We start from the raw sequence: 68,665 nt of genomic DNA on the forward strand, positions 1-68,665 counted from the left end.
CCATTCAACTTGATAGGCAAGTCCTCAATATTCAATCTGAATTGTTGCAATATTTTATTAATAAATCAATGGCCTAAGTTAAATGGTCCAAGTTGGACTCAAAGTTTAAGTGGTGCAAATTAAAAGGACCCTTTCTACTCTATTTGAAAGTCAGCAAATTGAATTTATTTTATTCAGAACTCTAATCAAATGTAAGCAAAAGCTAGCAAATATTTCATGGAAATGAAATAACCTCTCTAATGCCAACATTGCATGCATCTTCTCTTTAACATATTTTGCCTAATTATATTTATATCGTGTATATTGAATATAACTCGTCTTATATATTCTCAGTCTGTCCTTATTTATGTGAAATATAAAGTTTTTCTTAATACATCCATATCATCAATGGTGAACACATAGAAACATAGAGAGGAGAAGAACACCTTTTAGCTCAGGGTTTCAATAGAATGAGAAATTTTTTTTGTCTCTTTTTATAAGACCCCTTTGATATTTTCAATTATATTAATTATTTCTTTACCAACATACCCTTATTTATTTTACATCTTTTTCTTCAATCAACAATACATACTATGTTGAAAACATAAATTTACTCTATCTTAAGGATAAAATTGTAAAAACAATAGTACTAATATACAAATTTAATACTGTTGAGGCAAAATCCCTAATTAATTTTAAAGATAATAAACCAATATGATTAAAGAATTAATGGACTTTGATTATTTCCTTGGTATTTAACTTGTGCTCTTGAGTGTTTTACTAAGACAGGAACAAGGCTTAAATCATACCAAGAATCAAGTAATCAAAGGACATTTGATTTCAAGATCTAACACTGAGATCAGAAAGTTAGATCAGAATGTTGCTCAGAGATCAGAATGTTCGCACAAGAGATCAGAAGGTTGCTTCTATACAAGCCCAAAATCTCAAGAACATAGATCAAGGTCATGCAAGGCACATGTGACATAAATAAATGTCAAGAGAAGTACTTCTGCATGGATCAAGCAATAAAGGCATCTATGATGATTAAAAGATTAATGGACTTTGATAGTTCTTGGTATTTGTGCATTCTTGAGTGATTAACCAAGACACAAACAAAGTTTAAATCATACCAAGATACAAGAAATCAAAGTACATTTGAATTCATGAACTAACTCTGAAGTTCAGAAAGTTAGTTCAGAATGTTGATCAGAAAGTTGATCAGAACGTTCTGATGATAGTCCAGAAGGTTGTTCATAAGCAAACCCAGATTCATCAAGAACGTGAAGAACATGCAAGCACACTTGACATGAATTAGAGGTCCAGAAAGGTACATCTGCATGGATATATCAACAATAAAGGCATGAACAAAGAGTTATGTCAAAAGGATCTTTAATGTTCATCCAAGACTATGAACATTAAAGTACTAGGATTATTCCAATGAGAATATCATCCTAGATGTTGTATTCACTGCACTTCAGTCGTGTCTCTACTATTAGGATTGATTACATCAAAAGTAGTCTTACAAATCATCCTAAAGTAAGCACAAATGAAACATTCTGATGATCAGAATGTTCACTTCTGCACATGCTTCCAGCCATGAACAGTGTAGTTGGTAAAAAGAAGAAAAAGGTAACAAAAGGAGATCTTGCATCAGAGATAACTTGTACTCTGAACAAAATCAAGCAAATCTCCTAGAAGCATGGGCCTGAAGCTGCAGACCACTATCCTCTCTTTCCTGCACAAAGTCCAAGACAGATTTGGTTCACTTTATCCTACTTTTCCAGCAACTTTTGAAGCATATGGAGAAGCTACTTTTTGGAGGATAAAACTCAAACAAATCTCACATCACGTGCTGGGCAAGCCCAGAAATTCATCCAACATTCATCCATGATGAACCCAGATGAAGAACATCATGAATTTCCAACATTCTGATGCAGAACACAGCAACATTCTGATGTTCATCCTGGGAACTCAACAACATTCTGATGGTCAGAATGTTCACCCAGATTTTCAAGTAAAAGCTTGTGGGGCCCATGACACGTGGCATAACACCATTGGACACCCTACAACGGCTATTTGAGCCCAAAGACTCTATAAATACAGATCAAAGGCTCAGCAAAACTTGCACCTTGCCAAAGCATTCAAATAAACAACTTGAAGATTGTTTAAAAGCTCTTGCAACAGAAATTGATCAATGGCTAAGGCTTTCATTTACTTAGTGCACATCAATACTCTTTGTTATCTCTTGCAAAGATAACTTCTCTTCCCCTCCTCTGTTTGATTCTCAAACATTCAAACTCCACACAAATTGCAAAGCATACAAGAAAACAACTTGATTTTGTTTGAAGCTTTTGCAAACTGAAATTGATCAATGACTAAGGCTTTCATTACTTAGTGCAAATCAATACTCTCTGTTATCTCCAAGATAACTTCTTCTTCTTTCTTCTTCTGTTTGTTTCTCAAACATTCAAACTCCAAACATCTTGTAAAGTCTCATCTAGCTTTAGGGGTACTAAAGTGTTAGTTTGAGCTGAAGGTGCAAAGTCTAAGTGGGTAACTTAGCAAGAAGAAAAGAAAGTCTCATCTAGCTTTAGAGGTGCTAAAGTGTTAGTTTGAGCTGAAGGTGCAAAGTCTAAGTGGGTAACTTAGCAAGAAGAAAAGAAAGTCTCATCTAGCTTTAGAGGTGCTAAAGTGTTAGTTTGAGCTGAAGGTGCAAAGTCTAAGTGGGTAACTTAGCAAGAAGAAAAGAAAGTCTCATCTAGCTTTAGAGGTGCTAAAGTGTTAGTTTGAGCAGAAGGTGTAAAAGTCTAAGTGGGTAACTTAGCAACAAGATGCAAGCCTGCTGAGGCTTAGAGAATACAGGATTGTAAGTGTTCAGGTGAACACAGATTGTAAGGTGCAGGATTTGAGAGGTTATCTCAAGCATCATAGTGGAAACTCTCACAAGATTGTGAGGAGTGGACTAACCCACATTGGGTGAACCACTATAAACTTCTGTGTGTTGATTCTCTCTTCCCTATACTCTTTACTTACTGCAAACACAAACACACACAAACACATTTACTTTGTTAAACTGTCTTTGCACTCAGACACCAGAACATTCTGAAGTCTGCTTTAAACTTTTTTTGCACTCAGACATCAGAACGTTCTGAAGTCTGCTATTAACTTAACTATTCCAAGTTTCCACTTGAGAATCATTTTTAAAGTTGCAGGATAATTTTTAAAGGGTCACAATTCAAACCCCCCCTTTCTTGTGACTATTTTATCCACTTCAAATACTACTACCAACTTTCTTAATTCTCGTAATTTTGTCAAAAGAGTCCTATATTAAGGGAAGGGGGTAGTAGATAGTAAGGTCACAATAGAGTATACTCTGTTTGTCCCTAACTATAAGACCAATTATAAGAAAATGGTTATCCCTAAATCTAAAACTCATTACAAATTACCAGATGCATTTATTATTCTTTTTTCCAAAAATAACCCTTAGTAATACTATTAATTTATCTTGAATAATGAAAAGTAACATTAAATATATTTATACACAAATGATAATTTAGTAACAGTCACATGCATTTCAGATATATTTATTACTCCAACAATTTTTCTTAACATCCATGTTATTTTGTAAAGCATTCTTATAAAAAGGGACATAGGGAGTATATACTAAATAGGGTTAATATATGTTTACTCCCCTGTAATATTAGTGAATTTCGGTTTACCCCTGTAAAAAAAATTTAGATTCCAACTCTGTAATTTGAATATTTTTGGTTTTGGACCTTCATGAATTTTGACTGTACAAAATCAATGATATCGCAGGGGGTAACCTAAAATATTGATGATATGGTAGGGGGTAAACCGAAATTCTCTCAAATTACAGGGCGCGAAAGTACTTGAAATCTTGTAATTTGATGCCATGAAGGTCCAAAATCAAAAAATCTTCAAATTACAGGGTTGAAATCTAAACAATTTTTTTTACAAGGGGTAAACCAGAAATCGCTAATATTACAGGGGGGTAAACATATATTAACCCTACTAAATATTGGAAAAGACCAAATTACCATTATTAAGATACAATAAAACTATATAATAACATTATATAACATTTCCCCTCAAACTCACGATGCATTAATAGAGAGCATCAACAATTTTTTCAATCAAGAAACGAAAACAAAATGTGTCTTGGTGAATTCATGAAAGGAGGAAACAAAAAACAGAGAACGTCGAGAGTTTATCAATTAATAACCAAAAACATAATGCATCTTTTTGAACAAATTAACAATCTGCAAGGAGGAGGAAACAAATGGTAGAGTAGTTGTTTCATGTTGAAGATGATGATGAATGAAGTGACAATCAATCTCAACGTGCTTGGTGCATTCATGAAAGAATAAGTTATGGGAAATTTGAATGACACTCTTGTAACCGTAATACATGGGAGTTGATTCAAAAAGAGGGGCCTCCATGTAAGAAAGTAACCAACGCAACCAAACTATTTTAAAAGTGGTGGGTGTCATAACATGATACTCAACTTTTATAGAGGATCGGGCGACAATATCTTGTTTCTTACATTTCAAGAAGTGAGAGAGTCCGCAAGAAATATACAAAATCATATAGTAGACGATTAGTGAGATCACCAACCCAATAAACATCATAATAAGCACCCAATTCCATTGAGGACGATCAGGGAAGTGGATTACTCTGAAATCGGGATCCGCAAAGATAACATAGGATGCAAAGATGAACCATTTAATGTACTATAGTGGGAGAGATAACAAAATGACTAACAACATGAACAACATAAGCAATATTAGGTCTAATGATCTTAAGAAACACGAGGATACCAACCAAAGCAGGATACATAGTGGGATCTTATATAGGAATACCATCAGAAGGGGCATATTTCACATTCAACTCAAGAGGACTATTTGTTACTCTAGTATCAGAAAGGCGAGGTTGTTTAAGAATGTTGGCATTGTACTTAAATTGAAAGAGAAGGTAGTTTCTAGGAGATTAGACAACTTTAATCCCCAAAAAGTAGCAAAGAGTACCTGAGTCATTCATTTCAAATAGTTAGGATAATTATAATTTCAAATCATCAATCACATCCACATCATCACTTATATAATCATCTCAACAAAGCAGAATCATCATCACAAGAGAAGAAACCAAAAGATGCCATCATAGTAGTAAACATGTCAAATCAATCTTGTTGATCTTATTTCACACCAGATATAGTCTTCTTTAACTTACATGTTTCCCTTTAATTATTAGAAACACCTAGTAAAGGTACCATTAAAACTGCCTCTTGAAGATTACCATTTAGAAAATAATTTTTATCATCAATTTGAGAAATATGACATTGACAAACAAATGCAACAACAATAAGAGTATGAATAATATTAATCTTGGTCACTTGAGCATACATTTCTTCATAATACATATTATATTGATGATGGAATTCCTTAGAAACCAGATGTGCTTTGTAGCGCTCAACTGATCCAACAAGCTTAGTTTTGATATTGTATACTAAATGTGACCCAATAACATGTTTTTCAGGAGGAAGAGGTAGTAATTCTCACGTATATATCTTGTCCAAAGAAGAAAGTTCTTCAACCATAGTCTTCTACCAAAAAGGGTTGAGTATAACCTCTTTATAGAAAGAAGGTTCAGAAAAACTATGAATACAAGTTAGAAAATAGGCGAAAGAAAAAGAGTAAGTGGAATAGAAAAAAAAATCAGGTAATTGAGTGGACTTACGGTCACGTGTGGGATAACGATGAGGTGAATGAGGAGTAAGAGCTGAATGGTCAACAATTGTAGAAGGTTGTTGGGTAGTCATGGGGACAAGATGGATGCTAGTACATATATAGGAGTAATAGTATCAGTCCTTCAATTCTTGAAATTATATTCACTAGAGAAAGATTCATTAAGACTAAAAGGATCGATATGGCGAGTTCCAAACTACTAGTAATATGAGAATCAGAGAAAGGAGAGTGAAAAGAAATGTGTTCATGAAAAACAATATGACTAGAAACATAAAGTTTTCTTACATGAGGATCATAACAACGATAACCTTTTTAACCATCTTCATAACCATCAAAAACACATATGGCAGAATGAAAAGAGAAATTACTACATTCTACTTGTGGACAAAGAACATATCAAGTAGAACTACGAATTTTCAAAGAAGGGTAATCAGAGACATAAACTTATAATATTTCAAAGGGACCCATGCTCAATGTTATGCCACTAATGAATTTGAGGGAGTTTGGTAAAAACATGGAAGACTTAATCCAAAATAACAAGAATATGACAAGTTACATAGGAGAATGTGTGCCTTAATTTTTTTTTCACTTTTTGCTCTCATAGCCAAATTTTTTATTAGACCAAAGGAAGTAAGGTCTTCTTTCTTTCTAATAGAGGGAAATCCTTTTTACTTTACCATCTTAGGCAGATATTGGATTCATACAAGAGAATGTGTGCCTTAAAAAATTCACCAAAGATTCATGTTTTGGGTATATGATAAAGTGGAAACCGTGGTGGTTGATAAAATCCATTATCGGCAGAGGTCATCATGTTTGAAGCTTTATTTTACTTTCCTCACTTAAGTCATAGAATATTTCCCAAGGACCATGAAGAAGGTCAGTTAGAAGCTTTCAATCTTACTAATGAAGGCCTTAACTTGAAAACCTAGACCGAACTATTTTCTTTTGATGAGTTTCTCAATGAATAGTCAACCTTCAGAGTTAAGGAAACTACTAGATCATCTAGAGACGTTGGGATATGAAGCTATAATATTTTATGCTATGTTTTCTGGAGAAAGAAAGTGAAGATGAACTGGAAGATCAAGAATTTCAAAATGGTTCTCCCAAAGATCTTAGAAATCAAACAGTGAAATCACCTATTAAAAGGAAAATGCCACATCGACAACCCAAGATCCATCGGTGGAGGTCAATCTAATAGTTAACCTTCATAATTAAGAAAACTACTATATCATCTAGAGATGCTGGGATCTGAAGCTATAATATTTTACGCTATGTTTTCTGGAGAAAAAAAAAAGTGAAGATGAACTAGAAGATCAAGAATCTCAATATGGTTCTCCCAAAGATCTTAGAAATCAAGCAGTGAAATCACTTATTCAAAGGAAATTGACAACCTCGACAGCAAAAGATCCATCGATGGAGGTCAATCTAACCCTTAAGAACTTAGGGTCACTAAGGTTAGTGGGTTACTGATGATGGAATATATGATGTTTATAGCTATGTTTTTAGTTTTTTTTTGTTTGCATTTGAAGACAAATTAGAAGTCAATTAGAGGAGTTGTCAATGGTTTGATGAACTTTTTGTATTGTTTTCATTTGAGTCATTGTTATTCACTTTTATCCCAAATCATGCAACTCGGTATTTTGAGTCTTTTTAATGAGAAATCATGTAAATCGAAAAAACAAGACATCACATGAAGGATCGAGAATATGAAGATTGAAGTTCAATGGTTCTTAGGTATTTGAAGACAATACAAAGTGAAGAAAATTCATTTGAAGTTCCAAGGCATCACAAGAAGGAAGAACGCTTGAAAAAAGGTCGAAAACTGTAGAATTCACACAAGAGGGGCTACCTCATACGCTCTGCGCATGGACACGGGCATGGAGTGTTGTTTGCTTGTTTTCCAAGCCATTTTTTGTGGAAAAGTCCTATTTTCACTCTGTTGTTCACTAAGTAATCATGCACTATAAATATAGACCCTTGCACACTCTTTTATTCATTCAGAAAGTATTTTTTTTCAAGCCAGATAATCTTCATCCTCCTCTTGGACTATCTAGTGTATTTTTTCCTATTGTCTTGCGCAGGTTATGCCAAATCACGGTGTTCGTTTATGCATCTGATTTGGTTTGCTACTGTCTGGGTGCTTTAGAAGGAAAGAAATGATAGGTTATTTCGTGGTATACAGAAATCTCCTATTTAGCTTCTGGAAAATGTTAATCTTCTTTCCTTTTGGTGGGTTAAAGCTAAGAATGTAGCATTTCATTATAGCACCCTTTCTTATGTACGGATATTGGCTAATTTGTGCTTCTTTATGTTGAACAACTGATGTAATTTTTGGCTTTCTTTTTGGTACACCTTGTGCTGGAAAGATGGTCAACTTTTAATAATATATCTCATTTTGATTTCTTTAAATTTTTTTTAAGAATTATATAAAAGTGTCACTTTTTTTTGTCAAGTGGTCTAATGGGTTTTTTTTTTTGTGGTGTATTGGGTTCGAACCCAGACCTTTGCATATATTATGCATTGTTCTTACCAATTGAGCTAAACTCAAGGGGACAATAACAAAAAAATTTAAAATTTGATCAAATGGTCTAATGAGTACAAAATTTAAAATAAGTGGAGAATTTAGTGTTTGAATACCGGTCAAATATGTATAAAATTTGGTCAAATGATCTAATGGCTAAATTTTTTAAAATAAGTTGAGAATTTAGTGTTTAAATATCGGTTGATATATTTAAAATTTGGTCAAATGACCTAATGACTAAATTTTTTAAAATAAGTAAAGAATTTAGTGTTTGAGTATGGGTCAATATGTTGATTGGATCGTTTCCTTCAAAAAAAATGTTGATTGGATCGTTATGTGAACATATTTATATTTAATCTCAATATAAATATATTATTTTGTACGGACTTGGCGATTTAAATGGCAGAGGTACCTAATAGTGCGGTAACGTATGATAATTGATACTAAGAGCTATACTCGTTAATGCCAACAAATCCACAAATATCAATTTAGATTTTAGATTACTTTATTTTATTTTCATTTTAAAATAAATAAAAATAAAATCAATTTAAATGCCAAAAAATTAAAGTTGTTACAATTTCCGTAAAAAAAAAAAAACTGTTATATAATATTATCTATTTATCCGATGGAGTCTCTTTTTGCGGGGACAAATGTAACTAAAATATCAAGCACACATAAAATAAAATAAAATAAAATATATAAAAAAATAGAAAATATTATTCATGTATTTGTGTGCACTCTATAAATCTCCTTTAATATAAGAAAAGAACATGTTGTGGAAAATCTAATTATGCCCTTATCCCTTTTTAATGCAAAGGTGTCAAATTTTGGGGTAAATCTGGTATTTTTTCTTACATATGTGGAAAACTTATTAATGCCCTTGTCCCTTTTTAATGCAAACATCTCAAATTTGGGGGTAAATCTGGTCTTTTTCCTTAAATTTCTAATATGATGACATCACTTAACTAAAACATCAATTAAAAATATCATTATTTTCACTGTTTTCAACATGTTTTCTGGTTTACTTTATTTGCACATGTTTCCAACGATAGACATCACTAAACTAAACTTATTTTTGTACTCTTTTCTACTTTATTCAATATATGTCCATTCAAAAATATCACACTTCTCAACCAGTAAAACCTTTTCAATTTCAATCCTTCTACAAAATTTTGGCTCTCAAATTTGAAATTCAAATTTCTTTTGCTCATACAAAAGTTTCCCACAAATTTCATTCTTTCTTCACACTATTTATCCCTTTTTCAGTTTCTTTTTCTCTCCACATCTCTACATCTCTTCATTTTCCTCCTCCCTTTGTATCTTAAACTCCAATATCTAACTGTTGATTGTTTTTTTATGCAGAAAACTTGAAAGATTTCCAACTCTGCAAAACCAAGAAGGAAACGGGTAAGTAAATGACAATAACACCAATTTTTTAGAAAGACATGCATTCTTCATTATTCTATTATTTTGTTCATATGTTCTTTAACATACTACCATGTTTTTCTTGCTTAGGTTCTTCAACTATATCATTATGAAAATTATACAAAACGATTTGAACAGAATCCAGAAGCAAAAAAGATGCAATTAAACACTCCAACAACTGAAAATAACATCTATAATTTCTTCTGTAAAATATATTATATGTTCTTTTGTAAGAAAAAAATCCAGATCAACTTATTAACAAACTACATGTATAAATAAATGACGAGGAAGAGAGTTACCATACCTTTATGTTCATATTCATTATTTGCATATTTTGTCTTGAAATGAAGTTCTTGACTCTCCAACAAATGTTCTGCCAAATAAAATAAAATTTCTGTTAATCCAAGGCTCTCTTATTCTCTCATTTCTTTCAACTCCATTTTAATTTCTTTCACTGCAGAAAAAATAAGAACACGAGCAGGAAAAGAGAACATGGATAGGTAAAAGAATTTATTCCTTTCCTCTTTACAAAGCTATCAAATGGTTCTTAGAATAATCATTTTTTTTATTTCTATCTTAATTTTTTTTATTTAACAAACTACACTTTCATGTTCAAACTTATCAACATAACATACAAGGCAAAATAAGAAAACGTGGCAATAGGAAAGATAATGAAGTGGGAATTTAATGAAAAAATAAATATCCAAAAACAGTCCTAACATAATTTTACAATTATTATCTCAACAACAAAAAAAGAAAATCTAAATAAGTAATGGATCTTTAAAAAGCACAACAGAAAAAGATAAGTAACAAACATATTTCATACAAAACATCTCATCTGTATCTTCTTTATCTTCATTGCAAACATGGCCGTGGATCTAATATTTTATCAATGATTGACAGAAAAGGGAGGTGTTATCAGATGATATGTCAATGGAGAGAGGAAGTGTCCGAATTGAGATGAGCAATAAACTGGAAATTATAGATTTTTCTTTGCTGTTACAGTCATTGAAGATTCTAGATCAAAGCTACAAAAAAAGATTGATGAGCTGATGTTCTGACTTTCTAGAGAGTATTGATACTCTTAGAAAGAATCTATGTTTTTAGTTGGCCTAAATATTATTTATATTTCTTTATACAAAAAATTGAGGTTTATTGAAAGAGAAAATTTATTAAAAAAATCTGTTATATATTAAAAATCTGGTGTCTCTGTGTTATTATTTATACAGAAAAAAAAAGTTATCTAAAAGAGAAATTTTTGAAAGAAACAAAACCTGTGATAAATTTAAAGTTTAATCATAAAAATAATAAGAATTGACTATTGAAAGAAAAAAACTTTTTTTTATTTGCAAAGAAAAATATAATTCATCTGTAAACAAACCTACTTAGTTCTTAAACAGAAAAGTCTTCATTTTTTTTTTCAGAAAAAGATCAAAACTGTAGTTAATTTGCAATAAAAAAAAGGTTTTTTTTATCAAAGATCCAGAACAGAAGAATGCCAGTAGTATTAGATCTAAAAAACCCTAAAACAGGTTCATAAATATACAAAATAGTATTCTTACATCTCTTGAAAATACGAGAAAATCACATCAAATTCCATCTTCTGAATGTTGTTGTTGCATGTTTGATGACGAAACTGAAGCTAATTGTTGTTGTGGTTGTCTCCAAAAAAATACCTCTGGCCTTACTTTTTGTGGGTTTTGTTGTGGATGTTTAGGGTAAGCAAAGTTTTGATTTTTGCTGTGGAGGCTCACGGTGGCCACAAAATCGGAGAAATAAAAAGGGTGTTTTATACAGAATTGAGAGATTAGTTTAGCGGTGGTGGTGGTGCATCCAAACGGTGGCAGGAAATCTCATTTTTTAAAATGAGAAATTCTCAAGAAATTTCCTTTTGAAAATCTAATTTGATAGAAAGAAAGAGGAGAATGAGGTGATGAATAATATGTAATTTTTTTTTAGTAAAGGTCGCCGGAAAGATGTAGATCTGGTCGGATTTGTTGGTCGCCGGAAAGATTTTCATGGTGGAGAAGAGAAAGATATGGATGGTCTCAGGAGAGAGAGAGAGAGAGAGAGAGAAGGGAAATATGTGAGGGATGGGAGACGTGTGAGGATTTTGTTAAAATTAAACAAATTATTAAATAATATTAAATAAATCATTCAAAAAAAATATTAAATAAATAAAATTATGTGAGACATGTGAGGATTTGAGAGTGAATAGAGAGAGAGTGATGACGGAATACGTGTGGTGTGGCAAATAGCACTAGAACATATTTCCAATTAATTAACGGGAAATGTTAACCAGTGCCCCCGGGGCACTGGTTAAGGATGCTAAAAGAAGAAATTCTAAGTCAAAAAAGATATTTTTTTAAGCTTTTAATGCATTGATTACACAACTATCAATGCATATATTACTATATTTGCTTTCTTAACCAATGCCCCGGGGGCTCTGGTTAACATGACCCTTAATGAATTAATGGGACAATCAATTTGGTTCATTCTTAAATTAATTGTTAACTTTATTAATATTTCAAAAGTAGTATTTGTCAAAATTTTCTCAATAAAATCTATGTGTTTTTGTCATACAACAAGTTACTTAATTGATAAATATTTTACAAAAACAAAGGCTATTTAGAAAAATCAATTATTAGGGTATATTTTACTTAAAGACAATTATTTTAAGATGGATGGATTATTAAATAAAGTTAAGAAAAATCAAACAGGGGTCTGAGAGCATAATTCATCATCGTCGTAATTGAAAAAAATCAATTATTGGGGATAACTCAATATCACTTTGTAAATTCATTGAGCAACTATATCATTTTGTGATAAATATAAACTAAAAGTATATTAATCATCCAATAAATCTAAAATATTATCACAACTAATAATAATGATCGAAGGAAATGCGCTACTAAACACATATTCATTCATGATATGAAAATAATTATCTAACACAAGAAGTGGATAAACTGGTACTTATTAATCTAACATGTGATATCAATTCTAAAATACACATGATAAGTGGATATTGAATAAAATTTCGTAGATAACTTAAATGAATTAGAGAAGTGACCATTGAATAAAGTTTCATAAGTAACGTATATGCACGAGATAAGTGCACCTCACTAAAATGTTCTGCTAAAATGTTTCTTCTATCTATAATACCACCTCACTTTATAAGAAAGGGATAAGTTGACATTTAGAATATCGCTTTATTTCAATTATAAAATAATATTGGACCCTCATCAACTAAAATGCATGGAATAAGTGGGCATTGATTGGTGCATGATAGACATGGGAGAAGCAGGATTGACTAATATTTAAGAATTATTTCAAATTGTAACTAACTAAACTAATACTGACACACGAGACATGTTTTCGTTGATACAAGGTTTATAATAATTATAATACACGGGCCATGTTGTTATTGATATAAATTTTAGAATAATTTAAAGATAAAATCAATTGTAAAAACCAAAAACTACAAATTGTAGCTTCAAGTAGAATCAATTATACAAGCAAAATCAATTCTACTTTAAATCATCCAAACATCATAAAATCAATTATACAACCTTTGGAATCACTTTTTACCCTTTAGAATTGAAACCAAACACATGCTTATAAAAATATAAGAAACACACGGGATCAAGATTTGTGAATGGTAAATATAAAAAACACGGGACAAAAATTTATGAATGATAAATATAAAAAGTACATAACCAAGATTTGTTAATGATAAATATAAAAAATACGTACCAAAATTTGTGAACGATAAATATAAAAAAAAAAAAAAAAGGAACCAAAATTTCTGAATGATAAATTACAAAAAGCATGAGACCAAAATTTGTGACTTATAAATAAAAAAAAACACGGGACCAAGATTTGTGAATGATAAATATATAAATCATGGGACCAATATTTGTGAATAATAAAAATTAAAAACACGGGACTAAGATTTGTGAATGATAAATATAAAAATACAGGACCAATATATATGAATGATAAATATAAAAAATTATGGAACCAATATTTGTGAATTATATATATATATATATATATATATATATATATATATATATATATATGTTATATATTCCATATATGCTAATTAATATATTCGTAAAAAATTCTATGATGCAGAATATAACTACAAGATTAGGGCCTTTGTGGAATAAATTCTGTCGAACCAATTTATTTCAACCAGGTTGCAGAATTAGATTTAAATTTTCAATCAACAATAGTTATGTTTGTCATGTTTTTCGTATTTAATAATATTTAATGTAATAATTTTTTTTTTCAATTTTATCTACCGTTGTATTATATATTATGCTTTTTGATATTTCCAACCGAGTACTGTATTCTTATTGTAACCAATGTTTCAATGTTTATTTCAATTTTATCTATCTTTACATGCATCCCTACAACAACAATATAATCACTAGATAAACTTTAGTAAATAATCAATGTGATAATGGTAATTCACATATAGTAAGTCACATATGCATTTAATTTTAATTGATAAAACTATAAATGCACCCGTGCGTCAGCACGGGTATTTTTACTAGTTGCCTATAAAACTGTGAAAACAAAGGTAAAGAAACCAACAAACAGTAAGAGAAGAAGAAAGAAGAAAAAAAAGAACAACATAAAGATCTTCTTCTTCTTCCAAGCTCCTAACCCTACCATATTGCATTGTTTCTTCAAGTAAGATATTAATGTTCTTTTCTTTCTTATAATCTTTAATATATTTATGTTTATTATTGGTGTTTTTATAGATTTTGATGAGAAAAATAAATGTATGTATATAGTAGTAGATGGTGGAAAATATCAAGAGACATTGATATAAGAAGATGAAGAAATACGAAGCAATAAAGAGTTTTGAAGAGAATGATGAAGATTTGGAAATGGGTCATGAACAAGAACAACAGATCCATGATTCAGCTACAAAGATTATTAATAATGAAGAACTTTCTGCAATGATTTCTTCTTCTTCATCTTCATCAAGAAAACAAGAACAAGAACATCAACAACAACAACAACCTCAAACTTCTCAACGATTGCTTTCACTTGATGTTTTTCGTGGTCTCACTGTTGCGGTATTCTCTCTCTACCTTCCTTATTTTGCTTCTTTTTAGTTATGTTAATTAATTAATATTAATTATTTAGTTGATTTTGTTTTAGGATTTTTATATTATTAGTAATGATTTTTTTTAAGATGAAGCTAACGACGTCGTATGTTAAATAATTTAGTTTGTTTTTTGTTTCCTTCATTGGATTTTGGGTTGGGTTGTGTTTTGGTGTTGGTGGTCCAAGTTTTTTAGTGATAATAATAAAATAATAATTTTAGTAGTAACATACAATAAATAAGGTTTAACTCATGTTGGTCAAGTTGGTCCGTATCTCATAAGATCGTTAGTTCAACTCTTGTTTCAGATGTAAGTACATAGTTAGGTACTTTGTACTTATGTTGGCTTTCGTTGAGCTTTGAGATCCGATGACTCGTCGAAATCTCGACTCACCTAAATTTTTTTATTTTATAGTTATTGGGTTTATTAGGTTAATATAGTTATTGCTAAATTTTGATGGTTAGTGATGATTAATAAAATGGGGTGATTGACTTGAGAGTGATGAGGTAAAGGGAGAGAGATTCTTGAGATTTAATAGATTTGGATGCTATACCCAATTTGTTGGTACTACTTGACTCATGAGAGAATCCAAAGAGTTTGCAGGTTGCACGTGTTAAAGAAAGTTAGATTGCTTTACTTTAAAGTAAAGAAGAATTGCATTTCATGTTAAATTAAATTAAATTGTTTTTTGTCTCTTTTTTTTTTTATAAGAAAAAGTTTGTTACTCAACTAGAGAGCCGTCCATTTACATACCATTACGGCTACATGCCTCTTTGTGATCAAATTGTTATAATATTATTCTCTGATTATAACATATCTATATTTTTTTAATAATTTTTCTAACAATAAAAAAATGTTATTAATTGGAAATATCGTCGACTTTATTGATGACTAATCTCCGCCGAAAACCTAGTTGATACCTCTATATTTTTTAATATTTTCATTTAGGAAAAACTATCTATATGTATTTTTGCTCAATGATAATGGGTCAAATTAATTTATTTTGTTAAGTTATTAATTCTAGTAAGATATTTTATGTTCCCTCTTTTGTAGAGTTCGTTTACCTATATTAGTCATCTGCAAAGCCGTCCACTAAAACAGAATATGGCTACGTGTCCATTGAAAAAATTTCACAATATTCTCTGATTTTTATGATATATTTATATTGTATATATGTTATTTTGATAATATTTTTTTTAGGAAATATTATTTTGATAATAAATATGTTTCCTATTTCTTGTTTTATAATTTTCAAATTGACCAATAATAAATATGTTTCCTTAGTTTTTGTTTAACAATTCCTGGTTTTTGTTGTATAATTTTGAAATTTACCAAAAATATATTGTTCTATTTTTAATCATATATATTAAATCAATTCTTTGACTTTTCTTTTTAAATTTTTTCCCTTAGTAATTTTTCAGAAAAAAAAAAATAGTATCTTCAACCATTGATATTACTCATAGGAATAAATAACGTATATCTAGATATTTTATATGATTCGTTTATCATGCAACTTTTTTAGGAATAATAAATAACGTATAACTAGATATTTTTTAGGAATTGAAATTCGTTTATTTTATATGACTCAAGTATTTTTCATCTTTATAAACGCGCGGGTTCAAACCCTCGATACTCCTCTTCAACGCGTGTGTGTGAGTTTCAACACTAGACATTTTTTTTATATGGTCCAATCTAAGTTTCACCTCTTCCCATCAAGATTAGGTATTTTTAATTTTTACACCCCCAACTTAACAAGCCTACAAAAAACTATTGTAAATGGATTAGGTTAATAAAAAATGGTCTATTAAGTAAATCAAGTTCAAAGTTTATTATATGATAAAAAGGTTACTTACTAATACATACATACATCATTATCAAAAAAAGGTGTCCTAATAACGTGTAGTTGGTTAGATGTAATGTGCCTGAACCGACTCCTCACCACTCACCATGTTGCTTTATCAATGGGAAATGACATTGAAACGCAATGCTTGTATTTGTGTGACTTACTTTAGTACCTTCATGATATCATTTTACTATGTCATATTTTGTCACCAAATATGTAATATTATCATATTATAAATTAAATAATCTTTTAGTACTTGAAATATATTTTTATTTTTGGTAGGTTTCAATTCATAAATGTATTGACACCAACATACGGACACATGTGACTACATTGAATTATATCATTTTCTAAAATTATTACTGGTGTCGACGTGTCAGTGTTCATGTTGTCTGGTGTCCGTATATGTGTTCGTGCTTCATAGATTTCAACTTGTCCTTTTGCATGCAACTTCTAACATTGGAAGTAATCATAATTTTCCATGAGGAAATGTTTTAGGTCTAGACATTGTTTGGTGTGCCTAATGAAACTGGCATGGATAAGATAAACTGTCCTTTTAGCCTTATAGAATGTTTGGTGCTTCTCACATGGGATTGTACAATTTTGCCTTTTTCTTTCTTCAACTATTCACATGATACATAATCCAATCATGTTATATTTTCCAATTGGAATTAACTGATATTTTGTATAGTTTGAAAACGACAAATTTGGTTAGGAAATATTTGTCTTGTTTAAACTTTGGTCTGGTGTAATTTGGTTAGGAAAAATATATATGATGAAGTAAAAGTTGCATCGATAATTTACTTTTAGGCAAATATTAGTAATTTAGTGGTTATGTTTGCTTTACACTATGAGGCACCGACACCGGTACATGCAAAGACACGAATATGAGACACTAGACACGCGTTGCTATTCATTCTTAGACAACGGTAAAGTTTATTTAATAAATGGAAGTAATTGAATTGAATGTAATAGGCTCGAAAGTATCTACTGTCTGACACTTATGCAACTCGACACTTACGCATAAGTGTTGAGTTGGTGTCAGACACTGGACACTTTCAATCTTAAGTATCGGTGTTGCATAGGTTTTTAGAGTTTGAACTCCAAACTTCACGTTTAAAACTCCTTTGGTGCCTCCTAGGCAAATAATAAATGAAATGTGTGTATTAATAATAACTTATGATACTAATTGATGGGTTATTTACATCTCAGATACATAAATTATCTTAATTTGTTTCCATCTTACATTGATTTATACTGATTTTATGAAACTCAATGCAGCTTATGATATTGGTGGATGATGCTGGTGGACTTATTCCAGCACTCAATCATTCTCCATGGAATGGTTTAACAATAGCAGACTTTGTTATGCCGTTTTTTCTTTTTATTGTTGGCGTTGCACTAGCATTCACATACAAGGTTGGTTATTTGAAACTTTTCTATAATTACAAAGAATGTAATGATATTATTTAGTGATAATGCAATACCTTTGAATTCTTTGATCTATATTAATTTTGTAATACTTGACTAGAATCAAAATTTGTATTGAAACATTTTTGATAAATTGTTCATTTGTTAATCTACCTTATCTGTTTCTTGAACAGAAACCATCTTGCAAAGTTGATGCGACTAGAAAGGCGGTTTTACGGGCGCTTAAGCTTCTTGCATTAGGCATTTTTCTTCAAGGTGCCAACCGAACCTTTTGCTTAAATTTTGTGATAATTTCTTAGCTAAAATTTAAGCTTATTTAGCATTTGTTATTTTTTTGATGAATGTCAAGGTGTTAAAGTAAAATGTTGGTGATGGAAATTTCTAATATGAATCCTGTATATGTTGTGAAATAACAGCTATAGCGGCGCTATAACGTGCATATCGGAATTTGAACAAATCCCTGTTGTTTTGTGATACACTATTTAGTACAAAGTTTTGTCAAATAGCAGTTAGAGCAGCGCTATAGCAGTGCAACATACCGGAATTTGAACAAACCGTCAATTTACGCGATCTACGATTGACAAAATTGGAATCATGTCCATGTATGTAATGTATTGCATTTTGTCGTTTGCAGGAGGCTATGTTCATCGCGTTAGTGATTTGACGTTTGGAGTGGATTTGAAGCAGATAAGGTTGATGGGAATACTGCAGGTACAATTTTTCGCCCTATGAAGTTAGAACTTCGTTGAACATGATAAAAAATGTTTGTATAATATTGATCATTCTTTATTTATTTCATTGGATGCAGAGAATTGCGGTAGCATATTTTATTACAGCTCTCTGTGAAATTTGGCTCAAGCGTGAAGATATCGTTAATTCTGGATCGTCCCTTTTGAGAAAGTATCGATATCAATGGTAAGCTTAATTTTCTTGTAGAATTTTAGTTTCTTAATATAGGTTTGATGAAAGTACTTATACATAAACTTATGATATGTTTATGCTATAAGTGCTTAATTAAGTTGTTTTTCAATCATGCCTAGTTATGTGATGTTGCTTTTCCCTTTAACTTGTGTCTCAAGTCATGGTTTTTTTTTATTTAAATTGATTATTTTTTTTGAATATAACAGGGCTTTGGCTTTATTTCTATCTGTCATTTATCTTTGCTTGCTGTATGGGATGTACGTTCCCGATTGGGAGTATGAAGTTCCAACAGAACCTTCTTCAGAACCTATGAAATTTTCTGTGAGTGTTTATGTCGTTTACATTTTCACACCTATTTGGAAGTTTAAATTCATTTTTAGAAACAATTTAACTTCTTATATATTGGTTGAAAATGTGATTTAAGTATCTATCTGAACATGTGTTAGGTTAAATGTGGAGTAAGAGGCGACACTGGACCAGCCTGCAATGTCGTTGGAATGATCGATCGTAGCTTGTTGGGTTTACAACATCTATACCGGAGACCAATATATGCACGGGCGCCTGTATGATCCTCTATACTCTTAGTTGTTCTGATCAATATTTTCTAGTTCTTATGCACTGTCAGTTTATAGATTTTTTATATTGTCAACAAATCCTAGTCGTCTGATTATTAAAAAAGTTTGACTTTAGTCATAACTCCTTTTGAATTTACAGTTATAATTGGTTGTAAGTTGTTGACGGTGTAACTTTTTATTACAACAGGAATGCAGTATAAATTCTCCTGACTATGGACCATTGCCTCCTGATGCTCCTTCTTGGTGTCAAGCTCCTTTTGATCCTGAAGGACTCTTAAGGTGACTTTCACTCTTTCAATCCTTTGTTTTTAGAATGCAATTCTCGATATGAAGGAAAATTGGAAAAAAGTGACTAATATCTGATTGTTGAATATCTTCCTTGACATGAACAAATTATTTGCTTCATTGAAATTTATATAGCATGGTTTATGGTGAACTTTTTCTTGTTGTCTCTAATTTTGTGTCTATTATGGAATTATAGTTCAGTGATGGCAATTGTTACCTGCTTGGTTGGCTTGCATTATGGTCATATTATTCTCCATTTCAAGGTAATTCCCAACATTTTGGTTTTTTATTACTTTCTTTAGGAAGCACATACACCAAACACGACATTAACACCTACACACCAGACACGCTTTCAAATGTAATCACATGTATCGTGTCGGTGTTAAACATCAGACAGACTTTCAATATAAAGTGTTGGTGCTACATTCATCGTTTAATTATGAGTATTAATGTTATTTCCTTATATTGCTAAATGCAGGACCACAGAATTAGAATCTTACATTGGATGATTCCAACCTCTTGTCTTGTAGTATCTGGCATTGCCTTGGATTTATTTGGTAACCATTATCTCTTAACTCTTTCTTGTCTAATTTCTTTAGTATTAAATTAATTAACATAAGCTCTTGTTGTAATGTAGGAATGCATGTAAATAAAGTTCTCTACTCATTTAGTTATACTTGTCTCACTGCTGGTGCTGCTGGCATTCTCTTTGCTGGAATATATTTGATGGTTAGTAATAACTCTTCTGCATTGGATTTGTTCGAGATAGGTTATCTATTGACATACACGCGTGAGAAATAGCTTATGACATGTTCATAAACGGTTTTCAGTTTGTTTCCGTAAATAAATTCTTCAAGATAGTGCGTGCTTATGTAAATAGCTGATAGCTTATATGAAAACAGTTGGATTGTATTTTATCTTTGTTATAGAAATGGTTTTTTTAGTAGTTATGTGATAAGTGCTTACGCTACAAGTACTTAACTAAACAAATTACACAAACATGGAAATCATCGATTAGCTGATAAAATTATTTTCTCTTGCTTGCAGGTTGATGTATGTGGATATAGTCGCATGACTTCGATTTTCCAATGGATAGGCATGCATGCATTAATGATTTATGTCTTAGCAGCTTGCAACATTTTCCCAATTTTCCTTCAAGGATTTTATTGGGGAAATCCTCATAACAACATTGTAATTTCTAATCTCCCACTTTGCAGTTATTTACTAATTTTTACCAATGTTTTAAAAATCGAACCGGTTAAACCTTGAACAAACATTGTCTACAATTTGGTTATTTGAGCGGTTCAAGCGGTTTAAAATAGTTGAACCATGATCCATATATCTTGCCGGTTCAATTTTTAAAACATTGGCTTCTTTTACTATAATAACTATATGATTATTTTTTAATAAATCATGATTTTCTATTATGAGGCCACATTTTTCATGCGCTAATAATGTGATATGATTGCAAAATTTCTTGTCACAGCTAAAGTTAATTGGAGTTGGATCATGAAGGAGGAAGCAAATATGCTAGTGGATAACAAGATTATTATGTTATTAAATGATGAGACATTTTTTGTTTCACCTATGTCTTAATGAGGAGGACCAAGCATTGTTGGTGGAATTTTGAGAGAAATTTTGGAGCTGGTCTTTTATTCAAGAACATGAACATGAATAAATGTTCCTCTAATCTATTGATAAAATCACCTACATGGATGATGCATATGATATATTTTGGAGAAGTTACATTTCTTCATGGCAGCCTTTTACTTTTATATATAGAAAAATGAGAGCAGCTTTTGTTTATAGTATATATGATGACTGCCATATATTGGGTAATTTGTATCTTGAAATGTTAGATTTCAAGATGAGTAAGAATTTGACACGATATATCATTGTACAACTTTAGCTTAATATTTATTATCATTATTATTATTAGCTTAGAAATGTCAATTTTTATGTGTGATTTTTAAATGTTGTGTTGGAAGAATGTCTGCATGAAATCAGTGACAATGGTCACTACAAAAAAAACGATAAGATAATTGAACTATATGAAACCGTAAGATAAAATTATTGTGGTAGAAATTTGAAGAAAAAACGTAGATTTCATACTATATGATCTAATGCATAGCAAAGAAAAGAGCTATATACTTGATATTTGATATTTAATTTGAGATAGATACCTTGTCAACATACAGATTTCTTTTGTAACTATAATAAATAAAATGTTATTTAGTATAAAGAATGGTGCATTACAAATTAGATGTAAAAAAGTTCAGTAAACACAACTCGATGGAAGGACATTAATATGCGGGAATTGTGGTTTAAATCCTGAACTTTTCACTTCGCTACATTTAAAATGTATGAGCCCAACCACTATTTGACAAAAGAAATATTGTAAAAGACCTCTCAAAATACCATAAAAGAATTTGTTGAATTGTCAACATTTTTGTTCATATATTATTGTCTTTTTAATTAAGAACCATATGAATAATATATAAGGATATGCACATGAGTTTAGTCCTTTTTTATCTTCCTTAACAATTAGAATTTACAACCATATAGTGTCTTCTAGGGTTTAGAGAGTTTGGGTGTATAGTGTCTTTTCTCATCCGTCTTCATTGTATTTCACCTCAGCGTTTCAATTTGTTTCTTACTTGAATTCTTCGTACAGTATTCATCCACAATTGATGTTTCCTCTCCTCTCAATTTTATTATTATTTAATTGGAAATGAAATCATTATGGACTATTATGTGTCATGTGAACAAATAATGTTTGACAGTTAATCTGTGCACGTTGTGGATTGTTCAACCTCTAAAATACGCTGATCAGGAGATATAATCCGATGTAAGATATGTTGTTGATTGAATCTTATCTTCTGATAAATTTTGTGTGATCGAAAATTAAAATCCGGTAAATTGATGGGCTTTTGAGCAAAGCTGAGAAATGCATAGAACAAATACCATAATGCTTTAAGTAGGTGATAATTGACAAGTCCTTTTGAGGGATTTATTGCGGTTCTGAAGTACTTCAACTGGTTGGCCAACATGTCCCAAATCCCAATCCTAATGAAAGGATAAAGAGAAAAATGTACAACAAGCTTTGTTGATCATGCTAAAGGGTTATTTTCCACTTCCATACATTTTTTGAAATAATATTTATTCTATTAGACATGTGATATGTCTACGAGGAAGCAGCACCATTGAAAATGATTTTTTTGATTAGATATTTTGGCAATTCTGCTTTTAGTTGAAAAAAATATTGATTTTTTTTTTGGAGATATTTTAGCAATCCTGCTTTTATTTGAAGCAATATGAAAGGTTGTGGTATCACTACAAAGTTTATCACTAAGCTTCAAGTCTAAAAAAAAAAGGTGTTTGGATAAATCACGCAACCAAGATATGAAAATCCTCCAATGTTAAAAATCGTATGAAAACTAAAGAAAATCAGTGGCTTAGCTTGAGCTTCTTGACACAACCCAAGCAAAACATTTTAGGTTATTTTATGCCCCATAATCTAATATCCACAATAATAACTATGAATGAACAAACAAACAAAACAATCTAATCTTTCTTGACACAACCCAAGCAAAACATTTTAGGTTATTTTATGCCCCATAATCTAATATCCACAATAATAACTATGAATGAACAAACAAACAAAACAATCTAATCTTGGAATTCGTTGAGTCCCAAAAATATCAAGTAGGGTATATTTTTATTTAGGATTTTGGTGGGAAGAGAAGGACCTATTTTGCTTTTTTAAATTGAAGAAGCTATAAAATGTATCTAAAAATAACATATGATTGAAATATTATATGATCATGTATCGTATTATTCTAAAAAAAAAAAAAATTAAATCTCAAATATATAACAAAATAGACTTGGCCTTCCAAAGCCCTTAATCCTAACATACAGTTAGAGTGCGCACGGAAGCAATTGACATATCTCTAGCATGTAACATATCTCTCTCACTCTAACATTCAGCAAACTGTTTTCACGCTGTCTACGCACGCCGGCCTGCAACCTTCGTCGCCTCCACACTACACCGAAATTGTCTTGTATTATATATGGCACAATCCGGATTCAACTAGAATAACTATAATTCCAAATCAAATGAGTGAGCTTTGTTTATCTTTCCTCTTTTTATGGCATTTCTTGTTTATCTAATTTAATGGAGAACTAGTTTGAGGGCCACATTCAACTGTATCTACGAAAGCTTCAAAAACTCGATGAACATTTCTGGTGGAAGGATTCCAAAAAAGAATAGTACTAACATAAATCAGTAAAAGATCCATGGTTCTTTCTCTCCGGCCTCCAGAAACCCCGTTATAAGGAACAATTCCTATTAAAAAAAACATGGAACAATTCCAAGAACGACATGTTCCAATGCAAGTTGATGAATGGCCTAGAATTATTGGGAGGGGTTCAGGTGTGTTAAGTGCATCATAAACACTCATGGGACATCAACATCCATCCGTTAAAGCTACTCTCCCACTGTGGGAAACCTATCAAGCTCTGCCACACTATGTTGCCATACACTTCATTATAACAAAAATGGATATATAGTTGATACAATTAGCAGTATCCATGTAGTTCTAGTCATTACTCAAAACACAACAAAAGTTTGAAACAGAAAACCCAGAAAGGTCAGCCAAGATTGATGAATTGGTTAAATTCAATCTTCTGCTGTTGTAGAAGAGTGGTGAGGAAAAGTAGACCATACATCTTCCCACGTCCTGTGGCCTTCTGATACCTCCCTTATAACAGAGGCAGCTTTTTCCACATCAACACGCACTTGATCCTTGCTGTCCCTTTCCCGAATAGTCACCGACGTCGTTGAATCTACAGTTACAGCAAAGGGCACACCAAGTTCATCTGTTCTTGCATACCGTTTTCCTATTGATGTACCTGTTAACATTTTTACAAGATATATAAATAAAAATGTAAGGTTAGTCTTGATCATGGCAAAATCAGCATAAATCAATTCCTAAAACAAAATTATGTATGAAAGAAATGTTGACAACTTCAGAACAGGTTTAAGTCTTTTAATTTACGTATATCATAAAGAAAAAGCACTCGAGGGTTGAAAGAGTAAGACCAAACTCGCCATTCACCAAAAACAAAGCCTACTTCACAGAAAAATATCCATACACAGCATCTTTCTAACCAAGAAGTGATCTTACAAGAAAATCATCCACAATGGAAGCATTTCATTTCAGAGACTTACAAGTTAATGTTCCCATGTACTAGAATATTATGTAGTTATCTAACTGAGACCAATGATCAAGGAGTAGAAAATCAAGGTTCATGTCACCCATTTTAACAACTAAACAATAGAAATTCTCGTGGTAATTATGACATTACTACAGATGAAGAAAATTCTCATTTATGAGGAGCATGACTGTAACAGCTTTAAGAGCCATATGTTAACAAGAAATACCACCAACTCACAATCACTACAACTAGTGGTACTGCCTTTAAGATAGTATCCTCAGCTCCCATGGGGCGCATTTGTAATTTGGAAAGAAAAAAAAAAACCAATGTAACAATTTTATTCAATGCTGGGTGAGTGCCACATACTTCATTGCCAAAATTTTGGTGCCTAGCTTGAGAGGTTTTAATAGAATTCTAAGTGTAACATTTTGGAGTATATGGTCGGAGTATAACATCTTTTCAAAGGTTTATTTAGCACAGAAAAGATTTGAATATGTTTAGGCAATTAGCTTCTATATAGTAGTTCTTTTAAGGAGTTACCTTAACTGACTTGAAAGGAATTTGCCAAAATTACTCCATTGGTGTTTAGTGTTTATTCCTTTTCTTTGTTGTTTTACTTTTCCTGTTTCTGTATGAAGGGTTTCTTAACCTTGAATTTCCACAATATTTTCTTTTTTTGATTTAAAATAATTTCTTTTAACAGTCATTCATACAATCATCCAGCCTAAGCCTCTAAAGTTTTATTTAACATATTCGACAGGTATATCTACATGTTAACGAGAACTTCAACTTTAACAGCATACCTGTAATGTCAATCTTATGCGAAATTCCAGCAGCAGTCAACGACTTGGAAATCAATTTGGCAACATCTTCATACTTCTGATTTTGAACCAGAGGGAAAACTGTGCATTTAATAGGAGCCACAAGAGAAGGAAAGCGAAATACATTTAACTGTTCATCCCCAGCTTTACTCGACCTTGTATAGAAAGTATGCTCATATAGGCAATATATTATCCGTCCAATCCCAAAGGATGGTTCAATCACAGATGGTGTAAAAACTCGCTGATGCTCTTTCTTTATCTCCTTGTGAATGGTCACCATATTCTTATTAATAGTTACAGTTTTCCCAAGTGTACATACTTCAAACTCAACCTCGCCTTTTGAGTCCAGAGCAGCCTTCATATCCAATGCTTCTTTCTCATTCATTGCCTGCCAGAGAAGATTCCATCTCTCAAGAGTAATGCAAGTAGCAATTTGCGAGTCACTGTTCTAAATACCAAAATAGTTACAACACAAATTACCTCAAGTGCTTCAACCACCTTCTTCTGATTACCCTTGAATGCCAGGCCCAGTTCTTTCTTTATGGGATTTATAACCAATTTCTGAAATAAGTCACATACCAATTCAATTAACGATGAACAATGACTTCTTATGGTTGTGTAAAAAGTTGCCAATAAATCAACATTAAACAGTACCTCCACTTCCTTAGGTTCTGAAAATTTTTCCTGAGCCACCAGCAGAGTACCACTTTTCTCCTGTAGTATAGAATACAAAAGCATTATGAGAATGCAGTACACCACACATTAGAAAAATGAATTTCTTTAGTTGCTTTTATATTATATATATAAAATACATTTTACTCCCCTTTAAATATAATCATTCCTCAACTTCCTCCCCTTAAATTTTTCTATTATTATTTAACCAACATATAATTCGGTTTAATGTGTACTTTCAGTTAAACCGAATGCAAGTTAAGCTGCAGACACTGAAAAACAAACTTCAAGCAGGTAAATAAAAACCAGGGTAAGTTGAGTGATAAATAAAATTATTGTTTTGTAATGACAAGGTCACTTGCTATGCACATGCCCTAATTTTTTTGTTTAATTTAGCTGAAAATAACATTTTCAATCAAAATGAAACATTAATGCAACACCAATTTAATGGATTCATAGCAATAGTATTGACACATCAAGGTTCATGAATCCCGACGTAAGGAAACCCCAAATAGAAATTATACTTGGAAAAAAAATTTAACCATTAGTACTGCACTGTTTTGGTTTATTGAAGTTTATCACAAAGCATTTAGTAAATAAGAGCAATTACCGAGTGAGCACGCAAATCATATGCAGATCTATCAGCAATGCCAACACACTCAATCCAACCATAGGAACACTCAATCTCAGCATCCCAACAGTCAGCAGCATAATGAGCCATCTCATTGGCAAGATGCTGCCTGAATCTTAAACGGTCTTTGTCTATACCGAGACGCGTCAAGAAGAGATATACTCTCCCAATGAAATAACCAAGAGTCTCATTGTTGACAATACCCTGATAAAAAATCAAAACAATCATAACATGTGGTTTAGTAAAGAATAGACAACATTTTTGTGAGGGAAAAGGGTATTGACTACTAGTCTACTACACTATTATTGAAACTGACCTTCGAAACAGCATCACCGAGACGGATTCTCTTTGCAGACTGACCAGTCATCTGTTCTTCCCTTGGGAACATGAAAAACTCCAAGTCAGCAACTTCGGCATACTTAGGATGAGACTTATCTTCAGGGTCAACAAAGTGTTCAATTTCTGCCAAGGTGAATTCACGGACTCTGAGAAGGCCTTGCCGGGGAGAAATCTGCAGAAAGATAAAGAAACCAAACTAAATCCCCTGATTCCAGAAAGACACCAATACTGAGAGCAAATTCATACATGAAAACCAACAAACCTCATTTCTAAAAGCCTGCCCAATTTGTGCAGCAGCAAAGGGTAGCTTGTTCCCATTGTAATAGTACAAATCCTTGAAATTAACGAATATGCCCTGAGCAGTTTCTGGACGCATAAACCTGTTTCAGTTGAAAAAAGAGTTATATTCTTACCACGATAAAGCTATATGGCATTGCTTATTCAGATGTTCTCGAGCTAGATCTATCTAGCATGTGTGTGATTGTTAGACTTTAGTCCTTCTAGATGATATTATAATACTAATTTATTTCAATTGGCAAATCAAATATAGCAACCCACTAAATTTCAATTCCTTGTGGCATGCAGATTCTTTGGTGTGCTACTGATAAATTTCTTTTTTAGAATTCTAGTCTCCCCCAGTCAATACTCCCAATTTGAAAAATGTGATTTGCCATTCAGACTCCCTACACAGTTTGGTGAGGGAAAGAAAGCACACATATCATATTTACACAAATGAGACAGAGCTAATGAGGAATTTCATGGCTAAGAATTGGCGTTTTGAGCCGCATCACATCTTTTTAGAGGGTAACTAGTGTGTGGACATCTTTGCTAAGTTGGGATCAGGACAATTTATTAGTGGTCTTACATGACCAATCCCCGTTGGTTGTGTTTCTAAGGAATCTGTCATTCTGTTTTGAGGGTTTATAACCAAAATAATAATGATAATAATAATAACCGTAAGTCATAATAAACACAAACAACAAAGAAGAAAAAGGAGGTTAGGGTGACGAACCCAGGAGCTAAGCCAGAGGGACCAATTGAAGTTTGAAACATCAAATTGAAAGGGTAAGGATCAGACAGTGGATTCTTGGTTTCAGGAGCTGTGATACCATACTCCTTAATCTTAGCACCAAGTTCTTGAGATGAGAAATCGTCCAGCATGGCAAGCACGTGCTTGAGCTCTGCAGCTTTGTCTGATGACAATGTGAGATCCTTCTGAAGCTTCTCATTGCAATAGTCCTTGAGCAAGTGATCAGCACGGTAACAAGTGCCGGTTTTCTCATCCTTCACCATGAGATCAGTGAATTTCTCCACGTGACCGGAAGCCTTCAGAACAACCTCCGGCGTCACAGATGGACAATCAACCTCAAGCATGTTTTCCTCCAAAACAAAATGCTACAGGGAACGACAAAAACAATACTGTTAGAATTTAACTTGTATACACAATCACTAAAACTTTTTCACACATGCATATATTTATAGAGATATTTTAGGATCTGAGCCTTGTTTGAATAAATAACTCAGGCGCTTATAGCATAAAAACTTATAAGTGCATATATATAAGCTATTTCTATAATACAATTGAATAGTCAAATTGTTTTCACACTAGCTATAAGCTATTTTAACATGCTATATCAGAGAGCTTATAGAAATAAATTTAAAACTGCTTATGGACATGTCATAAGTTGTTTCCATAAGCTCTTTCTAACAGTCTATTGAGTGAGTACTTGCGTTGGTAGATAAGTTTAAATAAGTTCAATCAAAACAACTCCTAATAACCCACATTTTACTTGGGGCTCTCTCAAACAGTCTCACAAGTACTTATATCAATAGATTAATTGAAATAAATCAATCCAAACAACCCTTAATCTAAATAACCTCATATGAGTTATTCCTAAAACAGAAAATAAAATAAAGTCAAATTATTTTCATAAAAGCTAGTATATGATGTTTCAACAAGCTATCTTCGAGAACTTATAGATTAGGAGCCGTTTGTATTGTCCCAAACAATCTCACAAGTACTTATTCTAGAAGATAAATTCAAATAAATCAAATCCAAACAACTTCTAATTGAACATAATAACATCCCATTTTACTCCGTCAATGCATAGAAATTAATCTCATATAAGCTATAAGCTATTTCGATAACCTATCTAAAGAGCCAATGAAAATATTCCGAAAACAACTTATGGACTTATATAAGGCCTGGTTTGGATAAAATTCTTAATTTACTGCTTAAAGTCTAAGGGCCTATTTGGATTGGCCTATTACAGCTTATCTACTGTCATAACCACTTTTGAGACTGTAAATAGGGATTTTATGAAAACAACTTACTATCATAAAGCTCTCCGAGATAGCCCCTTAATTTATTCTTTTGTTATAGAAATAGCTCATACATAAGCGCTTGATAAGTTGTTAATTGAAACAGGGCCCAAGTGTTTATCATATAAGTGCTTATAAGAAATTTCTACAAGATAAATATAAAGTCAACTTTTTTATGTAAGCTACTTTCACAAGTTATCTTAAAGTGCTTACGGAAATCAAATGAAAACTCATAAACTCGTAAGCTATTTCCCTAAGGTATAGTTTAACAGATGCTTAAACTAGTAATAAGCTAAAATAAATCAACCTAAACATTTCCTAATCCAACAACATCACATTTTACACAGTCAGTGCATAGAAATTCACCTGACGCCAAAAGGCAAGGACGTTAGATTTAACGGCACAACCAGGAGGACCATAATCATAAAAACCAGCAACACCACGATAAATCTTAAACGACGGAATATAAAACAAACGTCGTTCAAGCGTATTGTTAACAGATTGACGAAACGCTTCACGCGAATCGGAACCAGAGAGAAGCGATTGAAGCGATTTCTCGATGGAAGATTTCTCAAGTTTGAGATTGTTTAACGCTTGAACAGCAGCATCGATGTCAGGTTTAGATGCGGAGGATGATTTGAGTGAACGGACGGTGTTGGCTTGGATTTCAACGGCGGAGAGTTTCTCCGCTAGGGTTTTGCGTAGGGTTTCTTCGGTGGCGGCCATGGATGAGAGAGAGTGAGGTTTTGCGAATGTGGTGGTTATGGTTGTTATCGCTTTCTTACTCAATGTAAGCATAACATTTCTTCAAAAGAATGTGGTGTGTTCTCGCTATAAACCAAAACTAGTGGATATGTAAGCTAACTTGGCTCAGTCGATAATGAGTTGACTTATACATTGATGTGAGATTGGATTCGACTCGAGTACTTGTTTTACTAATTAATAATAGTTAGAGAAGAACACAATTAATAAATTAGTGAGATTCGTTAATGGAGTTCATTTGTGTTAATGCCTATAATCACACTAATTAATATGAGTTCAACTAAATTTATTGATTGACAAGGAATGGTAAAATTATAAAATGTAATCAAACTAAGGATAAAATTGGAAGGAAAAATGTTAAAAAAAAACACAATATTTGTTATATAAAGTCAAAAAAAATTATAGTTTCCAATATTATTTTTGAAGAATGCTATCAACACATATTTTTCAAAACATTCTTATTTATTGGTTAAAATTCACACGAGCTTCACCAAATTATGTGGGTTCCATATAAATTTGGTGGGTCTTATATGAATTTTAATCAATCAAAGATAGTGTGTTAAAATGTGTGTTGCTAGCATTTCTCATTTTTTTTTTATAAAATATTTTTTTATCAATGTGTATCTTTTGGTAATAACAAATATAAAAGTTTTCTTAAAAAACATATTTAAAAGTTCCAAAATGAATTTATATCAATGTGTATTGTTTTTATTTTAATGAAACTTAACTGATTCTTTAATTGATGATTTAAATAATATTATATAAATAATAAAATAGCTTAAGTGAAAACTAAAAAGAGAAAAAAGATCCTTCAAAAAAAAAAGAGAAAACAGAAATTAAGTCCAAAAGATTGTTAAAAAAAAGCCTATATTTCTTCTAAATGAACAATAAACGATCTAAAGTGGGGTGGCGTTTAGCATGGGGAAGTGATGTCTTTTCCCACTATGGGAAAGTTAATTTTTCACCATTAGATCAAAGAAGGAACATGGTTTTATCATAGTCACTCAACACTAGATCCCTTTTTCATTATCTCTCTCCCCTCCATGTCTCTACCCACTCACCAACACCAACAAGAACCACAACCTCTCAAAATCTATCTATTCGACCACCATTGTCTCCATCCTCATTGTTCTTAAAACATCCAGAAAATAAAATTTAAGAACATTCCGAAAATCACCAAAAAATAATAATTAACCAAATTAAAAACAAAATAAGAGGCATTAATTGTTTTAACTTTGTTATTTCTTGTAGCTTCACTTTCAAAGATACAATTACGTCTTGTTTGAAATTAATTAGAAAACAATGATTAAACTGAAAGCATATATGAACCTATTTCTTAAAATTCCTGGGTTTCTCATTCAAACACAACCCAAAAAATTTAGAAAATGCAAATCTGAAATGGGAATGAGAAACCAATGGAATGGTAGTATCTTAGTCACCAATAAGTACCTTTGCTCTCTGATTATTGTATGATTTTAAAATAATGATAATATAACAAAGGCTGTTTTATGAATTGTGATGAAATGGAAGTGGTAGGTGCTACTTGACGATTTGTATATTTTTTTTAATGTAAATCTCACTCTTGTTTACGGTGATGGTTGAATATGAAAAGAAAAGATGTAAAGATTTGGGGGAAATGATGAAGGTGGTGGTGGTGAGAGACTGGTCTGAGATGGAGGAGAGAGAAAATGATGGTGGAAGAAAGTGTGGAAAAAATCCAGTACTGAGTGACTAAGATAATACCATGTTTCTTGTTTGATCAAATGGTAAAAAATCAATTTTCCCATGGTGGGAAAAGACTTCACTTCCCCATACTAAACACCCTAAAGTGGTCGTAATGATTTGATGGGGTATGTAAAGCCACGTCATCTCATTAAAAACTTGCAACCACTAGCCTTTTTTTATGACACAACAGCCACTAGCATTAAACTTTACACACCAACATCGATTTAAGTTTGTTGACTATAGAAATGTTATTAATATTTACTTTTTAAGACTTTTTTAAACACTCACTTTTTTATTGAATGAAAAACTTAAGTAAATTTCACTATTTTATGTAAAATGCATTTTTAAAGTATTATACTCACCTGAATTACACCTAATAAGTGTTAAGGTGTTTCTTTGATTATATGTGATCTCTTATTATACTTTTACCTGTGTTTTTTAATTTCTTGAGTTTCTTTAGTGACCTTTGTGTTGTGTTAAGACCATGTCTCGAGTTATGCTTACTCAATCAATTTGATTTTTGTACACTTAGAAAGATAATTCAATTATCTATAACTTTTATGTTTAGGTAAAAGTCTAATTCATTCATCTTATATGTGAAAACTAGCGATGCGCCTAAGCTTATCTTATACGTTTTGCTTTACCTTTTTCCCAATATTTTTACCATATCTTGATCTATACAACTTATTTAGAGATGAAATCAAAGTCACTGCATTCCTAACATTTATGATCACATTTCATGTATGAAGACATCAAAGCCTAAATTTGTTGTTTAACTAATGATCATGTTAGATCTCAAAGTGAAAGGATCCAATGACTTTGATTTCATCGTGTGAGGTATTGCAGTTTGTAGCACGTTATTTTGTTACCCTCCTGGCAAGCTTTAAGGCTCTAGCCTCGTAGAGCTATCTCTCTCAAACAACCAAAAATATTAATCTTTCTTTAGTTATTGCTTAATCTTTTTCCACAAATTGAGAGAAAACCGTAAGCAATTACAATTGATTGGTAAGATTCATTTTCCCAAATTCGTCATCCGTTCTTTAGGATGTTATTTTTATCATTGGTGTTACGTACTACCTCCGTCCCAATTTAATTGACACAATTTTGTTTTTCACACATATTAAGAAAAATGTGTAAATAAAGAGGAAAGTGAAATATACTCCCTCCGGTCACTATTATAAGCAAATTTTGACCTTTTAGGTTCATTTAATAAATGATGTATGTGGTCTATATTGTAGGCCACATACATCATTTATTGAATGAACCTAAAAAGTAGAAATTTGCTTATAATAGTGACCGGAGGGAGTATTGTATTGGGAATGATAAAAGTAGTATTATTTAGTGTTATATTGTATTGAGAATGATGAAAGTTGTATTGAAAATTGAAATGGGTCAGTTATTTTAGGACACTTTTTATAGAAAATGAGTCAGTTATTCCGGGACGGAGGGAGTATATTCCTTAAATAGCTCTGCAATTTGAGAGAGATTTGGAAATAGTTATGTAAAAGTTTAATATTTGAAGAGTTTAAAATTATAGAGGTAAAATCTATGTTATTTTTTATTTGGGCTATTTTCAAACCTCGCCCAAATTACATGAACTATTTGGGGTATTAATTTTATTTTAATCTAAAAAAAATAGCAGCAAAGAATGATTTATATTAATAAGATGAAAATAAGTACCAAAGATCCTAAACTCACAAAATGTGATCAAGTATAGGGAGCACTTATCCCACCCAAGAGATGGTACAAGAAATATTCAAAGTATCGTGAGTGTATGTATTCCATAAATGTGTACGTGTAGTGTGCACTATTAAGTGCACATATATATTGCTGCATGACTATATAATCAAAGTGGTGGTAGGGATATCTTTATGCATTATGTCTTAGTGGTGGCATGACTATAAATTCATTTTTTAGTTTTTTTTTTGGGAATCATTTTTTAGATTTTGTGTTCGTTTACTATCATAATTTTTATTTTTGTTTTAAGATTTAAAGATCTTACAGTTGGGTTCCTTCTTTTTAGAAAAAAAATATTTTGGAAAAGCTGTTTAGATTTTTTGAATTTCCAAAATCTAATTTTTTTTTTCTTCTAAAAACATGGACCTTAAGTTTTTCTCAAAAATCTCAAAAAGAATCTCTAGATTTTTTAAAAGAAAATCATTTTTTGAAGCCAAAACAAACGTACCCTAAATCTTCCTATTACTTCTTTTGCATACAAAGATTGAAAAGATCTATCGTACTACCATTGCATTATCTATTCTTTTACGGTCAATCCTTTATACATGTATTTATGTAATATACATCACTTTTTGGTAGGGATGGCAATGGGTACCCTATGGGTAGGGTACTACAGTGCCTTTCCCCATACCCGCATTTGTAAAAAATACTCGTACTCGTGCCCGTACCCCTCGTGGGCAACAACTTTAGTCCCCTTCCCCATACCCTATGGGTACCTAAGTGCCCATACCCGCAGCTATTACCCGCACTTTAACTATGAAAAGACAATAAAAACATCACAAATGAAATAAAACTACAATCCAAAATTTTTAAAATTAACTCATAAAATAGTTCAAATCATAATATTTAGTCAAATAAAAAAAATCCAAAATATCCCTAAAAAATTGTACACCGGCATGATGAAGTTGTTATTGTATTAAGCAGTTTTTTGGTTTAAGTTTAGGTTTAGGCTTAAAGAGCTAAATAAATAAATTAATTATACACCAAAAATAAATAAATTATTTATGATATTTATATAGATATGTATATGCGGGGTTGCTGGTCTGGGCAGTATAGTACCCTTACCCGTACCCATACCCATTTGAATTTGTGGGTATTACCCAGACCCGTGCCCAAACCCATAAATGCGGGGTTTTACCCTACCCATTGTGGGTATTTTTTGCGGGTACCCATAGGGTCTGGGTCCAATTGCCATCCCTACTTTTTGGACTTAGATTAATCACATATCCTTCGGCAACAACATAAGTGCGTGAAGCAAAAAATCAGCTTCGTATATGAGAATCTCGTTGATTGTGATGTTAAACAAATAAAATCAACTTCCTAGTAACATCATTGCTCCTTTATTTACTACCCTCCTTCTATTCATAATCCTTATTATTTGGCTCCTCCATATTTCCCATTTCCGTGACTATAGTTTCAACACGCATAAACCCAAGTAGAAGACACAACCAATAAAAACTAAACCCAAAAGTAGTGAGAAAAGAAAAATCAAAGCCACCAGACACCCCACCCTAGCATTCAATTTTTAAGGCAAAAATTGAATGATCTAAACACGCATTAATAGTCAAAACACATGTTGATGCCTAGTATTCAATTTAATTACTAATAAATTAAATATTTTATTGTTCCACAAGTCCTTGTTCAACTGTCAAAAATGTTGAAATTATTAAGCCGGACGTTATAACTTAAGTTTGAACCCCGACACCTCCACTTGTGTGTGTGAGTTTATAATGATTTTGTCATTTCATCTATCTAAAAAAAATCAAATATTCTACGTATTGATTTTCCTGTTAATTGCACTCTCGACTAGTTACAATTTTCTAACAAAATCAAATAGAATCGTTCTTTTTACAATGGACTCTTCCATTCTTGTCATTAAATTTGATGTCCAACGAAAAAAATTAAATGTACTATATTTCACATGAATTTTAATAACCACAATAAAATATATACCTTGAAATTATTATATTTTTAAGTAAAATTTAATAATGCAACCTTCGTTTGTCCATAATAGTCACTTACGTGTTTTTCAGGATCAGTCGGGTAAGTTCATGAGACAATCCAATGTTTATGTGTTGTTCACCCACTTGCGGATGACATAGTACTTCATCTCCTTATCAAATACTTCAGAGTTCAGGTTGATAGTACATGTTATGATATAAGTGTTGAAATATAATAAGCATAATATTGCATTGCATATTGTGGTGTATGCATGATATGTTGATAATTTGTGAATTGTTTAACAATCATTACATGCATTGAACAAATGTAAGGCATCATCCACCATGTTGGATTTTATAAGAGAAATGATATTTGTTCAACTACTTTTTGATAACTTTTGTGATAATTTTCTCTCTCAGACTCATATTATGTTTTTACTCTATATATATATATATATATATATATATATATATATATATATATATATATATATATTGTTTTGATATTTGTGCCAATACCTCTTTTTCTTTGTAAAGTTATAGTTGTCTCAAAAGATGTCAATCAAATGGTTGTTTAAATAACACAACTCATTTTATAAATGTCTAAAATAAAACATTTTGTGTCTTCGGGACAATATCAAGGGAACAACCAGTCTGAATCATATCAAAGAAAAACTTAATAGCATTAGCGAGTTTCCCTGATTCACAACACTTGTGAATGATTGAAGCTTAACCATTGGTAGAGAGAATTCAATTTCTAGCTTTGCTTTTAGACCTAAAAGCTGGTAACTTTTTGACTACCTCACCCTTTAATAGATCTCGATCGACATACAAGAAACGGCATGCATTGACGGTAAAAGTGACTACATAATTAACAACAACAACAACAAAAAAAAGGGTGTCATGGGTGAGAGAACTGTACCAGAGTCTATAATTTGGTAGTGTAATAGGTTGATGTATGCAAAATTTCTAGTTCATAATAATATATTCAAATCATGTTGTAATGGAAAATGACATCTACACATTTCTTGAACTGCAAGTTTACTATATTATCATCCAGATTGTCTTTTGTTTTTTCTATTTAGATGTCTATTCCAAATTAAATAATTTATGTTGTGTTTGAAAGTTTGAATATTGAATATAATAGATTTAATGATTTGTGTTGTTGATCAATGTGAAGAGGCAGGCCAATTTTTGCTTAGTAAATGTACCAATATATATAGGGTTCCGGTAACGAGTGTTCTAAGGGAAAAGATCATAATAATTTATTTATTTTTTTTATTAAAATGAGAAGTTGTAAGTAGTTTTGGACAGAAAATAATCCAATTTTAATGAGAGTTGCAGATAAGTGAAAAGATCAATAACGGTTTGCTCAAAATTTATTTAGAAAATAGATTTTAAAAACTAAAAACTTGAATGTGTCATGAAGTCAAATAATACACTGTCTTGAGGTATGTATTGAAGCAACAACTTATAGTTAGAACTTATAAGAAGATGGAGTCATACTTTGATGATTGTTCCATTCAGATGTATCCCCACCCCTTTTGCCAAAAATCATTTCATCAAGATCATCCATCATGTCATCATGGCTCAATCCCTGAACTCCAGTTATTGAACAAGCTGGCTTTCTAATCAAGGCCTCTTCTCTAAAATGAGGTGACTCATCTGGCTCAATCGTAACCGGCCTATCATCATATCCGGTTCTGGTTCAAGTGGAGAAGCTTTAGGCTTCTTCTTCAACTCTTCATATTTGGAGAGAACCTTATGAATCTCATCATTTACATGCAAAAGGCCTCAAAAAGCAATGCTTCATTTTCGCCAACAGACTGATGGCATTGCTGCACTAATGTAATGGTCAAATCTTGCTGCATATTGAAGAAAAAAAGTTGGTCAGGAAAAGGATACATTGTGTGAATATAAAGCAAAAAATGATATATATGCAGTAGTAAGTACTAGTTGTTTTTTGAAAGGACAATAGTACTAGTTGTTATTAACACAGCTAGAACAATATACTAATGTTAAACGGAATATGAGAGCATATATATATAAAGGAACATAAAAATGCCGGTACTAGAAAGTAGTGCACACAAGAGAAGCAAAATAAAATACCTTAAGAACATCTCGCTGAGGTGAAGAAGATAACACAGAAGAGAGAAGCTCAGTCTCAGTGCTATTTCTTGCAACATCAAAAGCTTCCTTTGTTTGTTCAGGCTTGAGACTCGGCACGGGATGTTCACGCTGAATAAGATGTGCAAGACTGTGATCAATCTCTGGTGCAGAGGGAGAGTGAGGAGTTATAATAGGAGCCAAGCTTTCGTTGTTACGACCAGGGAACCAAATGCCCCTTGATTTCAAACTCTGCAACAGAAAATGTTTATAAAACCATTCATACTCTGGAGTTGGTTCATGAAAATCAAAGTTTCTATGACCAAGTAATATAGAACACGATTAATGTTGCTTCCCCGTCTTTATCCACATCTTATAGCTTAACTTCAGACATTAGTTCATAACAAAAAGTGAAAGAATTTCAGAAACAAAAATATCACACTACTACAACTGTTATCAAATTCATGAATTTCATTCAGATGAACAGTGTATTAACCAGAAACTAAGTAAATATTTCAACGTATTAAGGGTGATTATAACTTTTGCAACGTTTGTAAAATGATCATTAGAGTGATCACTCTGATAATTAAAATTTCCCTTCTCAAAATAAAACTTTGGGGGCATTTGAGGAAAGAGCATAACTAAGTGTCTCAGTAAATATTAATCATACATGAACTTATATACTAAAGGCTCTTGGAGTTGAAAGTCACCGGATTTCATTTATTCGATCAAATCCATTGTTTTGGTGTGCAAATCTTGGCTTTATTGCATCTTGGAATGCTTTAATTCTAACATTATGTAATGTGTTTAGAATTGGATTTGAGTCTTCTTACTGGTGTGGTTGTTTGGTCTTTATCGGTGGCGTAGCAGCGTGTGCGGCGCAGGTTTAGAAACTCGTTAATGCTTGTTGCAGGAAGGTATTTTTGCTCAAGATGAAAGGATATACTGTCGGGAAATTAATCCTAGTCAGTGTTTTAAAGGTTGGATGGTGTAATTCTTTAGTTTGGTTTGGTTGTGGAATGTTGTCACAGTAAAGGAACCTCAATGTGCTTTCTTAATTCTAGTATGTATTGTGGTCTCTGTGTATGTTGCAAACTCTGTACTTTATAGCTCAGTTTTGCATTTCATGTGCTTAATTTTGAGCCTATCGATACATTTTGCCTAAAAAAAAAAAAAAAACTAGACCATAATGTTTAATCTCTAAATCGAATATCACACATGTCAAAGATATATGCATAATTGGCCGAACCGTATGAATCTATGATCAATAACTTGTGTGTTTGTGTGCGTTTCATTATATGATTTATTTAGATTTGAATTTGTAATTATAATATGTAAAATTGTTGGAACTGATTCATTCAAGAGACTCAGAAGTAGCGTCGTAAACGAGTTTATCGGCTTGGTTTGGTTCTTGGAAAAATTAACTCCTTCATCTTGAAACTCATAGTACCTATTCCAGCACTCATTTTTCGACCCATCTCAGCTCCATTGATTTTGAGACGTTCTCCTATATATAGCGTTCACTTTTTCCTTCAAACTGTCACTCGTTTTTTTACTCGCTTTGAGTTTCCCTTTCACTGCTTGAAATGAGTCGCCTTGCAGGCCAGAGATTGAGTTGCCCTATAAATATACCAACTTTTCGTTTTAGTCCCTCTAAAATTTTCCTTCAACTTTTAGTCCCTATAAAATTTTCAGTCACTACTTTTGGTCCCTATTTTTAAGTAAATTTTTGTATTTTTTAATGAAATTGTGCAGAAATTTATGGAATATTGTAAAAATCCCTCACAAAAAAATTATAATATTTTAACAAAACATGAATTAAATATGAATTTTTTACCGAAAAAATATAAAAATTCATATTTAATTCATGTTTTGGTAAAAAATTCTAATTTTTTTTTGGAAGAGGTCCTTATAATATTATACATTTTTCTGCAAAATTTTATTAAAAAATATGAATTCTATGTATGAGTTTACTTTAAAAGAGGGACCAAAAGTAAAGATTGAAAATTTTATAGGGACTAAAAGTTGAAGGAAAATTTTAGAAGGACTAAAACGAACGAAAAGTTGGTATATTTATAGGGACTAAAAACATATTTAACCCTAAAATATAATATAGATTTTGAAAAGCCACATTTTTATCACAATAACTATTAATTTCGATCACAAATAATTTTGTTAAAAGTTCCTTCAAGAATAAAAAATTGTTCAAAGTTCACTCTTACAACTCAAAAGTTCTATGTTGAGGACATGTCTATTTATCTGCTATAGTGAAATATCTAACTTGAGACTCAAATAAACAAAACCAAATGCAAAGATAACACGATAAGGCCGTGCCAGTGCCACAGTTCAAATTTGTCCATATATACTGAAATGTATCATATGTTTTATTTTATAGTTCTAAATTACAGTCTACAATTGCAAAACTGTAGCCGCATTAGATGTATTTGTTTACATTTTGTTGCAATATCAAATTTTGCAAAATCGCAACCATGACCACAACATCGATTTGGAACTATGATACGTATTACAACACAAGGTGAACATCATTCATGTGCAACACGAATAACTTGCTTACCGACGTTCTTGCCGAGGAAAAGTCCAACAAAAGCAGCTGGAGCACTTTCCAAGCCTTCATTCATGTCTTCAAAATACACAATCTTTCCTTGTTTGTAGAAACTCGAAACCTGTTCCAAGAATTTTGGGTACAAGTTCAAGTAATCGCTTTGCAAAAAACCCTGCATTCTTATGCGCTTATAAATGAGAGAGGATAAATTGTGAATCCCTTTAGGATCAGAAATGCTTTGCTGAGAAATCATCCCACAAACTGCAATTCTGCCATGAATCTTCATGTTAAGGAGGGCCGCATCAAGCATGTCACCGCCCACGTTATCAAAATAAATGTCAATGCCTTCAGGAAAATACCTGTCAATTGAGCCAACGAAAAAAGTTTAGATAAAAGAAGGATAGCTCTTCAAAACAGCTTATAGATTATATGAATACAGCTTATCCAAACAGGTCCCGATTAGCACTCAGAAGTGCTTGTATACGGATGTGTAATTTTCAAACAAACTACTTAAAATCATTTAAATTTCCTGAGACAATGGAAAACCATTAAAAACTTTATAATATCCTTGTACATGAAACTCACCTTTTAAGAGCTGCATCCAAGTCTAATTCTTCCTTATAGTTAAAAGCTTCGTCGAATCCAAGTTTATTCTTTAGAAGTTCAACCTAATGTAATAGATTTGGTGAGTCAAAAAGCAAACTAAACTAAATGTCTGGTTTAAGTATTTGTGTCTGCATACATGTGTGTCTAATTATCTATACGTTTATGCAAACAAATGAATCAAATGCTCATTGAAAAAGTGTTCATCAGATAAGCACTTATCTATAAGTTATTTTATGACAAAATGAAAAATATGATTAAACTGTTTTGATATAAGTTGTAAGATGTATTCATAAGCTATCTAAGGAAGTTTATTAAAAATAGTAGAAAATAACATGGTTTCATTAACTTCTTTTGCAAGTTCTCTCATACACTTATACAAGTTCATAAGTTGTAAGATAAGCTAAATAAACTGGGAATAAATTCTTCAAAATGCAACTAAGAGCTAAATAAACTAAGATACGCTATAAGAAAGGGTGGCATAATTTCTGGTCGGAGTGTAACTCTTCTCCGGTAGTCCAAGTTTTCTCTTCCCCTTATGTTGTTCTCCTTACTTCTACTATGTTATTAAAGGTCACTGACATCTATAGAGAATTGTTGTTTTTGGATTTCCAAACTGTTAAATTTGGATTTCCAAATTCTGTTATCTACCGAAGTTGTTACTAGGTTGAGTCACGACCAGGTCGCTCTCTTTAAGACGTTTCGTGGCACTTCCCAAAGTTGTACAAGGTAGACTATCAACCACGCCGCCTCCAGGATAAAACAAGCCCAGCTACAACTGTTCAATTAACTACTGCACTGTAGAAAATCGTTCGAGAATTACACCCTCAAATATGGTACTAAGACCACTCTGTAATATTGAAACCATTCAAATTAATATGGTATTATTACCATTCTATTATGGTGCTGAGACCACTCGAATATGGTGTTACCACCATTCTAACTTCTCCAAAACATCAATATGGCACTACGACCATTCAAATATGGTGATACCACCATTTCTCCTTAAATAGAAAATTATTAAAATAATTTATATACTGTTAAGATCATTCTTTAATTCCGACGGGACATTAGTATTACGAAAAGGGACTATGATCTTAATAGTACTCTATGTTCTGAAGAATCATATATTATCGAAGGGACTATGAACTTAAGACAAGGGACTATGGTCTTAAGAACACTCTTAATACCGAAGGAACAGAAAGGAGTAGAAGCAGAAGAAACTCGCTATCGCAAGTCGGAGGGAGAAGAGAAGAAAAGAATTCCCGACAACTCAATGAAATTCTTTTCGGTGTGAAGAATGAGTGGGGCGAACTTCTCCTTTTATAGGGAGAGTTTGTAACAAAAAACGAGTGACTTGGGGATTAAGTCTGCTTAATCCTTAAGCAAACGCGTTTTGTTTCTTAATTGGATATATCCGGAAGTTTCTGGATACGCGTTATGGATCGGGTCGGATCGTCACAAATTTATTTGTTACGCGTAGCGCTTACGGATAATGATTAAATTAATTAATTAATTAATTTAACATTTTCAAGTGACAAAAAATATATATATCATTTTTTTTATTCGATATATATATTTTGTAAGCGTTCACCCGTTCACAAAATTGGGTATCCCAAGGGCACACCCTTGGAGGTCACTTTGCCCATATATAAACACTTACTAGTTGGGGTGACCCTCCAATGTGGGACATTTTTTAAGTCACACCCACACACTAGTTCTTTCATAGTGTTTTTCTATCCAATTTTCTTCACTAGAATTAACTAGTGTTCCAACAAGAATAAATAACTGTGGTCACAAGTTAGCATATATCGGGGAAGTTTCTAAATGTTACACTTGCGGTATTTAATTCTGGATTTCATCAGGACAGTTTTTTCTGCAATAGGTTTAGTCTGCCTAATTTCAGATGGTTTTTTCTTTCTTATATAATTCGTAGATCTCCTTCATGATTTTGTATTCATTATCTTTTCTTCCTTGATCAATACATTTTTCGGTTGCTGCAGATAATTGATAGAGCTAAAGATGACAACATAATTGCGATGTTTTGCTTTATTGTGAGAAACAGCATATGAACACGTTATCAGTGATTTTTATAAACATATACATTCGCTTAAACGAAAGCTTCAACACACAGTTACTAAGTCTTACTTTTGGTAACTATACATTAGCGAAAAATAGAGAAACATACCTTTTCTTTTGAGCCAGCACTTCCAACAACATAGCAACCATGCAACTTAGCAAGTTGACCAACAAGTTGACCCACAACACCCGATGCTGCTGATACAAAAACATATTCTCCACTTTTTGGGGAACACACCTCATAAAATCCAGCATACGCTGTAAATCCCGGCATTCCTAAACATTAAAACGGATTAATTATTGGAGGCTGAGTAACTCAACTGATTTGAACCAAAGGCTAAAGGACCAGGATTTAAACTCTTGTAGAAGTATTTAGCATTCTAGATAGGTACCTAGAAGACCAAGATGGAAGGAAAGGGGAATGTGATCATCCGGCTCAATTTTTCGCAACTGGTCTGTTTTAGAGATGATGTTGTATTCATCCCAGCCAGTAAACCCCGAAATGTAGATTAGACGCACGTGCTCAACGTTAGTGTGACAAAAGTTGCATGAAGAAACTATAAGTAAATATAAATAACATTGGTGAAAAATGAGGAAAAGAGGTTAGGAGTATGCTTTTCATATGTTCTCTAAACTATCATTCTCTGTTATTTGATCTTGAACTATAGAAATGTAAAAATGGCCTCTAAATTATTTTTAATCTATTGATTATGTGATGATAAAAATTGATTTCAGTTCAAAGTGAATTGAATTTGAAGTGGTTTATGTTTGGATATATACTTTAGATCAAAATTGTTTGAGTGTTTACTTGTACCAAAAAAGTGTTTTGACATGTATATAAAAATTGCCAAAAGATAGAAATTGATTCAACCTCAACATGAAAACTGCAAAGAGTTGCTTCATCTAAGTATTGATTCTAGAATCAAAATTAATTCTCATTATAGGAACCAAACATCATATAAATATGGTCAAACCACGTTTAACCAATACAAACTCAAGTTAAGGGATTTCCATTGTAGAACCAAAGAAGCACTTAGTATAAAATCTTTGAATAGAATAGTTAAGCGCTTATCACATAAGTAATAAAATAAAGTCAAATGGTTTTCATCATATAAGTCATAAGTTGCTTTCTTAAACTATAGAGGATAGTTTATGGGCATGCCATAAGTTGCTTTCATAAGTTCTCTGAGAGAGACTCACAATGTTGAAAGTAACTACACTATTATTTTCTGTGCTATTTCCTGTGCTGAACTATTTAAATGTAAAGGTAGTCCCTAATCTAATTTTAATCTATCAAATTAGTGTATGTTTGATTTTATAAAAGCTATAAATAGTTGCTTCAACTTAAAATTGATATTCGGGAATCAAAATTGTATCTCATTATATATAGGAACCAAACCAATGTAAACTCATCAAGTTGAGGGATTTCAATTGTGGAACCAGACAAGCACTTAAACTGTATGTGGATAGACCCCGCAATCAAGCGCATATTATATAAAGTGAAATTGTTTTCATATAAGTTATAAGTTGTTTTCGTAAGCATTTACCGGACACAACACAAGACTTACACGTCGTCCACACTCATATTCATTTTAAAAAATGAACTAATTAACTATATCGGCACATGTGGTGTCGTGTCGGACACTACAATGCCTTGCTTGTGATTTTACTTGTGGTGTCGTGTCGTGTCGTGAAGGACACTACAATGAACTAATTTCGATTTGGATTTTACTTGTGATTTATAAAGTAGAGAAATTGAAACTGAGAATTTGACTGTATGTATTTTCGTAGTTGTGTTGAGATCTTGTGAAACGTGGTTTTGAAATATGCGTTTTCGAAAGGTTTGATATTAATTTGTATGCGATTTGGATTTTGATTTGGATTTGAATTTGCTAATGATTCTAAGTAGTAGATTTTCGATTGAGTTTTGATGATACGTATTTGGAAACTTTCGTTATGTTGTGAAATATGGTTTTAGCATTGTGTTTTAAGAATGATGTTTTGAAAATTACAGTTATAATGACGACGACCTAGGTGCACCTAGTATGTGATTTCATTTATTTTTGTTAAACGTGCGACTCTTTAAACGTGTGTTTCATTTGTTTAATAAGTTAAACGTGTGTTTCGTTTATTCTTGTTAAACGTGTGACTCTTTAAACATGTGTTTCATTTGTTTAATAAGTTAAACGTGTGTTTCATTTATATCTTGTTAAACGTGTGTTTCATTTATTCTTGTTAAATGTGTGACTCTTTAAACGTGTGTTTCATTTGTTTAATAAGTTAAACGTGTGTGCCGTTTATTCTTGTTAAACGTGTGACTCTTTAAACATGTGTTTCATTTGTTTAATAAGTTAAACGTGTGTTTCATTTATATCTTGTTAAACGTGTGTTTCAATTATTCTTGTTAAACGTGTGACTCTTTAAACGAAACACACGTTTAACTTATTAAACAAACGAAACACACGTTAACTTATTAAACAAACGAAACACACGTTTAACTTATTAAACAAATGAAACACACGTTTAAAGAGTCACACGTTTAACAAGAATAAATGAAACACACGTTTAACCAGATATAAATGAAACACACGTTTAACTTATTAAACAAATGAAACACATGTTTAAAGAGTCACACGTTTAACAAGAATAAACGAAACACACGTTTAACTTATTAAACAAATGAAACACACGTTTAAAGAGTCACACGTTTAACAAGAATTAATGAAAAACACGTTTCATTTGTTTAATAAGTTAAACGTGTGTTTCGTTTGTTTAATAAGTTAAACGTGTGTTTCATTTGTTTAATTAGTTAAACGTGTGTTTCGTTTAAAGAGTCACAAGTTTAACAAGAATAAATGAAACACACGTTTAAAGAGTCACACGTTTAACAAGAATAAATGAAACACACGTTTAACAAGATATACCAAATCATTTTGGTATATCTTGTTAGGAATAACTCAAGTCACACATTGATATGGCTTAGCCACGCATATCTCTGGCTTAGCCATGCTTTATGGCTTTAACTTGCTAACAAAGTCATTAATTTTCTTGCAGGTCCATAAGCATAATGTGAGAGGGATTGTTGTTGGTTTACCCGTTAATAAGTCTGAAGACAAGTCAAGGACAACCATTTCATTACTACTGAGTCATCCAATTGCTACACATCATTTGACACACTCTTTAAACGTGTGTTTCATTTATTTTTGTTTTAGTATCCATTAATTATTCATTCTTTCATAACATCTTTCATGTTTAGTATCTATTAATTATTCATTCTTTCATGTAGGATCAATGTTTAAAAATAATGGAATTCATGAATAAACTTGCTTCTTGGTGATTTGCAATACGCGTACGAAAATGAGAGATACTCCTCTGATGTATTATTTTTCTTTCATTCTTCTTATATTTAAATCACATAGCAAATGAATTTCCTATATATAAATGGTTGATATTAGGTATAAAAACATGTATTGATATTTTTCTATCAAGTTAGAGCTCTTCATGAAATAAATTTTATTAGGTGAGCAAAGCAACGTTTGTCAAAACAGGTGGTTCTGATAAGTTTACAGATTACTGGAAGGTGAAGGATGGGTGGGCTTCATCAACCACTCTCGATGTAAGTATTTTTTTATCCTTTAAAATAAATACACATGCCTAGCGGATAGGATCAAGATATTAACTAACAATTGATTTTTTGTATTGATAGCGGTACTTTCTCAGGTCTGACTCGGATGCTTAGCTGAGGTAAAATTTTAACTATCAATTGGTACTTTTTATTTTTATTATTATGAATTTTTTTCTCTCATTATTGGTTCTTTTTTTTCCTGTAGGTCTTTTAAAGAACTTAGTAAGCCTTAGATTTACGTCCACCTTACTATCATATCATATCTAGCCACACAACACTTTCTTCCAGAGTCCCTAAATTAGTGTTGATTGCGTATCAGTTTGATTCACGACATTTTATTTTGTAAAGACGTGTTTTATTATTTTTAGTTATTTGGTTGATTGTGGCGCATAACCATATGAATATTCCTGCTTTTTGTTGATATATATTTTTGCATTTTATTAAGTGATATGATCACATTTAAATTATTCCATTATTGTTTAAAGTAAACAGCTTTATGTGGAAATTGACTAAGCATGTTGCAATGTTCTATGATATGATTTTGAGTTACAACGATTTAAAATCGACCGAATAGGTAATTGGATCAGAAGACCAAACTTTGAATGAGACAAATATATAAATGTCTTGTAACTTTAAGTTATGCTGCCCAGAGTAGAAATTGAAGGTTTAGGGTCAATTTTTATGATTTTTTTATGCGAGAGTTTTTAAGAACCATAATTTATATTAACGGGTAAACCAACAACAATTCCTTTCAAATTATGCTTATGAACCTGCAAGAAAATTAATGACTTTGTTAGCAAGTTAAAGCCATAAAGCGTGGCTAAGCCAGAGATATGCGTGGCTAAGCCATATCAATGTGTGACTTGAGTTATTCCTAACAAGATATACCAAAATGATTTGGTATATCTTGTTAAACGTGTGTTTCATTTATTCTTGTTAAACATGTGACTCTTTAAACGTGTGTTTCATTTTTTCTTGTTAAACGTGTGACTCTTTAAACGAAACACACGTTTAACTAATTAAACAAATGAAACACACGTTTAACTTATTAAACAAACGAATCACACTTTTAACTTATTAAACAAATGAAACGTGTGTTTCATTTATTCTTGTTAAACATGTGACTCTTTAAACGTGTGTTTCATTTGTTTAATAAGTTAAATGTGTGTTTCGTTTATTCTTGTTAAACGTGTGACTCTTTAAACGTGTGTTTCATTTGTTTAATAAGTTAAACATGTGTTTCATTTATATCTTGTTAAACGTGTGTTTCATTTATTCTTGTTAAAGGTGTGACTCTTTAAACGTGTGTTTCATTTGTTTAATAAGTTAAACGTGTGTTTTGTTTGTTTAATAAGTTAAACGTGTGTTTCCTTTAAAGAGTCACACGTTTAACAAGAATAAATGAAACACACGTTTAACAAGATATACCAAATCATTTTGGTATATCTTGTTAGGTATAACTTAAGTCACACATTGATATGGCCACGCATATCTCTGGCTTAGCCACACTTTATGGCTTTAACTTGCTAACAAAGTCATTAATTTTCTTGCAGGTCCATAAGCATAATGTGAAAGGGATTGTTGTTGGTTTACCCGTTAATAAGTCTGAAGACAAGTCAAGGATACCCATTCCATTACCACCGAGTCATCCAATGGCTACACATTATTTGGCACACTCTTTAAACGTGTGTTTCATTTATTTTTGTTTAGTATCCATTAATTATTCATTCTTTCATAACATCTTTCATGTTAGTATCTATTAATTATTCATTCTTTCATGTAGGAGCAATGTTTAAAAATAATGGAATTCATGAAGAAACTTGATGACACGGGGATTCTTGGTGATTTGCAATACGCGTACGAAAATGAGAGATATTCCTCTGATGTATTATTTTTCTTCCATTCTTCTTATCTTTAAATCACATAGAAAATGAATTTCCTATATATAAATGGTTGATATTAGGTATAAAAACATGTATTGATATTTTTCTATCAATTTAGAGCTTTTCATGAGATAAATTTTATCAGGTGGGCAAAGCAACGTTTGTCAAAATAGGTGGTTCTGATAAGTTTACAGATTACTGGAAGGTGAATGATGAATGGGCTTCATCAACCACTCTCGATGTAAGTATTTTTGGATCCCTTAAATTAAATACACATGCCTAGCGGATAGAATCAAGATATTAACTAACAATTGGTTTTTTGTATTGATAGTGGTACTTTCTTAGGTCTGAATCGGATGCTTAGCTGAGGTGAAATTTTAACTATCAATTGGTACTTTTTATTTTTATTATTATGAATTTTTTTCTCTCTCATTATTGGTTCTTTTTTTCCTGTAGGTCTTTTAAAGAACTTAGTAAGCCTTGGATTTACCTCCACCTTACTATCATATCATATCTAGCCACACAACACTTTCTTCCAGAGTCCCTAAATTAGTGTTGATTGCGTATCAGTTTGATTCACGACGTTTTATTGTGTAAAGACCTGTTTTATTATTTTTAGTTATTTGGTTGATTGTGGCGCATAACCATATGAATATTCCTGTTTTTCGTTGATATATATTTTTGCATTTTATCAAGTGATATGATCACATTTAAATTATTCCATTATTGTTTAAAGTAAACAGCTTTATGTGGAAATTGGCTAAGCATGTTGCAATGTTCTATGATATGATTTTGAGTTTCAACGATTTAAAATCGACCGAATAAGTAATTGGATCAGAAGACCCAACTTTGAATGAGACAAATATATAAATGTCTTGTAACTTTAAGCTATGCTGCCCAGAGTAGAAATTGAAGGTTTAGGCTCAATTTTTATGATTTTTTTTATGCGAGAGATTTCATGAGCCAGAATTTATATTTCAAGTTCTATACATACCAATTTAATTGAATGCTCTCCGGCTAGAGTTGAGTTTGAGTCCTACTAGTCCGTGTTTACTAAGGCACAAACTTAACCATACAATAACATACAATCCAATTAATACTAATCTGTCTTACATTAGAATGGTGAAGTTTCTCGCATTACACCCATCTACAAAGGCATGGACAGACACAAAGTACCAACAAATAAAACACATTGCCAAAAATCTTTACATTCCGTACCGAGTTCTCTCACTACATCCTTGCTAATATTTGACTTATAGAATCTTAAATTGTTAAACAAAATGCATAAAATTTTAAAAAACTAGACACATTCATATGGTGCACAAAAGGTAAGCTGGCATATGGCTTGGCAGCATGAAATCCAAGGAAAGTGGCGGAGCTTTTTCTCACCTTCTTGTAGGAACATCTGAGTAGCCTCTTCCCTGTAAAAAGATAGAATTCATACAAAGAAGTATTGAATCAAAAGAAGCTAAGGTTTTCAGAAAATTGCTTACAGAGATGACAATGCAATGGTTTGCATTGCAGAACTGGTCATTTGCTAATCTCTGGAAAACTGCAAGTTTAACATCAACTCTCTTTTCAATAGGAAGTCTCAAGAAAGAAAAAAAAGCTTTATGTTTCTCCTTGTTTTACCCCTAAAAATACAGCATTTGATTACCTGATTCTTTCTCGACAACTAATATGTAATGAGCCGCGCTTACGAGATCTATGGGAAAAAGTTAAGCAATATTAGTCCTTGGCTCTTGTCACTTTTTATTTAATATTTAGTAGGTAATGGTGTTAGAAGCAAACTAAAACAATGCAGTGCATTCACCCAGAAATTACGATACCTTTAATTTCTTCAACATAAACAGAAATAGGAAATCGAAATTGAACAATGGATAATGGTAGAGAACTACGGCTATACCGTGATTTTCCCAATTAACTTGAGTTTTCCTATATAATATTAACTTGTGTATGCTTTCTTTTTTTCTCAAGTGTTTTCCTTTTGGTGTGAGTTTTGTTGTATGGCAACGACTTTGAGAGGAGGATGTAATCAATAATCCAAAATAGTAGAGGTAGAAAAGATGGAAAATGTAAGCATATTTTCAACTTCTAGCATGCTTAGATGAGCTAATCTTGCTGCTTCCTCTATTTTTGATAGTGTCTGGGTTTTCTATAACTATAAGCATGTTCTAGCAACCTGTCATGAAAAGTAGCAACATTCATGGTATTAGAGATATATGTTAGATACTAGTTAGCATTAGTGATGTAATAGTATATATAGTTGTAATCACCTCACTAGAAGGCATCTCTTATCATTTGTAATATTCTTTGATTTTTCTCTCATTCCTTCATTGGATATTATGTTTCCTAACACATGGCATTTTCCATCAGAAAGATCTATCGAACCTGGCTCAGCTTTAGAATTCAGCTATCTTCTTCTGTTTATGAAAATCAAGTGAAATATAAATTGGTCCATTTTGAAAGCATGTATGTGATTTAAATGAAATTGAAACTGGCTTTTGTTATGAAATTTGAATGTTATTAGAATTGATGTAACATTGACACTATGTATTGTTATTTAATTTTTACCTTTCCTTTTATTTGATTTTGAAATTGTTTCAACAGAAAAAGTTAAGATGAAAAGTCGGGACACGTAAAGCATCACTTTGAGTATTTGTCATGTAGTTTGTTTTTTTATGATCGAATTTAAGTATTATTTAGTTTAAATTTTTTATGAACGAAACAAAAATGGGTCTTATTGTATATTATATGATTTATATATTTTAGTTTATTTTTATAGAATCCACCCAAAAAATTTTGTTGTATATCATTTAAACATGTTTGGTAGTATCAAATTTGATATATTTGTTTTCCTCTCAAACATTGTATATCATTCAAACGTGTTAGGTAGGATCAAATTTGAATATACATGTCTTTTCTTTTCCTCACAACATTTATTTGCCACTGATACACCTAACTAGCTAAGTGATTGATAAATTGCACTCTTCGAGTGAGTGTAGACTCCGAAGAAATTAAGAAAGAAGAGAAGAGAAGAGTTCAGAAAGAGATAATTCTCATTAATATTTTGCCTAAAACAGAATGACAATTACACTGTAATATATAGGATTGGTAGTTCACAGCCTTCTAACCAACAAGCATAAACACATTCCTAATTCTCTCCATCAGAGTTCTTTCTGGCTCGCCAAAAATCTGGCAAAGATGATTTTCTTCTTTTCATAAGGCAAAGATGATTTTTTTTTCACTGAACGCAAAGATGCTTGTTGACATCTTAAAATTGTGACAAAACAACGTTTGCAAAATCAAACTGCAAACCAAAATCCTTGATAAAAAACTGCAAACCCAAATAGATTTAAACACATGTAGAATGTCATTTTAATAGAGTAAAGTGGTTTCTTTGCTGAGAAAGTGTTTAGCGCGATCTTTTTTTGTTCCGATCTTTTATTTCATTCTCAACTTAATAAATGTATCAAATATGGAGGTTGTTTTTTACTGTTTCAGAGATTAACATTCCAAAGCCATTTTTAATGATTTAGTTTGTTGGAACACAGCTTGTAGTGGTCAAAATCCAAGCCAGGTACCAAATGGTTAGTAATTATTTGGAATTGAAGATTCAATATTATTATTTATAATATTGTTAGAATACAAATTTTTTTTTTTGAAATATCACACATCAATCAAATATCAAAGATATGCTTTTGTAAGTCAACTTTGTTTATATCTATTAGAATAAAATATAATATAGATTTTGAAAAGCCACATTTTTATCACAATAACTATTAATTTCAATCACAAATAATTTTGTCCATATATACTGAAATGTATCATATGTTTTATTTTATAGTTCTAAATTACAGTCTACAACTGCAAAACTGTAGCCGCATTAGATATATTTGTTTACATTTTGTTGCAATATCAAATTTTGCAAAATCGCAACCATGACCACAACATCGATTTGGAACTATGATACGTTTTACAACACAAGGTGAACATCATTCATGTGCAACACGAATGACTTGCTTACCGACGTTCTTGCCGAGGAAAAGTCCAACAAAAGCAGCTGGAGCACTTTCCAAGCCTTCATTCATGTCTTCAAAATACACAATCTTTCCTTGTTTGTAGAAACTCGAAACCTGTTCCAAGAATTTTGGGTACAAGTTCAAGTAATCGCTTTGCAAAAAACCCTGCATTCTTATGCGCTTATAAATGAGAGAGGATAAATTGTGAATCCCTTTAGGATCAGAAATGCTTTGCTGAGAAATCATCCCACAAACTGCAATTCTGCCATGAATCTTCATGTTAAGGAGGGCCGCATCAAGCATGTCACCGCCCACGTTATCAAAATAAATGTCAATGCCTTCAGGAAAATACCTGTCAATTGAGCCAACGAAAAAAATTTAGATAAAAGAAGGATAGCTCTTCAAAACAGCTTATAGATTATATGAATACAGCTTATCCAAACAGGTCCCGATTAGCACTCAGAAGTGCTTGTATACGGATGTGTAATTTTCAAACAAACTACTTAAAATCATTTAAATTTCCTGAGACAATGGAAAACCATTAAAAACTTTATAATATCCTTGTACATGAAACTCACCTTTTAAGAGCTGCATCCAAGTCTAATTCTTCCTTATAGTTAAAAGCTTCGTCGAATCCAAGTTTATTCTTTAGAAGTTCAACCTAATGTAATAGATTTGGTGAGTCAAAAAGCAAACTAAACTAAATGTCTGGTTTAAGTATTTGTGTCTGCATACATGTGTGTCTAATTATCTATACGTTTATGCAAACAAATGAATCAAATGCTCATTGAAAAAGTGTTCATCAGATAAGCACTTATCTATAAGTTATTTATGACAAAATGAAAAATATGATTAAACTGTTTTGATATAAGTGGTAAGATGTATTCATAAGCTATCTAAGGAAGTTTATTAAAAATAGTAGAAAATAACATATGGATGGTTTCATTAACTTCTTTTGCAAGTTCTCTCATACACTTAAACAAGTTCTTAAGTTGTAAGATAAGCTAAATAAACTGGGAATAAATTCTTCAAAATGCAACTAAGAGCTAAATAAACACTTGTTCATAAGCTATAAGAAAGGGTGGCATAATTTCTGGTCGGAGTGTAACTCTTCTCCGGTAGTCCAAGTTTTCTCTTCCCCTTATGTTGTTCTCCTTACTTCTACTATGTTATTAAAGGTCACTGACATCTATAGAGAATAAATAACTGTGCTCACAAGTTAGCATATTTCGGGGAAGTTTCTAAATGTTACACTTGCGGTATTTAATTCTGGATTTCATCAGGACAGTTTTTTCTGCAATAGGTTTAGTCTGCCTAATTTCAGATGGTTTTTTCTTTCTTATATAATTCGTAGATCTCCTTCATGATTTTGTATTCATTATCTTTTCTTCCTTGATCAATACATTTTTCGGTTGCTGCAGATAATTGATAGAGCTAAAGATGACAACATAATTGCGATGTTTTGCTTTATTGTGATGCTCTTGCAATCAATTTTTGCTTGGAGGTTATTGTGAGAAACAGCATATGAACACGTTATCAGTGATTTTTATAAACATATACATTCGCTTAAACGAAAGCTTCAACACACAGTTACTAAGTCTTACTTTTGGTAACTATACATTAGCGAAAAATAGAGAAACATACCTTTTCTTTTGAGCCAGCACTTCCAACAACATAGCAACCATGCAACTTAGCAAGTTGACCAACAAGTTGACCCACAGCACCTGATGCTGCTGATACAAAAACATATTCTCCACTTTTTGGGGAACACACCTCATAAAATCCAGCATACGCTGTAAATCCCGGCATTCCTATACATTAAAACGGATTAATTATTGGAGGCTGAGTAACTCAACTGATTTGAACCAAAGGCTAAAGGACCAGGATTTAAACTCTTGTAGAAGTATTTAGCATTCTAGATAGGTACCTAGAAGACCAAGATGGAAGGAAAGAGGAATGTGATCATCAGGCTCAATTTTTCGCAACTGGTCTGTTTTAGTGATGATGCTGTATTCCTCCCAGCCAGTAAACCCCGAAATGTAATCACCGGCCTTGAAATTTGGATTATCAGATTGTATTACTTTAGACACACCAAATCCTTCAAGCGCCTTCATTCATAGATTAGACGCATGTGCTCAACGTTAGTGTGACAAAAGTTACATGAAGAAACTATAAGTAAATATAAATAACATTAGCGAAAAATGAGGAAAAGAGGTTAGGAGTATGCTTTTCATATGTTCTCTAAACTATCATTCTCTGTTATTTGATCTTGAACTATAGAAATGTAAAAATGGCCTCTAAATTATTTTTAATCTATTGATTATGTGATGATAAAAATTGATTTTAGTTCAAAGTGAATTGAATTTGAAGTGGTTTATGTTTGGATATATACTTTAGATCAACATGAAAACTGCAAAGAGTTGCTTCATCTAAGAATTGATTTCTAGAATCAAAATTAATTCTCATTATAGGAACCAAACATCATATAAATATGGTCAAACCACGTTTAACCAATACAAACTCAAGTTAAGGGATTTCCATTGTAGAACCAAAGAAGCACTTAGTATAAAGTCTTTGAATAGAATAGTTAAGCGCTTATCACATAAGTAATAAAATAAAGTCAAATGGTTTTCATCATATAAGTCATAAGTTGCTTTCTTAAACTATAGAGGATAGTTTATGGGCATGCCACAAGTTGCTTTCATAAGTTCTCTGAGAGAGACTCACAATGTTGAAAGTAACTACACTATTATTTTCTGTGCTATTTCCTGTGCTGAACTATAGAAATGTAAAAGTATTCCCTCATCTAATTTAAATCTATCAAATTAGTGTATGTTTGATTATACAAAAGCTATAAATAGTTTGTTCAACTTAGAATTGATATTCTGGAATCAAAATTGTTTCTCATTATATATAGGAGCAAAACCCAACCAATGCAATGCAAACTCAAGTTGAGGGATTTCAATTGTGGAACCAGACAAGCACTTAAACTGTATGTGGATAAACCCCGTAATTAAGCACTTAATATATAAGTACTTATATATAAGTTATTTGTATAACAAATGATAAAATAAAGTAAAATTGTTTTCGTATAAGTTGTTTTCATAAGCTATATATCCTCAAAAGTTTATAAAAACAAGCAAAAAACAGCTTATGAACATGTCTTAAGCTATTTAGCTATTTTCATAAGTTCTTATGAAGAGTCTCACAAATGTTTATACCAGTAAGTTCAAATGATTCAATCCACCAAACAGACTCTTAGAACTAACAAGCATTTACCCTAACACAAGACTTACATGTCAAAACTCATATACATTTTAAAAAAGGCTTAAATGTGTGTTTGATCCCTGCACTTTCATCACTTTTTGGGATTGGTCCTTATACTTTTTTTTGTTTGGTTTTGGTCCTTACAGTTTGTAAATAAATTGGTTTTGGTCCTTCTGTTAGTTCAATGTTAAAAAAAAAAAACCAAAACTAACAGAGTGCCACGTGGCCCAATTATATCATGCCACGTGGCACCTCACAAGAAAAAAATTAAAATTAAAAAGAATTCAGATAAAATAATTGTTTTTAAATTATTATTATTTTTTTTTTACAAAAAATTATTATTATTATTACCGTCTGGAAAATTACCAGGGAAGAAAATAAAGCTTTCTTCCGTAGAGGCCAAGTTGGAGATTGGAAAAATCTTCTCTCAATTGAAATTTAAAATGATTGAACGGTTAAATACAGTAACAGAACAAAAGTTGGGTAAACATGGGATGAGTTTTTAAGGAGAGATCATAGGAGTGAACAAGCAATTGAGACTATATATTGCACTGTTTTAGATTTTTAAGTGTTGCGCCAATTGAGTTGAACTTGAGTCCTATATTTGACATGGTTTATTGAGCTTTATGTGCAGTATGTGTCAACATGGTTTATTGAGTTTTCACGTCGCCTTTGACGGTGGTGACAGTGACGAGCACCGGCTGCCATTGATTTTCCCTTCCTTTTTTATTTCTCTGTCTTCTTCTCCCTTTCTTTTTTTTGTTGGTTACAATCTTCTTCCCCCTTTCAATCACGTGTCTTTCTTTCTTTTTTAATTTTTTATTTCTAAAAATAATAATAATACTAATTTAAAAACAATTATTTCATCTGAATTTTTTTTAATTTTAATTTTTTTCTTGTGGGGTGCCACGTGGCATGATATAATTGGGCCACGTGGCACTCTGTTAGTTTTGGTTTTTTTTTTTTAACATTGAACTAATAGAAGGACCAAAACCAATTTATTTACAAACTGCAAGGACTAAAACCAAACAAAAAAAAGTGTAAGGACCAATCCCAAAAAATGAAGAAAGTGCAGGGATCAAACACACATTTAAGCCTTTAAAAAATGAACTAATAGACTATAATGGCACATGTCCGTATGTGTATGTGTCAGACACTAGACATGTCTTAGATCAGAAGTGTCGTGTCGGTGCGACAGAGGTTTATATTTCTATTGTTCAAACACCAATTAACATATAGTAAATTAAGGGATAAATTAAGGTTGGTATATACCTTAGAAGGAACAAAAGGAGGAATATAAGAACCATGAAAATCACGCATACGACCACGCATGTATGGATCACAAGAGAGATAAAGATTTTTGACAAGAAGAGCTTGTGATGGAAGTTGCTGATTGAATTGAATATTATTTGAAAATTTGAGTTCCATATCAGTTTCTTTAGGAATTCCATCTATGTATCCTTTGAATATCACTTGCTTGTTTCCAACTTCAGACACTGCCATGATGATGATGATGATTAGATCCAATTGGCAATTGGCAATTGTAATAGAAAATCGAGTGAAAATGTTCCAAAGAAAGATGATGGAAAACACAAGTAAAACAGGAACAGTACTAGATTTTATTACATAATAATGACAATAGTTGTCAGTCAATAGAGACTGCACGTGCCCACTGCCCACGACCAGCTTCCACTTGTTTTACTTACCTAACAAATTTCACTTGACGGCTTGACGCTTTTGCCCTCATCACCTCAATTACTCATATATTTATGGCATTCAACCATTTTACACATAATAAATAAAAAAAATGATGATTTTATCAAATTACTCATGTTAACTATATTGATGTATTTTAACTTACATGTATTGGTTTGGTGATGTAAAGTTGGAATAATGGCGTGTGTTATCTCAAAGTCTGGATAAGAATTTTTCTTGTGTCAATTTATATGGCTAGTTCATGTTCTAGTTTTAAATAAGACTTCTATAAATGGATGGTGGGATTGATATCCCAAATTACTCGTTTTTTGGGTTTGATATTGAGTTTTAAAAAAAAAAAAAAATCATGTATTTTTATTATCATAAATGTAAGTGTACATAGTTTTAATCAAAGAATATAATTATAAAATAAATTGTTAAAGATGTATAGGAAATTAAGTTTTTTAAAAAAAATATTGGAAATTAAAAGAAACAATCATGTCAGAACAATTTTTTTTACTAGTGCCCTACGGACAATGTAAGCTCTCATTGTTTTTTACTATAAATTGGGTTTTGTTAACTAGTGCCCTACGGACAATGTTAAGGATGTCAAAAATAAAAAAAATTCATTAAAAACAACTTTTTGACTTTCATAAAGTTAAAACAGTCCACTTTTTACCAATTTTCAATGCATTGTTTTTTTTTTAATCTTCTTAACCAGCGGGGCACTAGTTAGCATATAAATTTTACTCAAATGAAAAAAACAATTGTACATATACTAAAATTTTAGTTAATTTATATGAGAAAGGAAAATTATAAATTGTATTACTAAATTATCATTCATTAAAGTTATGGCCTACAAGAAAGAAAAATCTAAAGAATAAAAAAACGAGACAATAACAAATAGTAAAACAAAAACATAATTTTCCTTCGATAAAAGGTAAATAACGATCAAATATTTTCCTGTTTACTTCCACTAAAATTTAAAACAGACATGTTAATAATCATTCATATGAAACGATCAAATATGAATCGAGTTATAAATGGAATTTTTTACTTAGATGGCAAAAGTGGTAACAGCTGCTTCTAGAATGCATGTATCATATATATTGACGACCACTTTTAGTTAAGGAAAAAGCTATGTATAGCGAAAACTTTCTTCACGATTACATAGCGACATGTATTGAAGTCTTTCCTAATTTTTATTCACCCACTCATTTATTGTACCAACCACTCATGTATTGTGCCATATAAACATCCAACGGTGAGAGTGCATTCGCTAGGATTTCGTGAAATTGCTTTCGCTGTATATAGCAAAGCTCGTTAGTTAATAGTAAACTCTATATAAGCTGTTGTTTGTAGCTTCCTTTACAAGTTAATGAAATATCATTCACTTTTTCACATTTTTAATGAAAGTTAATGAATTAGGCGATCAAATACGGGAAGCATTAGATCGGAGTTTAATGAATCATGATGAATGTCCCTCCAAACCAAACAAAGACGGATCCACAGGGTAATCAAAGGAGGGGAGTTATATATGTGATGATTGAATTCGCATTATTTCTTTTTAAAACCATGGGAGGATTGAATTCAAATTCTTGTTGTTAATTTGGAACTATGATACGTTTTACAACACAAGGTTAACATCTGATAAGGTGAACATCATTCATGTGCAACACGAATGACTTGCGTACCGACGTTCTTGCCGAGGAAAAGTTCAACAAAAGCTGCTGGAGCACTTTCCAAGCTTTCATTCATGTCTTCAAAATACACAATCTTTAGAAGTTCAACCTAATGTGACAGATTTGGTGAGTCAAAATGCAAACTAAACTAAATGTCTGGTTTAAGTATTTGTGTCTAATTTTCTATTTTAGACATAAAAGAAAAAGCACGTCAAGCATTAAGACAGGATTTGGTTAAAAACTTCATCTAGAGAGGTAATTACAAACAAATCTAATGATGGTCTCCTTACTTCTACTATGGAAACCCCCTATGTAGACCATATGCTTAAACCAAATCGAAGAAAAATGCCTAGTATTTCTTATACCAAATAAATCATTGTGCTACTGAAACCTCTTTAAACACATGATAGTTATGCTCAAACCATTCTTGGTACTCTTGTTTTATCATTATGAGTTTTAAAAACAAAAGAAAAGTATGAAAATTTTGTTTCAGTTCAATGCCTTCCAAGAAGGAAGACTTTGAAACTTACAAATTTCTATTTTGTATCATTAATGTAAAAATAAATTTCAGAAGAAAAATTACTATCTAAAAAGAAATAAGAATTTTCCTAAACCCAAAACTACATATATCATTAGTGCTTTAAGGATAAAAGGGAGATGAGAAGTTAAATCCTTCATAATTTGACGAAAGTAAATACCCAAAGAAAATATTCTTTTAGAAATAAAAATTTTATTGTATTTTGACAATAATTGTTCTGTCATCAATTACTTATTTAGTTAGACCATAGTTTAAGAGAAGATAATATATTATGTCGAGTTTTATATTTTAGAGTATGTACCAAGTACCAACCAAGGATGATGAAGTGGGGGTTTTTAAATTAAAAAAATTAGGTAAGAAAGAAGAGATATACAAAGAGAGGAGGATAAGAAATCCTTCACAAGAATAAATGTTCAATGAAGCTTGTTGAGAATCACACACAATTACACACAAGAGAATATTATATATTGTAGTAGTATAATAGTTTTAACAACCGTCTTCAAGCTCATATGCACCTAGCTCTTTACATATATAACCAATTCGAGGACATCTCAACTCATTGTTGGAGACATCTGTCTAGTCTGCAGATCTGGTCTATGCATGGGCTTCTTTTACACATAAATGTCTTATTCGACTCACTTCTACATGAATCCAAACACAAATCACTCATTCAACTCATTTTTAGTAACAATCAATTTTACAAAGTCAATTCACTCAAAATTAAATTTTATCACAGGAGAATCAAACATAATTTGATGATTTGTACCGTGGGCACCAAAAAAACAATTACATGCATTACCTTGACCATGTGAATATTTTTGAGTTTATGACAAAATTGCTTAAAGTTTGTGAACTATTGATTTATGCAATGTATTACTATCCATTTTCGAATGAATTTTTTTTACAACTTTATTGCTACAAAAAACTGTGTTGCTTTTACCAAGCTTTTATCATAAGAAAATATAAAATAATAGACAACAAACAAATTTGTGGTAAAAACAATATAATTAACAAATTGTCGAACTCAAACTCAACATCATACTTCATAATAGCAAAATAAAGAAAATCCACCAACATAAAACAAATCTTATTATAAATCCAACAACCAAAATAATCCCAGAAGGATAAAGAAGCCTAAAAAATAAAAGAAAAACGAGTTAAGTGGATCGACCCGCCCTGCCTCGTGCCTGCCCCGTTTTTTCATCGAGTCAAGCAGGACGAACCAACTATGGAAGCAAGTTCAAAACTTCGACTCAACCCGCTAAAAATAGCAGGCTAAACGGGTCGGACTGGCGGGTTGGATCCGTTTTGCCACCCCTACGTATCGGATACTTGTACATCATCCATTTTGACGAAGCTGTCCTTCAGAGCGGAAACAATATGAGAGAAATAACTTGGAATTCGATCGAGTAAATTGTCAGCAGATCTGTGATCTCCCGACGCCAAAAGTGCGTGATACATTCTACATCCATAAAGTAACATCATAAGGAGAAGGAAAATATTATAAAAGAAGGAAAAAATAATATAAAGGATACATGCCCACCTCACATAGCTATCTCCGATACCATGAAGTGCATATTCATTCCAAATCAAATTAGCATTGTTCAGATCTCTTGATATGGCACAAACAGATAGGAGCCTATTAAGACATTCTATTGGAGGAACAAGGCCAACCTCTTTTTTTATTAGATTCAGCAAGTCCAATCCAAATTGCAAATGTGTGGACCCATATTTCAAAATTAGATCAAAGGCCTATACATACATGAGACCAGTATGTCATGCTTCATACAGGCAGAAATATTAAACCAAAAAAATGTAATTCTTATAATCGTGAATCCTTATTCAAGTCATAAGGAAACAAAAACTTACTTCATCTTGAAAATTTTATATTCTCTGGGCTGCTATAAAATTTAATTGTTCGGGAGAAGCTGCTACACTTGAACCCTGAAAAGTTAAATGGTTATGCATGTAAAACTCAAAACGCATGGGGTTGCCACACTAACCTTTAGGTTTGATTCGCCTCCACTAATAATTGTATATTGAATGCAATAGAAATGACCAACAAATCCCCTTCAGGATACTATGAGTTCCTTGATGTGTATCGCACAACCACACCAAGCGTATCTCCTAACAGTATTTTATAGATTTATGGTTCCAACAATTCACTCATGCATTAAAGAATTGATGGATGATTTCGAGTAAGAGAATGAGGGAGAATTATGTTGTTAATGTAACAAAATTCTTTTTTCTGTGTGTGTCCAAATTAATACTCAAATGTCAAGCATTTATAGTGCATTATCTGACCCTTCACATGAGAGAAACACCCCTTTAACTTGAATCATTGATATGGTTCATTAAACACCCCTTTGCCCAAAGTTATGATCATTGGAAATAATAACTTACTCTAAAAAGATTCTCTCTCTTGAATGCATCACTTTCAAAATGATCCTTGAGTTGTTTACACATTTCAATGGTATAACTGCGAAATATACAATGAACATAAACAAATGGCAGAATAAAATCATACTTTAATATTGGGAAAAAATATTCATACCTTAAATTTTTGTATTGAACCGAGTACCGGAGAACCATTTCGCAACCTTGAACCCAATCTTCGCCACTCAACTCCGTGCATAGGAGAAGACCCCTCTCCAACTCGCCGTGTAAATTACATAACACATCCTAAGAGTGTACAATGATTGATGAGTTTTAAGGTTTAAAGTGGAAGGTATACAAATTAATAATAATCTAAAACCTTACCATGAGACATAAAACAGCTTTAGGGTTCAAAGTTTGTCCAGCTTTCTTGATTTCCTCCAACAAAACAAGTGCCTCGGAGAATTTCCCGTGCGATGCAAGAGATGAGACAAGCATGCTTTTAATTTCAATTAACCACTTCACTGGTATGCGTTGATCTAGAACAACCTGTAATGTTAAGGACAACATGCTATGTCCTTTACAAGGTCACTCCGAAAGAGAAACTGTAGAAAGACAGCATATATATTTTTCACATACCTGTTTTGCTTTCTCAAATTCACCGTAAGCTGCATATGCATGAATAAGGGCTACAAAAACTTCTTCTGCGAAGTGGATTACAAATTGTTCCATCTCTTCATAATACTACAAGTAAATATTCTAATTAGCAACTTGATAATATATTGAAAGAAAGCTTTTTACTACAATGATATCTTTTGAAAGCATACATTAAAAAAAAGGTAAAACTTACATCTTTCATCACTACACTAAAGTGTACCGAAAGCCAGTAAATCTTTCCATTTCTCTTGAAATCGTAACAGCGATGGCGACTTAAGATGGAATAGATTTGATCAACCTTGATTTTCAATAGAAAATGAAACAAGACAAATAAGAAAGAATGCTTCACTTAAATGTTAACCCATAGTTACTTCACTATTTATGTCATTTCTCGAAATTACAGAAATGGGAAAAAGGAATCATACATTTCATTATGTAAGTGTAAAAGTTTTAGGGGAGCCTTGGAGCAATGGTAAAGTTGTAGTCACGTGACTGAAATGTCATCAGTTCAAGTCTTAAAAACAGCCTCTTGTTTAAAAAAAAAATATATGGTAAGGCTGTATACAATACACCAAATGGCGTGACCCATTCTTGGTCCCTACACATGCTGGAGCATATTTTAAAGAATATCTTACATGACATATTGTGCGAAGAAATACAACAACAACAACAACAACAACAACAACAACAACAATCAAGCCTTAAGTGGAGTGGGTTACATTGATCAAATTAAGCCATAGTGTTTTATCATAAACCATATCTGGATCCAACTCGTTAACCTCTAAATCTTTCCTAACAATTCTTATAGTTTTTCTAGGTCTTTCTCTACCTCTTCTGATCCCACCCTCCTCCATCTGATCTACTCTTTGTACTACAACATCTACGAGTCTTTTCTTTACATGTTCAAACCACCTTAGCCTATTTTCTACCATCTTTTTTACTATAGGTGCTACCCCAAATCCCTCTCTAATGGTGTCATTCATAATCATATCCTGTCTAGTCTTACCACTCATCCAACGCAACATATAGTGCGAAGAAATGGATTAGAATATAATTCAAAGAAAGAAAGAAAAAAACAGGGAAGCTGCTCTACGTAAGATATATAGTACCTGAAAATCTTATTAGTTTCTGAGCAAGTCTCTAATACAGATTGCATTTCCTGACTGGAGGGCATAAAGCCTGCTTCACACATTTTATCAACAACATAAATAGCTGCATCCACCTGCATAAGTTAAAAAGAAAAAATGAAATGCAGTTTTGAAAAATGATAGTAACATAAAACAGAGAGAAGATAGAATTTGATCTAAAGGGAGCAAACGTCTTGTTATAGTTTTCCTTCTCATGGATGACTGTATGACAATTATCTATTTATGTGATAACCATAATATGAGAATGAATAAAGGAGAAAATTATACCTTGTTCTTACCACAGCAATACAAAAGTAGCTTTTCATACGTAGAGGATGCAGGTGAAATTTCGAACGGACCATGCAAATTCTCAATCTCTTTTATGAGATGCTCAACCGTGAAGTTACCAAAAAATTATATAAGAAAATTGCTAAGAAAAAAAATTGTAACATACAACTATTGTAAGAAAAAATTATGCTTTTAGTATCGCTTTCTTGCTGGCAGTCAAGGCAAAATCGACGGTGAAATATTTTAAATGAATAAATTGCAAAACTTGTTTTATGATGGGATATGCTAAATTTTGTAAAATCGATTGAAAATTGTAGATAAGCGCGCATAACTGCCTTGCAGTATCACATCACATATCATCAAGGGTGTTTACGTACAATAAGCATTCATGATAAGTTCGTCACCTCTAAATTTGGAGAATAACAGCATTTGTAATGTTTGTAATCTTTGAAAACTGAAATTCTAAAGGTAAGCAATCAAGAAACAGATCAAAAACACAATAACATAATAATGGTACCGTAATAAAATTGAAATAGCAACTTTTCTGCCTCGGATTTCAACTGTAGCCTTCCTAATGATTTGAATATATTTGGTATAAATATGAAAGAAGCAATTTTTAGAATGTCTGTATTTTTGAACACATCCGAAATCTGTTCCTTGCGGTCACTTTCACAAAGAGCCAAAAAGTAGCTTTCTGCAACAAGATTGAATACATACAAATAAGTTGTTTTCATTAAGATAAGCATCTTGGATAAAAACAGATTAATCTAGCTACCTCGTAAATCAGGTATGCTTCCGCTAGTAATATATTCACAAGCATCGCGGATCATGGCCTCGTCATTAACCCTTATCCACATCAACATGTCATAATATCCCAATCGTGAAATTGATTTTGATTTGTGATTATGATCTTTAATCAATTTAGAGAAAAATTGAAATTCTCCAACATCTCCCATGTCAATTATATACTTGAGAACTGGACCGTATGTTTCTTCTAGTAGTTCTAGTTGAACTGGCATTGACTGCAAAAGATGACGAATCAAATTCAATTGTTGTAGCGAAATGCATTTATCTCCGGTCGACCTAGCCTTCTCTATCAACAGTTTCACTAATCTATCAAACCCCGCCAACCCTATTGACGAACCATGCACGTGAATCATACGAACAAGAGTGGTTAGCCCTAAGTATTCTAAAAGAAATTCGAAACGTTGTTGTTGTTGCTCATCAATGGTACCCTCTATACCAAGCCACGGTTTTATCCACGATTGTTTCCTTGTTAGTAACTCTTGTCTCATTGAAGCGTCGTCCTGAAGCTTCCTAACCAAAGGAGCATCATGGAGTTTGCGGGATAAGGGGATAGGGTTCAATGAAAACGATGATGTTTTGTGAATGTTGTGCAAATCAGAACTGAAATGATAGCTAATAACCTGTAGTTTTTGAAGGGAAAAGGCGCGCATCATCATTGATCTGCACTGCAAGGAGTGAAGCAAGGTAGTCGCGATCATGATCGAGTTCGTGCGTGTGCTGAATTGGAAATATCTAGAAACAGGTGGAATCGCCGTCAAAAAACTTGCATAGGTCTGGAGACCATAAAGAACACAGACCAGACCAACGAATGCAGACTTGTCCAATTTTTAGGAATAAAAAGAGGGTTAGTTTATTACCAAAAAAAAAAATAAAAGAAAAAAAGAGGGTTAGTTAAGTTGTTTATCGGAAATTATGGGGGTAGTGGCCAATTATTCCTATTGTCAAGCATTTTCATTGTCATTTTATGGATTATGGGATCGTTAGCATCGAGAATCTACTACAATCTACATCTACAATATATATATATATATATAAGCAAATCAAAGATTTTCTATAAAGAATTTGCGACACTAGCAATTTTGGGGAAGACAATTGATAGATTGATTGTTTTGGTATTGGTGGGTAAAATTTGTAAAAACTTTTGTGATTTTACAAATTTTTCCTATTAGAAAGAAAAAAAATACAATAATTTGATGCATGCACAGAAGCTTAATGACAGCTCCTGAAACATTCCAGAATAGAGTATATTGTACAATTATCTTGCTATAGAAAGAACTCATTTAATATCAACCGTCGATCCTTCTGAATTATATGCAATTGACAATAAATGCCATAAATAAAAGAACATGTGTGACAGTGACAACGTTAAGAGAACAACCGGTCTGAATCATGTTTGTTGAAGAACAATTTGTTAGCATCAATTATATGCAATTGACATCACTTATGCATGAGAAAATATGCAATTGACACAAGTTGGTACATTTGCGGCATATTGCGTCCATTTTACAAAAGTATTGTAGAACATCATTAAGGGTAACACATCATTAGGATAATAAGGCATCATCAACATGAGTCTAAGAACATGTGAAAGATTGTTAATGTTATTTGAACGCGAAAGATGAAAAAGGTGGAACGTTGAAAGTGAAAAAATTAGGGGAATCTATTTGCTTGAAAACAAACAAAACAGCGAGAGGTTAATAAGTTCTAAATAGAGAATCCATAAGTAAATTCTAAGCCGAGGTATTTGGAACAAACTCATAGGATTTTACCATGTTGTAACAAGCATCAACAACGAGCATACCATGTTTACCTGCACGCGACAAAACCCTCAACAAGAGTAAAAAAGATCGAGGCTATGGGCATGATTCATTTGATTGTAATTCTAACATAATAATTTCAAATTTCAAAATTATACGGAAACCATAAAATCGAACTTAAAGCATACATAACAATGAATTTTATTTTGTAACCAAAAAAAAAATAACAATGAATTTTATTTTTTGATTTCCAAAAAATTGGCAAAAGACAAGAATCAGATATTTGTTTCAAAACTTACCACTCGACCATATGAATTGAGCTGGTGATAACGTCTATATATATATATATAATTAATGTTTTTTTTTTACCAAACATATTTAATGCTTGTATTTAGAAACACAATAGCCAATCATTGTAAGCTCACACCATAACGTACTATTATGTACAATTACAATCGCTGAGAATTTTGTCCTCGCCTAATTTTCAAAAACAAATTACTCTATATTAAGCTTACATTGATGTGGATCATGTCATGCCATAATCTCTAAAAACAAAGGCTGGCTAAGAGACCATTTTAAATTACATGTTATAATTTCAACAATGTGTTTGTCGACTCACAATAGTGAGAGATTGTTTTGACCAAAGCTTTTGAAGACCAGTTTACCTATTAACTTCCTTACTTTAATTTCTTTGGGTCGTAATAATTAAAAAAGGAAAATAAGAAGAAAAATTGATACCCCCATGAGCTTAGCTAATTTGGTAAGGGATGATGCACAATATGTGCAGGGGCCGGGGTTCGAACCCCGGACACCCCACTTATTCATCTTTAAGGTGAATTTCTCTAGCCACTAGGCTACTTGACCAAAAAAAAAAAATTGATAGAACCGTACGTATTTTACAATGAAAAGTTCAATCAACTCATCTTTAAGGTGAATTTCTCTAACCACTAGACTACTTGACCAAGAAAAATTCATCTTATTCATCTTTAAGGTGAATTTCTTTCTCATTCATCTTTAAGGTGAATTTCTCTAGCCACTAGGCTACTTGACAAAAAAAAATTGATAGAACCGTACGTATTTTACAATGAAAAGTTCAATCAACTCATCTTTAAGGTGAATTTCTCTAACCACTAGACTATTTGACCAAGAAAAAAATTGATAGAACCGTACGTCTTTTACAATGAAAAGTTCAATCAACAAAACTCATTCAACTTATAACATGTCTAAAACAAGAGTCTAAATTAAGCACAAAACTTTCTTTTCATTTGATAAAATGTAAAACAAACTTGCTCATAGTTATTCACGAAACGATCAAATAGAAATCGAGCAATTAGATGGTGACAGCTTCTAGGGTGGGGAAGTGTCATACATTGCTCATGGTGGACTCTATTTGTTAACAGGCAGATTAAATTGACTCTAAAAACGTTATTATGTGTCCTCTGAACTACATACTCTTCCATCACTTATCCCTAGTTCAACGTTGCAGTGACAAAGGTCACAAATGCTATAAAAACATGTAGATGAAGGCTAGTAAGTTGCGTTGATTTATCATAGAG

At 32.0% G+C, this 68,665-nt stretch overlaps 4 protein-coding genes, 2 long non-coding RNA genes and 2 pseudogenes across 9 annotated transcripts; 2 read left to right on the forward strand and 6 right to left on the reverse strand.

The window, feature by feature from the left end:
• Positions 1-9,321: 9,321 nt before the first annotated feature.
• LOC146903778 (uncharacterized) lies at positions 9,322-11,778 on the reverse strand. The gene is made up of 3 exons (XR_015019659.1): positions 11,250-11,778; positions 9,992-10,060; positions 9,322-9,646 (listed from the first exon to the last, which is right to left on the reverse strand). It is a non-coding gene; the product is annotated as an uncharacterized LOC146903778 (long non-coding RNA).
• LOC146903779 (uncharacterized) lies at positions 9,556-10,008 on the forward strand. The gene is made up of 2 exons (XR_015019660.1): positions 9,556-9,669; positions 9,778-10,008. It is a non-coding gene; the product is annotated as an uncharacterized LOC146903779 (long non-coding RNA).
• Positions 11,779-14,292: 2,514 nt separating the features above from the next.
• Positions 14,293-21,815, forward strand: LOC146903780 (heparan-alpha-glucosaminide N-acetyltransferase-like protein (DUF1624)). 2 transcript variants are annotated; one of them, XM_085722396.1, is made up of 14 exons: positions 14,293-14,391; positions 14,496-14,783; positions 17,938-18,075; positions 18,261-18,342; positions 18,722-18,798; positions 18,896-19,002; positions 19,215-19,329; positions 19,455-19,571; positions 19,771-19,862; positions 20,065-20,131; positions 20,347-20,425; positions 20,506-20,597; positions 20,916-21,059; positions 21,355-21,815. In XM_085722396.1, the coding sequence occupies exons 2-14, from the start codon at positions 14,538-14,540 to the stop codon at positions 21,379-21,381; spliced, it is 1,383 nt and encodes a 460-aa protein (XP_085578522.1). In that variant the 5' UTR covers positions 14,293-14,391; positions 14,496-14,537; the 3' UTR covers positions 21,382-21,815. The 2 variants fall into 2 exon arrangements, with proteins under 2 accessions (XP_085578522.1, XP_085578523.1); XM_085722397.1 differs by having other exon boundaries at positions 14,499-14,783.
• Positions 21,816-24,344: 2,529 nt separating this feature from the next.
• Positions 24,345-30,678, reverse strand: LOC146903781 (glycine--tRNA ligase, mitochondrial 1-like). The gene is made up of 9 exons (XM_085722398.1): positions 30,237-30,678; positions 28,561-28,943; positions 27,811-27,928; positions 27,526-27,720; positions 27,189-27,413; positions 26,561-26,620; positions 26,387-26,467; positions 25,889-26,294; positions 24,345-24,779 (listed from the first exon to the last, which is right to left on the reverse strand). The coding sequence occupies exons 1-9, from the start codon at positions 30,666-30,668 to the stop codon at positions 24,547-24,549; spliced, it is 2,133 nt and encodes a 710-aa protein (XP_085578524.1). The 5' UTR covers positions 30,669-30,678; the 3' UTR covers positions 24,345-24,546.
• A 6,782-nt stretch (positions 30,679-37,460) lies between these two features.
• Positions 37,461-38,470, reverse strand: LOC146903782 (TOM1-like protein 1 pseudogene; annotated as a pseudogene). Its single transcript, XR_015018504.1, has 2 exons — positions 38,144-38,470; positions 37,461-37,899 (listed from the first exon to the last, which is right to left on the reverse strand). The product of XR_015018504.1 is annotated as a TOM1-like protein 1 pseudogene (transcript).
• A 2,031-nt stretch (positions 38,471-40,501) lies between these two features.
• Positions 40,502-43,886, reverse strand: LOC146903783 (2-alkenal reductase (NADP(+)-dependent)-like). Its single transcript, XM_085722400.1, has 4 exons — positions 43,778-43,886; positions 43,495-43,661; positions 41,289-41,371; positions 40,502-41,062 (listed from the first exon to the last, which is right to left on the reverse strand). Exons 2-4 carry the CDS (start codon positions 43,657-43,659, stop codon positions 40,684-40,686), a joined length of 627 nt encoding a protein of 208 aa, XP_085578526.1. The 5' UTR covers positions 43,660-43,661; positions 43,778-43,886; the 3' UTR covers positions 40,502-40,683.
• Positions 43,887-52,679: 8,793 nt separating this feature from the next.
• Positions 52,680-57,775, reverse strand: LOC146903784 (2-alkenal reductase (NADP(+)-dependent)-like). Its single transcript, XM_085722401.1, has 5 exons — positions 57,455-57,775; positions 54,843-55,023; positions 54,560-54,726; positions 53,494-53,576; positions 52,680-53,267 (listed from the first exon to the last, which is right to left on the reverse strand). Exons 1-5 carry the CDS (start codon positions 57,683-57,685, stop codon positions 52,889-52,891), a joined length of 1,041 nt encoding a protein of 346 aa, XP_085578527.1. The 5' UTR covers positions 57,686-57,775; the 3' UTR covers positions 52,680-52,888.
• Positions 57,776-61,083: 3,308 nt separating this feature from the next.
• LOC146903785 (pentatricopeptide repeat-containing protein At4g21880, mitochondrial-like) lies at positions 61,084-66,228 on the reverse strand (annotated as a pseudogene). Its single transcript, XR_015017448.1, has 12 exons — positions 65,321-66,228; positions 65,050-65,239; positions 64,546-64,687; positions 64,224-64,352; positions 63,324-63,428; positions 63,113-63,217; positions 62,858-63,022; positions 62,652-62,779; positions 62,501-62,576; positions 61,967-62,041; positions 61,641-61,849; positions 61,084-61,559 (listed from the first exon to the last, which is right to left on the reverse strand). The product of XR_015017448.1 is annotated as a pentatricopeptide repeat-containing protein At4g21880, mitochondrial-like (transcript).
• Positions 66,229-68,665: the final 2,437 nt, after the last annotated feature.

Source organism: Medicago sativa, chromosome 7, assembly GCF_051527215.1.
Source record: "Medicago sativa cultivar Bolivia chromosome 7, Bolivia_mono, whole genome shotgun sequence".
NCBI lineage: Eukaryota > Viridiplantae > Streptophyta > Magnoliopsida > Fabales > Fabaceae > Medicago > Medicago sativa.

Coding starts and splice junctions, on each gene's coding strand:
- LOC146903783 (XM_085722400.1), bottom strand. CDS start 43,659: ATGCCGGGATTTACAGCGTATGCTGGATTTTATGAGGTGTGTTCCCCA. Junction 41,372..43,494: donor GTGCTGGCTCAAAAGAAAAG/GTATGTTTCTCT, acceptor CTATTACATTAG/GTTGAACTTCTAAAGAATAA. Junction 41,063..41,288: donor TTGGATGCAGCTCTTAAAAG/GTGAGTTTCATG, acceptor CTCAATTGACAG/GTATTTTCCTGAAGGCATTG.
- LOC146903784 (XM_085722401.1), bottom strand. CDS start 57,685: ATGGCAGTGTCTGAAGTTGGAAACAAGCAAGTGATATTCAAAGGATAC. Junction 55,024..57,454: donor CTCCTTTTGTTCCTTCTAAG/GTATATACCAAC, acceptor CTATGAATGAAG/GCGCTTGAAGGATTTGGTGT. Junction 53,577..54,559: donor GTGCTGGCTCAAAAGAAAAG/GTATGTTTCTCT, acceptor CTATTACATTAG/GTTGAACTTCTAAAGAATAA.
- LOC146903780 (XM_085722396.1), top strand. CDS start 14,538: ATGAAGAAATACGAAGCAATAAAGAGTTTTGAAGAGAATGATGAAGAT. Junction 14,784..17,937: donor TTCGTGGTCTCACTGTTGCG/GTATTCTCTCTC, acceptor AACTCAATGCAG/CTTATGATATTGGTGGATGA. Junction 18,076..18,260: donor CACTAGCATTCACATACAAG/GTTGGTTATTTG, acceptor TTTCTTGAACAG/AAACCATCTTGCAAAGTTGA.
- LOC146903781 (XM_085722398.1), bottom strand. CDS start 30,668: ATGCTTACATTGAGTAAGAAAGCGATAACAACCATAACCACCACATTC. Junction 28,944..30,236: donor TCCTTGCCTTTTGGCGTCAG/GTGAATTTCTAT, acceptor CGTTCCCTGTAG/CATTTTGTTTTGGAGGAAAA. Junction 26,295..26,386: donor AGGTGGTTGAAGCACTTGAG/GTAATTTGTGTT, acceptor CTTCTCTGGCAG/GCAATGAATGAGAAAGAAGC.